Genomic DNA, 72,089 nt, shown 5'->3' with positions numbered 1-72,089 from the left:
TATTTTTGCAGTATATATCAGTGGAAGCACTATATAGCATTTTTATTTAGCTAAGTGTATGGCATGTGTTATACGGCCAATGTATTACACTGTTTGATGATGCCATACTTTGTGGTGATTTGTACTTTGTTTAATAGTTCACCGTATGGAAGGAAGGGGGCGCCAAGAGAAAGCAATGCACAAGGCAGCATCCAACGTAAGGATGGTCCTGTTTTTCACTGAAGTAAGATTCATACAGAAAAAAATAAATTTGCTTCTTAAATCCGGGAACCCCAGGTTTCTGCAGGAGAATTGCTGTTTAAACTGCAGCAGGTTAGAGCAGAGAAAAGCCCCCATGGCGGTTTAGGAACAATGCCCCCAAAAAGTGCTGCAATGGCATTTGGGACAAGTGGAACTTGTTTTGTAAGCAATTTTTAATGCAGATTTAGACCCAGAAAATGTGCGTTTTCAACTCCAAAATTCATGCTAAAATTACAGCTGAACATATACCTATGAATCTGGATAATTCATAGAATCATAGAATCATAGAATGGTAGAGTTGGAAGGGACCTCCTGGGTCATCTGGTCCAACCCCCTGCTCAAAGCAGGATTCACTAGATCATCTCAGACAGATGTCTGTCCAGCCTCTGTTTGAAGACATCCATTGAAGGGGAACTCACCACCTCTCGTGGCAGCCTGTTCCACTCATTAATCACCCTAACTGTCAAAAAGTTTTTCCTAATATCTAATCTGTGTCTCCTCCCATTTAGTTTCATCCCATTGCTTCTAGTCTTTCCTTGTGCAAATGAGAATAGATTGAGCATCTGTATGCTCCAAAATGGGAGATTCAGTCCCCTATGTGCTATTGATGGGTGTAAGTTCTAAGCATAATGTGGATAGATGCTAAAAATGTTTTAGGGGATAACCCCTTTGACTATACAACTCAATTCTAAAGAAGAAAACCGAGTAACAATGGACATCGATGGATTGTATATATGTGTTACTTACAATTTTTAATAGGAATTAAATAAAAGTGGAATCTTAAATTTTATGTATAGTGAAAGATGAGCATTTAGAATTTTAGATAAGAAAGAGGGCACATTTTGTGGTGCACACATCAGACCGCGGAAAAAAATTATTACAAGCCCACGCTTTTAACCTCTCCCAGTATGCTTTGTGTTCCCACACAAAACTATTGTCCTTAATGTAGCTCCTTAAAGTTTCCACACAGCATGATATCCTACAGTCCCCATGGCACACAATATGATCCCCCAAAAAGCTCCCACACACATTATGATACCCCCATGGCATACAGTATGATGCCCCCACAGCCCTCCACACACAGTATGATTCCCCCACAGCTCCCCACACACAGTATGAACTCCCCCACATTCCCCCACACATAGTATGAAGTTCTCACAGTCCCCATGGCACACAGTAAGATGCCTCCATAGGCCCCCCGCACACAGTATGATGCCCCACGCCACACAATATGATGCCCTCACAGCCCTCCATACACAGTATGATTCCCCCATAGACCCTCCATAGTATGATGTCCCCACGGCACACAGTATGATGCCCCCACAGCCCTCCACACACAGTATGATTCCCCCACAGCTCCCCACACACAGTATGAATTCCCCCACATTCCCCCACACATAGTATGAAGTTCTCACAGTCCCCATGGCACACAGTAAGATGCCTCCATAGGCCCCCGCACACAGTATGATGCCCCATGCCACACAATATGATGCCCCCACAGCCCTCCATACACAGTATGATTCCCCCACAGACCTCCCATAGTATGATGTCCCCACGGCACACAGTATGATGCCCCCACAGCCCTCCACACACAGTATGATTCTCCCACAGCTCCCCACACACAGTATGAATTCCCCACATTCCCGCACACATAGTATGATGCCCCAGCATTGCCCCCATAAACAATATGATGACCCCAGAGCACTCCACACACAAAGTATGATGCATCCACATTGCCGTCCCACAAACAGTATTATGCCACCAACAGCCCACCCCTTACTCTGTATGATGCCCACTTCACCCCAGTGTTGTGTTCCTCCACCTCATGGGCTTATTCCCATTATACATGAAGCAGATCTATGCTCTGCATTGTGTCCATTCCAGGCACAGCAGGCGCAATGTATTGCTATAGTGATGTGTTCTGCTGACAGTTCCCCGGTTCACCATTATATTCAACTGGATCTGCATCTTAAAGACCAGATGTATTTGCAAGAGGGACATGAACCCAACCTCCAAGGAAAGTGGGACAGCCCCCGAGGAATATTTCCCCTTTATCTATGATGATAGATAAACAGAACAGGAAGAACTGAGACGAGCAGAAAGAGTTGGAATAGAATCAGTTTGGCTATGTCCACACTAGGTTATTTTTTTTTCAACAGGGTTTTTTTAAAGCAGAAACTCTCCGAAATTCTCCACAAAAAACTGCTTCAAAAACTCTTGGAAAACACTTTCAATACGTTTTTCTGGTAAATCTACTTTTGTTTTTGTAGCTTTTTTTTGTGCCTGAGGAGGTGGTGAACAAAACCTGGTGTAAAAAAAAAAAGAAAATGAAAGTCACTTCTTTGAAACAAACTAGGCTTTGCCAAATCAAAGGCCAAAAAAACTCTTCTTCAGGACAAGAAAACTCCTTCAAAACCTCCCCAAAAGAAGAAGAGTTTGCAGAAGGGGTTTCTACTTGAAAACTCTTGGTTTCTGAACTCCTGAATAAAACAGTGTGAACATAACCTTTCAGCACTCTAAGTATTTTATTACTATTATTTAAGACGCCGGACAACCTCTTATGTAAAATCTTTGAAATGTGTGGGCCAACGCTAAGTGTCCCCGTATGATGACAAACTGTGCTGAAGATATGAGGAGCATCTTGTACAGAGAATCCATTTAGAGGATGATGAAGTGTCTTCTTCTCAGACTTCGCCAGTAAAACCTCAAATACATATTTATTACCATCTCTTTATCCATCACTTTGTTCCTTTAATCCCGTCACTGTCCCTACCCGTCCAGGCGCCCATGATCCTCATATATACAGTCAGCTGCCCTGGATCATCAGCTTCCACATTCCTCCTCTCAAAGATCATTTTACACTTGTAACATAAAGAGCAGATGAAAGGTCGCACCCGCCAGAGAGACAGGCTTCCCTAAATCATAATCCACCCTAAAAGTGAGGATGTCTACATGACACGAGGTCAGCGTCTTGTATTCTACTCAAGTGTGGCAGGTTACAGTCATGAATGCTCTTCTGTCGTACCCTATAGACAAAAATGGGGAAAGTGTTGGGAGCATCCTCAATGTTTTTTTCTATTTAGAATGCTAAATGATCAGGAGATTGAATTATTTCCCCCGACATCATCTAATGGGGAAGAGTCGGGACTCACGCATACACATAGGATGGTTGGACAGTCTAGACAAAATTGTTGGGTTTTGCCGACTTTCAAGTAATGTTTATGGTAGCCGTAACCACTTAGATTCCACAGCCCATTTTAACTCCATCATCTAAGGGGTTGCATGGCCCAGATCAGAATTATCTCTGAGTTGATGCAAGAAGTGAGTTGTATTTTTAGCAATGTAGGGTAAGGAAGATGATTTTTCTTGGGTTGGGCTAAAACATAAACAGCTTAAAGGTTAGAGAGTTGGAGTCCAAACTTCATGGTCATGCCGATTATCAGAATTATAAGCCATCTATGTGTTAATTGTGGAAATCCATTTTTGACGTTGTCATCACATCTATGACCAGCTAGCTGTAGTCTAAAGACTAGAAGATAAGGATCATTCATAATCTATGAGCCCAAGAACATAAGGGATAATGTCCTAATAATGAACCTATCAGTCTGGAATACACACGTTAAGTCCACGGCCCCACTATCAGTATTTGGTCAATATTCGGTCAGTATTTTTTCTCAGGATTGGGAGCCAAAACCAGGTGAGGAACAATCAGAGAAAAGGTATAATAGAAACAAGTCATTAATTCTGCATTTATCACCCACTCCTGGTTTTGGCTCCCACTCCTGAGAAAAAATACTGACCAAATACTGACCAAATAAAGATAGTGGGGCTGTAGCCTAACTGTGGTACTCTGAGGACATCCACGCTCTGTATATGTGGAGGATAGATAAGCTCGATGACATGTTGGCCAGGCTAGACATGGAGAAAAGACCACATGACAAATAGACAGAATTAATGCTTTTTCAATATATTCTGCATTAGACTTTAGATTATTTTATGACACTGATTTTAAAACAAGTTATTTAATCTTAAAAGATTTCACTTTTGCTTTGACTAAGAGATTCCATTTTGAAAATGGAGGGTCCTGGTTTTAAACAGGTTTGAGGTGCTGGAAACTTAATTTAATTTCGTTTTATAGCACTCCCGCAGGTAAAACAAAGCATTACAGTCATTAGTCCTCCCAGTACAAGTCTATTGGGCTGGTTGAACTGAGTCAAAATATCTGTTCTGAGGGAAATATGATATAATTTGCCATTTTTCAGAATACATTGTCTAACCCTGTGATAACTGGCATTGATCTCGGCCGGCACTTACTCTTAACTCCATAGACGTTTACATAAACATCTGAAGAAGTAGGGCATATTTAGTTATATGGGGTTGGTAATTTCAGCCTAAAAAGGAAATTTTACTTTGCTTCATAATCCATAAAGTTCAGCATTTTTTTGTTAAGTCCATGTCAATGTTACCAAGTCTATGCCAAACCTATTATGTCATAAGGCTGAAGATTTATTTTCCAGGCCCTTTCTCAGATTACAACCAGCTTGTTCTTTGGTTCTCCACTCTCCTCCCCTCAGCTTATATCCCTGTTAATCATTTTGAGGACTCTCTCGCTGTCTAACAAACTTTCTGCTTCCTATTCAAAGTGAGACAATGTGCAGAGAACCTACACTATACTCAATGGTGTACAGTCAAAGCATGTTCTACTGATGATGGCATTGAAGAGAAAGGACAATACCTAGATATTGATGATGTCATTGGAAAGGAAGGACAATACCTAGATATTGATGATGTTGTTGAAGACGGAAGACTTGCCAGAACAGTACCTAGATATTGATGATGTCATGGACGTTGAAGGACCTGACAAGGCAGAACTTAGATATTGATGAAATCACTGAAGACAAAGGACCTGGTGGGGCAGTACCAATAAATTGATGATGCCATGAAAAAGGAAGGACCAGGGAGAGCAGTAGGGAAGATTTGCCATAGCATTACCTAGATATTGATCATGTCGTTGAAGTTGAAAGATCTGACAAGGCAAAACTTAGATATTGATGAAATCATTGAAGAGGAAGGACTTGGTGAGGCAGTACCTAGATATTGATTATGTCATTAAAGAGGAAGAACTTGTAAGGAAAGTACCTACATATTGATGATGTCATAGAAAAAGAAGGACCTGGCAGGGCAACACCTAGATATTGATGATGATGATGTTGTGTTGAAGAGGAAGGAGTTGGCAGGGTAGTATCTAGATCTTGATGATGTCATTGAAGACAAAGGACCTGGTGAGGCAGTACCAAGAAATTGATGGTGCCATTGAAAAGGAAGGGCCACAGAGAGCAGTAACTAGATGTTTAGTCCTTCATTGAAGAGGAAGGACATAGCAGGTCAGTACCAAGATATTGATGAAGTCAAAAAGGAAGGACTAGATATTGAAAAGGAAGAATTTGTGAAACAGCACCTATAGATGATGTCACAGAAGAAGAAGGACAAGAGAGGGCAGTACTTAGATATTGATGATGTGATAGAAAAAGAAAGACATGGCAGGGCAATACCTAGATATTGATGATAATGATGATGATGATGAGGAGGAGGAAGGAGTTGGCAGGGTAGTATCTAGATCTTGATGATTTCTTTGAAGACAAAGGACCTGGTGGGGCAGTACCTAGAAATTGATGATGCCATTGAAAAGGAAGGGCCAGCGAGACAAGTAACTAGATGTTTACTCCTTCATTGAAGAGGAAGGACAAGGCAGGCCAGTACCAAGATATTGATGAAGTCATTAAAAAGGAAGAACTTGTGAAGGCAGTACCTAGATATTGATGATATCCTGGCAGGGCAGTACCTAGATATTGAAGAGGAAGGATTTGTGGGACAGCACCTAGATATAGATTATGTCATAGAAGAGGAAGGGCAAGGGAGGGCAGTACTTAGATATTGATGATGTCATGAAAGAGGAGGACCTGGCAGGGCAGTACCTAGAAATAGAAGAGGAAAGATCTGGTGGGGCAGTACCTAAATATTGATGATGTCATTGAAGAGGAAGGACTTGGGAGGACATTATCTAGATATTGATGATGTCATAGAATTTACACTTTTGCTTGCACCCTGATTTTTCACTTTAAATATTGGGGGTCAGTTTCAGAGTAATGGCTTGACAAATGGATTATTTTCCTTTACACAGACTGAAACTGTTAGTTAAGTGCATTCATTTTTGCTACCTTGACAGCTTTTGACACTCAGGTGGCTGGGGATGTGTCCCATATTAAGTGATGTCACTGCACCTGCTTGATGACATCATTAATCCTAGCCCAAGGGTCCAGAACTGTCAATCAGCGTCTGCACTCCCGATTATGTCATTACTTCAGTCATTATCTGCTGTGGATTTGTCCTTCCTGTTGTTCTGTGTGCGCTGAGCCCTTTGAAGTGACAGCACAGAGCCAAGCAGGTCTGGGAAAACATTGTGAGTGTTATTCACAGGCCAAATGATAACCTGTCGTGTGCTGGATGATTATAGTCCCAGTCCAGATGCCCCCACACAGGGCCCTGCCAGATAAGATAACGTCTCGAACCGCCATCACTGCAGCCTTCCATCCCATCTGTATATCTGCGTTGTATATGGTCCATGACATACTTTATATGGGATGATGGGGGGTCCCAGTGGTGAAAACCCAGCATAATGCGCCACAACCAAGCGATAGGTGACAGGGAATATGGCAGCCATTACAGATTGTATAAGTCTAGACACCCAGCTTTTCCAAGCTCCAGAATGATATTCCGGATCCTGGGTGACAGGGCAGCTATAATACCAAAATATAAAAATGGCAAAGTATAGATAATGAAGCATACATAAGTTTTGCTACCTTCCTGGGATGTGAAATGGCCATATAGAAAAGAGCCCCTGTAATCAAAGTAGGACCCATCATTTGGCTTTTTAAGAGTTCTCCCGTTCCCATTTTTTCAGCCCACATAATACCACCATACCAGGCTAAGATAATACTGCTATAATAGTTCAAGTTAATACTATTATATATACAAGCACTCTACAGTCCCCTTGAAAGCCCACACAATACTAGAATCACATACCACTAGATTATTACTATTGTTATTATTATTATTACTATTATTATTATTATTATTATTTCTTTTTAGAGCACCATTGATTTTATGGTTCTGTACATGAGAAGGGGTTACATACAAAATACAAATATAAATTACAGTGAACAAACTAACAATGATAGACAGGTACAGAAGGGAGAGGACTCTGCCCCCGTGGGCTTACAGTCTACATGACAATGGGGAAGAAGATTAGGGGGAGTGGGGCAGCTCTGGTGGTGGTGAGGAGGCAGCGGGGTCATGGCAGGCTGTAGCTTTCTTGACGAGATCGGTTTTCAGGTTCCATCTGAAAGTTCCGAAACTAAATAATAAAACCGTATACGGTGCCACTAAATAATACCTAAATAATACCACCATACACTGCTATATAACACTAGGGGATTTTAGTTTGCTCATGGCAGTTATCATCGTATTCCATTTACAATAATACAGAGCTCTTTACATATCTAAAGGCCGCCATACACATAAGACAGCCGGCCACGCTTACAGTCTAATGTTTATGAGGGCATTGCGACTCTTCCCCGACAGATAGTTTCAATGGAAAGAAAGATTTGGGACATCGGATTTCTGACTGATGATCCTTTTGTTTTCCGGGATATAAGTATTTGCTAGAATAGGCTAGAGGTCGCAGAGGAATCAAGAAGACACAGCGGAGGCTAGAGGGCGCAGAGGAGAAAGGAAGACGCAGAGTAGTCTGGTGGTCGCAGACGAGTCTGGAGGACGCAGAGGAGTCTGGAGGACACAGAGAAGTGTGCAGGACACAGAGAAAACTGGAGGACGCAGAGAAGTCTGGAGGACGCAGAGAAGTCTGGCAGACGCAGAGGAGTCTGGAGGATACAAAAGATGCTGGAGGGTGTAAAGGAGCCAGGGGTGTCTGGAGGATGGGGAGAAATTACACAGATGAGTCTGGAGGACGTAAAGGAATCTAAAGGATGTAGGGTAGTCTGGAGAACACAGAGGAATCTTGAAGACCCAGAGGAGTGTTGAGATTGAGGGGAGTCTGGAGGACACACATGAATGTTGAGACCCAAACAAGTCTGGAGGACGCAGAGTAGTCTAGAGTATGCAAATGAGTCTGTAGGATGTATAGGAATCTGGAAGAATGCAGAAGAATCTGGAAGATGCAAAAGAGTATTGAGACCCAAAGAAGTCTGCAGGATGCAGAAGAGTCTAGAAGACACAAAAGAGCCTGGAAGACATAGAGGAGTGTTGACACCCAAAGGACTCTGAAGGACACAGAGGAGTCTGGAGGAAGTAGAGGAGTCTGGAGGATACAGAGAAGTCTGAAGAACGCAGAGGAATTAGGAGGTTGCGGAGGAGTCTGACAGCAGGTCTCTAAGAGAACAGAGCCAGCGCTCCTGTTTATGGGGGTGTCGGGAATGATAGTTGTTGGTCGAATAATGGTCATCTATTGTGTAAGGGGGGGCTTTAGATACGCAAGCTCATCAGGCAGTATCACAGATGATTAGCTTACAGTATATACCCAGGATATCAAACATCTAGGTGCAGACAGAGTGCTCAGCTCAGCAGACAGTATCACACATTATCAGACATTATTACACATTATTATATAGGCTCGAGGTGCATCTACACTGCACAATTATGGTTTCTAGAAGCGTTTTTTTTGCACTATTTTCCTGATAACTGCGCAGTGTAAACAGACTGCTGAATACGCTGGGAATAAACAAAATGTTCATTCGTTCGGTGAATTCATCCTTTGTTTGCTCAAAAGACCATCATTCTTGGCAGCACATTGTCCTGTGTAAACAGCAGCCGTGCTGCCGAGAACATTTCCAAATCATTCAGTGCGTATCTGAAGCATGGTCGGCCTATGTAAACAGGCTATTAAATGAAAAACGACTGATAAACATTATGTCGATCAGCAGTCATTTAATGCTGCGCATTGCACAGTGTGAATAGACCCTTAGGGTGGGTTTCCACTGGACTATTTCGACCATTAAACACAATAGCCGATCAGCTGTCTGTGGGCTCAGGGCCTTCAATGCTGCTCCAAGTATACAAAATTCTCCTCAGTGGGTCATAGCTTTAACTGCTGCCTACAATGATACAGGTTTTGGGTTTGGTTCTGGAGGAGACCAGATCACAAGCAAAGAAGAGAATTGTTTATTTAATTAATGTAAATGTGTGCAGAGCAGAGATACAGGAGGGGGCTGGAGACAGGCACAGCTAGAGGGAAGCCCCCCCATGACCAGGATTGGCCTGGAGGTTTCCCATTTTAAAAGTGACATTTTATGGGGATTGGCTAGTGGGAAGTTTGGGAGGCGGGCAGTGGGAGAGGCGTATATAAAAGGAAAAATGCGGGAAAATCGCCATTCCTGGAGGAGCAGCAGACGAGGAATTACCTGAAGATGGAGTCCGTGGAATCCCTGGTGGTCCGGCTGAGAGATGTCGCCTGGTCACGCAGCGATGGATGGCTCCAGGCCCAGCTGTCTGCTCTGCTTGGAGCAGCTGGGAACCAGGAGCCGCCGTCAGGAGCGGGGAGTAGGAGCAGGAGGACCCAGCCCCCAGAGAGACTGTCGCCGGAGGTATCAGCGCGCGGCAGGCGCAGGCTCCGGAGCCCCTCCGGGGACCCTGCGGGGAGAGTGACGGCGCGGTCCATTCCTGCCGCGCTCGCCCCGGCAGGAATCTGCCCAGCCGGCCTGCTGGCGCAGCACAGCGGGGATCGCGGCCCGCGCCGGAAGTTGGGGCCGCACTGGAAGTGAGGGCCGCACCGGATGTGCGGCCTGCGGTAACAGCGCTGCCAGTGCCAGAGGTCCGTGTTTCAGTGTCGGTTCAGACGGAAAAGGACAAAGGTGATACGGTGAAGTTGGATGACAGGGCTAAGGGTGAGGTGTATGTGAGCTTTGAGGGGCCATTGGGGGCGCATTTAAAAAAAGAGGTGAAAGAGAAAATTTGGCGTGATGAATACGTCAAAATTTTCTCCCTTCTTCCCTTGGAGAAGTTTAATGTAAACAAAGGGAAGAAGGATGATAGCAAAAAGGAGGAGGAGGAGAAGCGCAGGTGGCGCTTGATCCCTCAGACATTTGTAAATTGGCTTCAAGCTTTTGCTATATTGGCCGGTGTCATCGGGGAGAAGTTTCCTGAGAATTGCTCGGGTTTATTTTGTTACTTAGATGCGATTAGGGAAGCGCATCGTACTTACGGGGGTCAGCCATGGCTGAGGTATGACGAGCAATTCAGGCAGAGGAAGGCGGTGCGGCCGGAGATCAAGTGAGATCAAAAAGATATCGGCCTCAGGTTGAAAGTGATGGCCCCGGCTAGGTACGGGCAGTCCTTTCATGGGAGCGGAGGGAGTGGGAGTCAACTGGCAGGACAAGGGGGCAGTAGTCAAGGAGCACAGGGAGGAAAAGAGAAGTTGGGAACGTGCTGGCAATTTAATGACGGCCAGTGCAAATACGGGAAGAGCTGTAAGTTTAAACGTGTGTTGCCATTGCAATGGGAGCTCCCACAGGGCCTCCAAATGCTTCAAGAAAGGAAAAGGAAAGCTGTCTGTGGGTACCGGTCAAGGGGGTGACTCCAGTGAATCTGCTAGGGATGGCCCCCTTTCTAAGTAGATATCCTGATCAATTGAAGGCTGTGGTTATTGGTAATGGTTTTCTGAAAGGTTTCAGGATCCCGCCACCCGATCATATAGTTCCTTTCTCCGTTAAAAAATTGAGGTCTGCTTTGTTGCATCCGGAGGTGGTCAGTGCTAAGTTGGCAAAGGAAGTTGAGTTAGGTCGTATGGCTGGGCCGTTTGAGAATCTGCCGGTTGAAGGGGTGATCATTTCTCCTTTAGGGGTAGTGCCTAAGAAGGAGCCAAATAAATTTCGCTTGATACAGCATTTGTCGTATCCGAAAGGTTTTTCGGTCAATGATGGGATCGCGCCAGAATTATGTTCGGTAGAATATACCTCATTTGATACGGCGGTGTCATGGGTGCGCAGGTATGGGCCTGGGTCATTGTTAGCTAAAACCGACATCGAATCAGCTTTTAGGTTACTCACGGTTCACCCGGCTAGTATTCCGTTGTTGGGTTGTTTTTGGAACAAAGGTTATTACCTGGATAGGTGTTTGCCTATGGGTTGTTCGATTTCATGTTCATTGTTTGAAACTTTTAGTACTTTTTTAGAATGGGCGGTCAGGGAGGTTGCAGGTGTGCAGTCCGTTATTCATTACCTGGATGACTTTTTGTTCATAGGTCCTCCAGACTCGTTGGTTTGTCATAATTTGTTAGCAGCCATGGTGTGGGTGGCAGAACGTTTTGGTGTTCCATTGGCAAAAGAAAAAACGGAAGGTCCTCATACTGTGTTGAGTTTTTTGGGAATACTGATTAATGCGGATAGAATGGAATGTCGATTGCCCGAGGATAAATTGTCATTGCCCCGGCAGGAGGTCGAGCAAATCGGTAAATTGCGCAAGGTGACCTTGAAGGAGATGCAGTCGCTGTTAGGGAGATTGAACTTTGCTTGTAGAATCATGCCTATGGGCAGAATATTTTGTCGCAGGTTGTCAAGGGCAACAGCAGGTGTGCGGGCATCGCATCATTTTATTCGTTTGAATAGAGAGCACAGAGAGAATTTGTTGGTGTGGGAGCGTTTTTTGGTCAATTACAACGGCAAGTCCTTGATTCAGCAGGAGTTTTTGAACAGCTTTGATTGCGAGATTTACACGGACGCTGCTGGCGGTTTGGGCTACGGGCCTTTTGTAAGGGAAAGTGGAGCGTTGGAAAATGGCCTGATTCGTGGAAGGAGAGGGGTCTTACAAAGAATCTTGCTCTTCTGGAATTATTCCCAATTGTAGTTGCAGTCTCGATTTGGGGTGAGTTCTTTTTGAATCTGAGAGTCAGGTTTCACTGCGATAACATGGGTGTGGTGGCGGTGATTAACAGCTTTTCGGCTTCATCTCCTCCGGTTATTAAGCTGGTCAGGGAACTGGTACTCCGGTGTTTGGAGTGAAATGCGTGGATTTCGGCGGTGCATGTGCCAGGTGTGCAAAATTCCATAGCGGATGCTTTGTCTCGTTTCCAGTGGGAGCGTTTTCGGGCTCTAGCACCAGAGGCAGAAGTCGCAGGAGTGGAATGCCCTTCGCAGTTGTGGCAGCTGGTTACGGACGAGCTGGAAGATTGATCCAGGATTCAGTTTCGAGTTCAACCTGGTCTTACGAGGCATCGTGGCGAGTATGGCAAAGCTGGGTGTCCCATTGGGGGGCGGTAGAGAGTGACGAGGATAGAACACGGGCGGTTTTATTTTTAGTTGGTAAGGCTGCTGAGTTAGGGTGGTCGGCATCTAGAATCAGTAAATTTATTGCCGGGCTTGCATTCGGTTTCAAATTGCAGGGATTCTGTGACGTTACAAAATCCTTTTTAGTTAAGCAGGCACTTAGAGGTTTTTGGAAAGGTAGCAGGATTTTGGATAAGCGTAGGCCAGTCTCGTTTGGTATGTTGGAAAGGTTAGGTGTTGTTTTGGAAAGGATTTGTAGTTCTACTTTTGAGGTGCCACTATTTAAGTTAGCTTTTTTCGGGGCAATGAGAGTAGGTGAATTGGTCGCCCCCAGTAGGAACAGGGCGGGAGGTTTAGTAGCTGAAGACATGAGCTGCTGGACCGGGGGTATAAATTTTTGGATTAGACGTGGAAATACCGATCAGTTGGGCAGAGGTTGTGTTAGGTACAGTGGACGGGGCTTTGATGTGTCCAAGGAGGTGCTTGGAGGCATATTGGCAAGTATGGTCAGGGAGAGCCAGCCCACTCTTATGTCACTGTGACGGGACATTCCTGTCCAGATTTCAGTTTATAGCCGTCCTTAAAAAGGGGGTGCAGGAGTTGGGCCTTAGCCCAGATGTGTATGGTCACATTCTTTTAGGATTGGCGCAGCGTCGGAGGCTGATAGGCGCGGCTTGGGGGCAGAGGTGATAAAGCGGATTGGCAGGTGGAGTTTGGATCGTTATTTGACGTATGTTTGGCGTTAAATACCGCAGGTTTTTGTTATTTGTGAGTTGTTGAATATGCTTGTTATTATTCTTTTAGGTGATGTTCCCTTGTTAGCCTGGATTTTCGGACATTCGTATGTGCATTGGGGGGCGCTGGGTGCTGACGTAAGGCATGACGGTAGGCAATTGGGTTTTCCAAGGGAACAGGTGATTATCCGTTGGCTAGGTTCTAGGGGGATGGTATGGAGCCGGGTTATGTCGGAGTTTCACAAGGCGGCTAGATTAGACAGAACACCTGATATTTTGGTCGTACATATGGGAGGGAACGATTTGGGGGCAAGGCCAGTGAGAGAGTTGATTCGGGATATCCGTTTTGATTTTTTGAGGTTGTGGACTTCGTTTCCGGGGGTACTGACGGTTTGGTCAGATATAGTGCCTAGGAAAAAGTGGCGGGCGGCCAGATCGGTAAAAGGGATAAATAGGGCACGAGTTAAGTTAAATAGGGCCGTGTCCAGTTTTGTGTCAAGGAATGGGGGGATAGGTGTTAGGCACTTTGAGTTGGAATCTGGGGTTGGTAATTTCTGGTTGGACGACGGTGTTCATCTGAATGTAATCGGTATCAATCTTTGGGCCCTGAAAATACAGGAGGAGATTGAAAGGGCATTGGTGGCTTTGGGGCACTCACGAGCCTAAGGCTTCAGGGCTGTTCGTGGTTGGCGGGGGGTGGGGTTCTTGGAGTTGGTACCGAATTGTCGGTTGAAGGAATTGGGAAAATTCTAGGTCGTTTAAATTAAGTGTGGGGTGATCTGGCAGTCGGTTCTGGGCTCTGGACGGGGTTTTACCCTGGGAGCTTTTAGTTGGTTTGTCTTTCACGGACTGTGGAAGTTTGGTGCCCTTGAGCTGGTGGTACACGGCTGAGGGTAACATGGCGGTTGATTTCTTATAGTTTATTTTAAAGCCAGATCTTTCAGCTCCAAGAACCCTCCCTTCATATTTATATTTATTTTTTTGTCAATTTGATTGTTATTGTTGTTTGTTAATAAAATGGCCGCTGTGGCCAAAATTATCCAAAAAGTAGAACTGGTTGTAGTGTTTTTATTTTGGGACAGGATCACGGGATCCTTGGGGTTAGGTGGGAGAAGGTAAGCCATCAAGTAAGAAACCATATTGGCCGTACCGGGTCATGGCCCAGACTCCGAGGAGAAGGAGCTATGAAGCGATGAAGATGGTGAGAGAAGACATCGCATGGAGAGAGCGAGTGGAAGTTGGGACAAAGCCCTAGCCTGCCGGGACAGCGGGACTACCCACTCAAATTGTGACAGTCCCGCTGAATCCGGGACAGTTGGGAGCTATGGTATCAGCAGACAGTATCACTATGGGTAGGATTAGATATACTGGTATTAACAGACAGTATCACTCTTGGTAGGTTTAGATGCACTTGTATCAGCAGACAGTATCACAAATGATTGTCATAGATACATTATATCAGCAGCCGGTATCACACATTCTAGGATTAGATACATTTGTTCAGCACACATCATCACACATGAGTGACTGTGTCTGGGATTATCTTGCACCTGTGATTACATGATAATGATGATCACACACCTCTATATACCTCTATGCACTGTATGTTCACCATCACCCTGGGTATCTCCCTGGGTTGTACACGCGATCCGTGACCCATTTAGGGGACCTCTGTGTTTGGGTTTAGGAAGACAGCCCGGCCCTTCCATTAACAATGGCAGGATGTGAGCGCACTGCGTCTGACCACCACATTTCCCTATAGATAACCAGTCGGGACTGAAGACTAATGACACTGACGTCACCGATATAATGAGTCAGATGGCCACGTGCTGGGCGATCCACTGACAGGAACAGGGGCACTTTTACTACAGAATGCAGATATACAGTATGTTTATTGGGATAACTGGCACGTTATCGGTTAATCAAGGTTGTGGAAACCAGATGTGACCACAGCTCAAATGACCACCCAAAAATATCTCCTGTGCAGAGCTTAAAGGGTGCATAAACATTTGCAACCAATTATTTTATATCTTCAGTTCATTTACCATAAAATACAAACTTTGCAAATACTTTTGGTCTTCTGTTTTGTGTATACAGCTCCTGTGCAGGCTTATACAGTGGGTACGGAAAGTATTCAGATCCCTTTAAATTTTTCACTCTTTGTTTCATTGCAGCCATTTGGTAAATTCTAAAAAGTTAATTTTTTTCTTATTAAAGTACACTCTGCACCCCATCTTGACTGAAAAAAAAACAGAAATGTAGAAATTTTAGCAAATTTATTAAAAAAGAAAAACTGAAATATCACATGGTCATAAGTATTCAGACCCTTCGCTCAGTATTGAGGAGAAGCACCTTTTGAGCTAGTGCATCCATGAGTCTTCTTGGGAATGACGCAACAAGTTTTTCACACCTGGATTTGGGGATCCTCTGACATTCTTCCTTGCAGATCCTCTCCAGTTCCATCAGGTTGGATGGTGAACGTTGGTGGACAGCCATTCTCAGGTCTCTCCAGAGATGCTCAATTGGGTTTAGGTCTGGGCTCTGGCTGGGCCAGTCAAGAATGGTCACAGAGTTGTTCTGAAGTCACTCCTTTGTTATTTTAGCTGTGTGCTTAGGGTCATTGTCTTGTTGGAAGGTGAACCTTCGGCCAAGTCTGAGGTCCAGAGCACTCTGGAAGAGGTTTTCATCCAGGATATCTCTGTACTTGGCCGCATTCATGTTTTCTTCAATTGCAACCAGTCGTCCTGTCCCTGCAGCTGAAAAACACCCCCATAGCATGATGCTGCCACCACCATGTTTCACTGTTGGGATTATATTGGGCAGGTGATGAGCAGTGCCTGGTTTTCTCCACACATACCGCTTAGAATTATCACCAAAAAGTTCTATCTTCGTCTCATCAGACCAGAGAATCTTATTTCTCATAGTCTGGGAGTCCTTCATGTGCTTTTGAGCAAACTCTATGCAGGCTTTCATATGTCTTGCACTGAGGAGAGGCTCCCGTCGGGCCACTCTGCCATAAAGGCCCGACTGGTGGAGGGCTGCAGTAAGAGTTGACTTTGTGGAACTTTCTCCCATCTCCCTACTGCATCTCTGGAGCTCAATCACAATGATCTTGGGGATCTTCTTTACCTCTCTCACCAAGGCTCTATTCCCACGATTGCTCAGTTTGACTGGATGGCCAGGTCTAGGAAGACTTCTGGTGGTCCCAAACTTTTCCATTTAAGGATTGAGTAATGTAGAAATTCTTTTGTAACCTTGGCCAGATCTGTGCCTTGCCACAATTCTGTCTCTGAGCTCCTTGGGCAGTTCCTTTGAGCTCATGGTTCTCATTTGGTCTGACATGTGTGGCACCCCGCTACCCACAGGTACCACAGGACCCAAAAGGGTGCATGGATGGACTTCTCCACAAGAGGCCCTCATTACATAACAGACACCTCCAACCTTCCACCTCATACCACCAGAGGGAGCCTGTTAGGGATATATATACTGGAGGGTGGAGTTAGGTAAGCAGAGTGTGCTGGCACTAGAGATCAGTGAAGAAGCAGCACATGTTAGTTGCTGTGCTGAGGGCCCCGAGCGTGGCCGGAGGCAAGGAGAGGGGAGAGGAGTTAAGGGGGCAGAGGAGCATCTTAAGCTCACCCCAGAACACAAGCCGGACACCGGGTCCGCGCCTACAGGGTCCTCTACACCCAGTGGGGATAACCGGCATACCAGGAGGATTCCGGACCCCTGGTCAACCTGAAGCTATAATCATTTACAGAACTAGGAACCACGAAGGCCCCAGCGCCCAGGGATAGTGGTAGCCAGGGAAAAGTTCTACTACCAAGCCGACAGGTGAGAGAGTGAAACAGTACAGAAGCTAGGCCTAGTTCCAGGCTGGCCAGGAGCTTTAGAGAGAGGAAGAAACGGAGCAGGAGGCCTAATACCCGCTCACTGGGGAGAGTCCAGAAGTGCACCCTTCCTACTAGGAACCCTGGACCATACCTGCCGTTTACACCAGTAAAGGTACTGAAGCGAATCCCCTATGTGCGTGTCCGTCATTCCCCTGACCCGACCGGGCCACCTCTCACCTGCATCCCTTCCATCAACCCTTCCCCTGGGGCCCATTCCGCCTGTGGGGAGCAGAAACATCCCAGCTGCCATCCCATCACCCCCGGAGGTCTGCAGCAGCGCTGGTACCCATTACCAGGAGCCACATCCCTTCAAGTAACAAACCTCTTTTAAAGAGTGACCCCAGGGTACGGGCCCGGGAGCCGACTGCCGTGACATCCCAAGGAGGTAAAGGCCCGGGTACCGAGTCCCCCATATTCCCCTGGGCGAGTCACATGCATTGTGAGCTTTGAGGACTTATATAGACAGGTGTGTGCCTTTCCAAATCAAGTCCTATCAGTTTAATTAAACACAGCTGGACTCCAATGAAGGAGTAGAACCATCTCAAGGAGGATCACAAGGAAATGGACAGCATGTGACTTAAATATGAGTGTCTGAGCAAAGGGTCTGAATATTTATGACCATGTGATATCTCAGTTTTTCTTTTTTAACCCCTTTACAGCCCATGATGTATTAATACGCGTCTGTGCCCTGGGACTTAAGAGCCTGACCCGTATTAGTACGTCATGGCGATCGCGCGCGCACACAGGCTGTGTGGGCGCGATCGCCTCCGGGTGTCAGCTGATTGTCACAGCTGACACCTGGTACTATGTGCAGGGAGCGATCCCGCACCACTCCCGGGACATTAACCCCCGCAATGCTGCGATCGAAGTCGATCGCAGCATTGCGGTGGCTAAGGGGAGGTGACCGCAATACTCACCTCCTCTTCCGGCCTCCAGCGCTGTCTGCCGCGGCTTCCCAGGTGTTGCCATGACGACCCGATGTCGTCATGACAACATCCAGGTCACCAGACAGCAGGAAGATTGTTTGCTCATGCGCAGTGCATGAGCAAACAATCGTCTCGCTGTGCAGCACTGACTGCCTGCATAGCACAGGGATGGTGCTCCATCCCTATGCTATGCAGGCGATCAGAATAAAAAAAGTGAAAGTCCCAGAGTGGGACAAAGTAAAAAAGTGTAAAAACTCTCAGAAAGTGAAAAAAATAAATAAAAAAAAATTGTAAAAATATTTTAAAAAAAATAATCCACCAAAAATAAAAATATAATGTACCCATCAATAAATATTAGGAAAAAAAACAAAAACAATAAAAGTACACATATTTGGTATCGCCGCATCCAGAACGACCCGACCTATAAAACTGTCCCACTAGTTAACCCCTTCAGTGAACACGGTAAAAAAATAAAATAAAAAACGAAGCAAAAAACAATGTTTTATCATCATTCCGCCAAACAAAAAATGGAATAACACGCGATCAAAAAGACGAATATAAATCAAAATGGTACCGCTGAAAACGTCATCTTGTCCCGCAAAAAACAAGCCACCATACAGCTCCATCATCCAAAAAATCAAAAAGTTATAGCTCTCAGAATAAAGCGATGCAAAAAAATTATTTTTTCTATAAAATGGCTTTTATTGTGTAAAAGCGCCAAAACATAGAAAAACTATATAAATGTGGTACCGCTGTAAACATACTGACCCAAAGAATAAAGCTACCTTATCAATTTTACCACACGCGGAGTAGAATAAATTTTTTTTTAAAAAAAACAATTCCTGAATTGTTGGTTTTTGTTTATTCTGCCTTCCAAAAGCTGGAATAGAAAGCGTTCAAAAAATGTCACGTGCCTGAAAATGGCACCAATAAAAACGTCAACTTGTCCCGCAAAAAAGAAGCCATCACATGACTCTGTCGACCAAAATATGGAAAAATTATAGCTCTCAAAATATGGCGATGCAAAAACTAGATTTTACAAAATGTCTTTTAGTGTGTGACAGACAGCTGTCAGTCATAAAAACCCGATATGATTCTGGCATCTCTGTAGTCGCATCGACCCGAAGAATAAAGTAATCTCATCACTTATACCACACGAGGAACGGCGTAAAAAATAAACGCTAGGGCTGGGGTTGGGGTTAGGGTTGTGCTAATGTTAGGGTTGGGGTCAGGGTTGGGCTAGGGTAGGGTTAGGGTTGTTTTTTTTTTTTATAAAAAAAATAAAAAAAATGACGATATGCCAACTAGTGTTGAACGCAAGTACTCGCTACTTGAGTTTGCATCGGGTGCACGGGTATGCATTGAGTATCGCGGGTGCTTGAGTCTCCGCCCCATATGCTTCGCGGCCAAAAAACCCTCCCGGGGATTGCCTGCCATGTTCAAGCGATCCCCGTATGTTTTTTTGGGGGGTGTCTAATAACCGTGAAACATGCAGGCGGGGACTCGAGCATTTCACTTGAGCACCCGTCATACATGGTGCATTCCTGAGTACCCGATGCAAACTCAAGTAGCGAGCACTTGCGCTCAAGACTGATGACAACTTATTCAATATGATGACCTAATGTCATCAAATTCTGTGTCGTACCTCTGGGTTCAAAATGTTCACTATACCCCTTGATAAAATCCTTGAGGGGTCTAGTTTCCAAAATGGGGTCACTTGTGGGGGGTTTCAACTATTTAGGCACATCAGGGGCTCTTCAAACGCGACATGGCGTCCACTCTCGATTCCAGCCAATTTTGTGTTCAAAAAGTCACACAGTGCTCCTTCCCTTCTGAACTCTGCCGTGTGCCCAAACACTGTGTTTTCCCCACATATGGGGTATTGGCATACTCAGGAGAAATTGCACAAAAGTTTTTGGGGTCCATTTTCTCCTCTTACCCTTGTGAAAATAAAAAAATTGGGGCTAAAACATCATTGTTGTGGAAAAAGTTTGATTTTTTTATTTTCACGGCTCCATGTTATAAACTTCTGTAAAGGACTTGGGGGTTCAGGGTGCTCACCACACATCTAGATAAGTTCCCTGAGGGGTCTAGTTTCCAAAATGGTGTCACTTGTGGGGGGTTTCCACTGTTTAGGCACATCAGGGGCACATCCGCTAATTATTCTATTATAATTATTATTATCTATTATAATATTTTATTATAATTTTACATTCAAAAAGTCAAATGGCGCTCCTTCTCTTCCGAACCCTGCCGTGCACCCAAACAGTGGTTTTCCCCCACATATGGGGTATCTGCTTACTCAGGAGAAATTGAACAACAAATTGCATGGTGCAATTTCTCCTGTTACCCTTATGAAAATGCAAAAGTGGGGGCTGAAAAACATTTTTGTGGGAAAAAAGTGAAAATTTTATTTTTACAGCTCAAAGTTATAAACTTCTGTGAAGCACCTGGGGGTTCAATGTGCTCACCACACAGCTAGATAAGTTCCCTGAGGGGTCTAGTTTCCAAAATGGTATCACTTGTGGGGGGTTTCCACTGTTTAGGCACATCAGGGGCTCCCCAAATGCAACATGGCGTTCGCTAATTATTCAAGCAAATTTTACATTCAAAAAGTCAAATGGCGCTCCTTCCCTTCCGAACCCTGCCGTGCGCCCAAACAGTGGTTTTCCCCCACATATGGGGTATCTGCTTACTCAGGAGAAATTGAACAACAAACTGCATGGTGCAATTTCTCCTGTTATCCTTATGAAAATGCAAAAGTGGGGGCTGAAAAACATTTTTGTGGGAAAAATGTGAAATTTTTATTTTTATGGCTCAATGTTATAAACTTCTGTGAAGCACCTGGGGGTTCAATGTGCTCACCACACATCTAGATAAGTTCCCTGAGGGGTCTAGTTTCCAAAATGGTGTCACTTGTGGGGGGTTTCCACTGTTTAGGCACATCAGGGGCTCCCCAAATGCAACATGGCATCCGCTAATTATTCAAGCAAATTTTACATTCAAAAAGTCAAATGGCGCTCCTTCCCTTCCGAACCCTGCTGTGCGCCCAAACATTGGTTTTCCCCCACATATGGGGTATCTGCTTACTCAGGAGAAATTGCACAACAAATTTTGGGGTCCATTTTTTCCTGTTACCCCTGTGAAAATAAAAATATTGGGTCTAAAGTAACATTTTTGTGAAAAAAGTTAAATGTTAATTTTTTTCTTCCACATTCCAAAAATTCCTGTGAAGCACCTGAAGGGTTAATAAAGTTCTTGAATGTGGTTTTGAGGGGTGCAGTTTTTAGAATTGTGTCACTTTTGGGTATTTTCTGTCATAAAGACACCTCAAAGTGACTTTAAATATGATGTGGTCCCTAAAAAAATGGTTTTGTAAATTTTTTTGGAAAAATTAGAAATCGCTTGTCAACTTTTAACCCTTATAGCTCCCCAATAAAAAAAAAATTTGGTTCCAAAATTGTGCTGATGTAAAGTAGACATATGGGAAATGTTATTTATTAACTATTTTGTGTAACATATCTCTCTGATTTAAGGGCATAAAAATTCAAATTTTGAAAATTGCAAAATTTTCAAAATTTTCGCCAAATTTCCATTTTTTTCACAAATAAACGCAAGTGATATCGAAGAAATTTTACCACAATCATGAAGTAGAATATGTCACGAAAAAACAGTCTCAGAATCAGGGGGATCCGTTGAAGCATTCCAGAGTAATTACCTCATAAAGTGACAGTGGTCAGAATTGTAAAAATTGGCCTGGTCATTAACGTGCAAACCACCCTCGGGGGTAAAGGGGTTAATAAATTTGCAAAAATTTCTACATTTCTGTTTTTTTTTTCAGTCAAGATGGGGTGCAGAGTGTACTTTAATGAGAAAAAAATGAACTTTTTAGAATTTACCAAATGGCTGCAATGAAAAAAGAGTGAAAAATTTAAAGGGGTCTGAATACTTTCCGTACCCACTGTATGTCTCTCTATGATCACAATACAGGCACAAAAAGAGCAATTTCATCCTAAAGGTGTCACGCATTTCGGTTTAGGGAGGGTTTGCACTTTATAGTCATAGACAGATATAGGCTTGCATAGGAGCTGTATACACTAAACGGTAGGAGATTCATTTAAAATTTCTTTATGAAGACCTGTCACTTGCCAAAACTATGTTCTCCTGAATCCGAAGATGTTTTTCTTTCGTTCCTGCGCCTCTCCGCTCCTGAAATATGGCCCTCTCTTCCCTGAAGATGAAACTAGTCATTTTAGGCAACTGGGTGGGGTAATCAAGAAGAGGACTCTAGAGAAGAGTTTATGACCACGCCCACTTGGAAAAAAAGGACTAGATTTATGTACAAAGAAGAGAGAGTCACAACTCAGGAACAGAGAGTCGCAGGAAGAAAAGAAAAACAATGCCGGATTCAGGAGAACAGCGGCTTTTAGTCCAGGTTATAAAAAATACATAATTATGACAAGTGACCGGTTCACTTTAATTTTATATTATTTTTTATGCATTGGAGCCATGCAAAATCTAGTTGCAAAAGTATACATGCCCTTTATAGAAAAAATCCTAGGGCTACTTTTGCTTCCAGCTCTCACTAAAGGTCGGTGGTGAATATGTTGACAGCGCTGTATTTTGGCCGTCATCACTAAACCGTGCTGGAACATCTGCTATGTGACTTCTGGGCTAATAAGACTCATTTACCACGGGTGGCATTTAAAGCAATGAAGCTCCGATGATTGCACTAATTACTTGTAAGGAAGCAGACTGTCCTCGTATTTCATGTCTCCAAAGACTATTACTGACTTGTATGGAGGTGAGAATTAATTAGGGTTATTGACTTCCAAAGAACTGGTCACCCTGGGGATGGGGACATAGCTATAAACTGTAGGGTTAGCGGTCCGTACCCTGGTCATGTGTAAGATTATGCACATTGTGGCCCAGGATCTTCACGTTACACCCCTCACAACTCCCAAAATCGTGATGTGTATAATAGAAGGTTTCGTTGATTCCATCTGCAGCAAGAACAGGAATTGGGGCATTACCGAATGTCATAGCGAGTCATTCCAAAGTAAAGAATGCCCCCTATCACTTGCCAACATCTGGAAAAAGAGGAGACCTACCAGACGAGTTAGAAAATCTTCCAGGCATCCCCTAAACCTAAACAAACCAAATGTCCCAAATATGCAGGGACTGTCCTGATTTTTTGGATACAGCCCTAGAAAATTTGCTATGTCCATGGCAGGGAAGGGCAAGAGAAGCCTGCCCACAAATGGGATTTTCCAGTTGGAATTAAGGCAGTCCCGGTCTTCTAAAGGGGAAAGACCAAAACATCTCTAAATCTCAGTAATAGTGATGAGTGAGCATGCTCGCCACTGCTCGGTACTTGCCCGAGCATCTCACCGCTCGAGATGCTCGGCGCTCGCCAAGTGTTTCCAGGTTTCTCGGCGGGAGCTCGGATCTCCTCCCTGCTCTTTAGAGAGCCAATGAACATGCAGGGATTGCCTGCCATGCACTGTAATGCTGTAGCCATGTTGGTTGTGGCATTACAGTGATTGGCTGGCCGCACAGCGTCATCAGGTCTATATCAGACCTGGCGCTGCCATGCTCGTCACAGTCACTCCGGATCAGACAGTGTAGGGAGAGCTGTTTCTGCGTTAGGGAGAGAATTGGTGCTTGTTTTAGTCAGGTATTCCACAGCTACATATACATCTAAACTAAGAGTCCTTCTGAGGACTAATCCAGCTGCATATCTTACTGGTGATAGCAGGAGTTAGGCAGGGTTTGTGGAGAGTGTATACAGCACAATAGGGTCCATTGCACATTCTGTGCACGTTCTGTCTGTTGCTGCTGCTGTTACAGATATTCATAGCCCTACATATCAGGTCTATTTTTTTTGCTCTTAATCCTGATTATTTGCTTAAAAAGCAATACAGTACTCCATTTTACTGCTCCATTTGCTTGTTAGCAGAATACAGGCAGATTTTTTATTTTATTCTGTATTTATTGCTGTATTGTGTAAGCAGAAAATTGTATCCATCATCACACGTGATCCCATATTACTATGGTATCATTGTGACATTTTTTTGGAGAGTGCTAAATATTCCACTCCATTTAAAGTTAGCCGGCTGTGTTTTGTTGAACCTATTCACACTTGGTCGCTGACCAATACCATATCTATAAGGTCACTTTCTAAAACCGTGGTCATCAGAAGTGATCCCATATTACTGCAGTAATTATACATACATTTTGTGGAGTGTGCCAAATATACTCCATTTAAAGTCTGCCAGTTGTGTGTTGTTGAACCTGTTCACACTTGGTCGCTGACCAGTACCACATCTATAAGGCCACTTCCTAAAACCATGGTCATCACATATGATCCCATATTACTATGGTAATAATTGTGACATTTTTTGGAGCGGGCCAAATATTACCCTCCAGTTAAAGTCAGTCAGCTGTGTTTTGTTGAACCTATTCACACTTGGTTGCTGACCAATACCACATCTATAAGGCCACAGCCTAAAACCGTGCTCATTGGATGTGATCCCATATTAGTAATAATACAAACATTGTGTGGAGCGGGCCAAATATTACACTCCATTTAAAATGGTAAAGGCGAATGGCAAGGGATGGGGAAATGGACGTGATGGTGATGGTGCACGTAGAGGACGACCAAGATGAAATTGTGCCTGCTAAGGGAGCACAACAAACACCCACATCATGTTTAACAACCTTACTGTTCCAATTACTAGGGGTCCACGGAATACCACTTTTGAAGCCAGAGCAGTGTCAAAATGTTGTTGGTTGTATAGCAAATAATGCTTCCAGTCAGTTTGCTACCACCACCCTGTTTTCCACACGGTCAAGTCTCAGTAGCCGTGAGTCTGGACCACATATTCCTCACCCTGATCCTCCTTCCTCCCACCATGCCGAGTCCCTGGAGACAACTGATCCCACACTTGGACACTCAGAAGAGCTGTTCACTTTTCCATTTATAGATTCGGGCCTCTCGCCCGGCCAGCTTCAAGCGGGCCAAGAGGAGATTGCATGTAGAGATGTCCAAATGTTTGAGCAGCCACGGTCACACGAAGGCGACGATGTGAAAGTGCAATTACTGTCGCAAGAGGTGGATGTTGATGATGATGATGAGACACAACTGGCAGCAAGTCAGGAGGGGGCCCAGGGTGCGTACATGGAAGACAAGGTGGTGGACGATGAAGGTGACATGCATAGTAAGGACAGCAGCACACAAGGGGAGGGAGGCGTAGCACCACAACAGGCAGGAACAAGCTGTGGGGTGGCCATAGACACAAGGCGAGCAACTGTTCTCCAGGACACCAACACGACGGAAGTTGCCAGTCCAACTGTTAGGTCTTCCAGAGTCTGACTCTTTTTTAAAGACTGTCCAGATAACCCCAAAAAAGGCCATCTGCCAGGCCTGCGTCAGAAGGGGCAGGAAACCTACCAGCCTGACCACCACCAGCATGCTCAGGCACATGGGAGCAAATAGTGTCTGTGGGTGACACCGCTACCTGTTCCGCTATTGTACGTGCACGTCAATCCCCTGTCCATGGCGCAGGCGAAGATGCCTCCCTCCCTGCACCTGTTGTTGCACACTTGCAACCGTCACTGTCCATTTCCATGTCCTAGCGCAGTGTTCAGTTGTCCCTACCCCAGTCCTTGGAACGCAAGCGCAAATACGCAGCCAACGCCCCACAGGCCACACTACTAAACTCACACATTTCTCGAATGCTTGCTCTTGAAATATTGCCTTTTAGGCTCGTGGAGACGGAATATTTCTGCAACCTGGTGACAGCGACTGTCCCTTGGTACTCGCTCCCCAGCCCCCACTATTTCTCCCCGTGTGCCGTCCCTGCATTACATGAGCACGTGTCCCAGAACATTAGCCGTGCCCTCAATAATGCAGTTACTGGGAAGGTCCACCTAACCACAGACACGTGGACAAGTGCTTGTGGGCAGGGACGTGCAGTGTCCATTTTAGGACATGATCAGATATCAAAATCACACATCAGAATGATGTCAGTTTGAGGCTAAATACCCTGTCTGAGAACTAATTTTGATAAGTGATTCTGACAAGTAATTCTGAGAAGTGATTTTGACAAATGATTCTGAGAAGTGATTTTGACAAATGATTCTGACAAGTGACTTTTACAACTGTAATAATAATAAAAGAAAAACTGTTCGCTGATGGGACTTGAACCCAAAATTCTGCATCCCAAAGCCAGTACACTAACCACTGAGGTATAAACTCAGTTGTAAAAACCTAGGAGTTCTATTTGGTTATATGATTTTCAGTGAAAACTTGTCTAAAACTCATTGGGACTTATGCACAGACTGCAAGCAAGCCAAATTCAAATGATTTGTGATTTTGATGTGTGAGTCTGATGATTGACTTTCTGCAAACATCAGAATCAGAATCACAATGACTTTTAGTCCCCCTGAGTATTTTCATGGTTGATCTCATAAGACAAGGAAAGCTACTAGTTAGTATCACTTGACTGGATGGCTTAATGATAAAGCATCAGCTTCTGAAACTACAGTGATAAGAGTTCAAATCCTGATAGAAATAAGATTTTTTTTTTTTATTATTATTATGTCTATTAAGCACACAAACTACAGGGGTGTTTTACTTTTAATATCTGACACTCTGATTGTCATCCTGATGTGTTAAGAGTCAGACACGCTGTCTATTTGCATGGTAAGTTGCATAGCCAAAGTAAATTGGGAGTTTGCAGCCAGTACTTGGGTGGATGGAAATAAAAATTTACAATAAAGACATTTTTTAGCATTAGACCCCTTTAAGAAATTATGCAAATATAAAGTCACTTGGAAATAGATATGTAGTAAATTATTGCCTCCCAATTTACTTTGGCTATGAAGCTTACCATGCAAATAGACAGCGTGTCTGAAACTCTTAACACATCAGGATGACAATCAGAATTTCAGATATTAACCCCTTAACAACATTTGACGTACTAATACGCGTCTGTGCCCTGGGACTTAAGAGCCAGACCCGTATTAGTACGTCATGGCGATCGCGCGCGCACACAGGCTGTGCGGGCGCGATCGCTGCCGGGTGTCAGCTGATTGTCACAGCTGACACCCGATACTATGTGCAGGGAGCGGTCCTGCACCGCTCCCAGCACATTAACCCCCGCGATGCTGCGATCGAAGTCGATCGCAGCATTGAGGGGGCAAGGGGAGGTGATCGCAGATACTCACCTCCTCTTCCGGCTTCCAGCGCAGTCTGCAAAGGCTTCCCGGGTGTTGCCATGACGCCCCGATGTCGTCATGACAACATCCGGGTCACCAGACAGCAGGAAGATTGTTTGGACATGTGCAGTGCATCTCGAAACAATCTTCTCCCTGTCCAGCGCTGACAGCCTGCATAGCACAAGGATGGTGCTGCATTCCTGTGCCATGCAGGCGATCAGAGAAAAAAAAGTGAAAGTCCCAGAGTGGGACAAAGTAATAAAGTATATAAACTTTCAGAAAGTGAAAAAAAAAAAAAATTGCAAAAATATTTAAAAAAAAAATAATAATAATAATCCACCAAAAATAAAAATATAATGTACCCATCAATAAATATTATTATAAAAAAAAACAAAAAAAAACAATAAAAGTACACATATTTGGTATCGCCGCGTCCGGAACAACCTGACCTATAAAACTGTCCCACTAGTTAACCCCTTCAGTGGCACGGTAAAAAAAAAAAAAAAAACGAAGCAAAAAACAATGCTTTATCACCATACCGCCAAACAAAAAATGGAATAACACGCGATCAAAAAGACAAATATAAATAAAAATGGTACCGCTGAAAACGTCATCTCATCCCGCAAAAAACAAGCCGCCATACAGCTCCATCACCCGAAAAATAAAAAAGTTATAGCTCTCAGAATAAAGCTATGCTAAAAAAATAATTTTTTCTATAAAATTGCTTTTATTATGTAAAAGTGCAAAATAGAAAAACTATATAAATGTGGTACCACTGTAAACGTACTGACCCGAAGAATAAAGCTGCCTTATTAATTTTACCACACGCGGAACAGAATAATAAAAAAAAAAAACAATTCCTGAATTGTTGGTTTTTGTTTATTCTGCCTCCCAAAAATCGGAATAGAAAACGATCAAAAAATGTCACGTGCCTGAAAATGGCACCAATAAAAACGTCAACTCATCCCGCAAAAAACAAGCCGTCACATGACTGTCTGCCAAAATCTGGAAAAATTATAGCTCTCAAAATATGGCGATGCAAAAACTAGATTTTACAAAAAATGCGTCTTTCAGTGTGTGACAGCTGTCAGTCATAAAAACCTCATATGATTCTGGTATTGCTGTAATCACACCGACCCGAAGAATAAAGTCGTCTAATCACTTATACCGCACGAGGAACGGCGTCAAAAATAAACTCTTGGATTAGGATTGGGCTAGGGTTAGGGCTGGGTTTGGGGTTAGGGTTGTGCTAGGGTTAGGGTTGTGCTAGGGTTAGGGTTGTGCTACGGTTAGGGTTGTGCTACGGTTAGGGTTGTGCTAGGGTTAGGGCTGGGGTTGGGGTTAGGGTTGGGGTTAGGGTAGTGATAGGGTTGGGATTTTTTTCAAAAGTAAGAAAAAAAGATGACGATATGGCGACTAGTGTTGAGCGCAAGTGCTCGCTACTTGAGTTTGCATCGGGTGCTCTGGTATCGTGGGTATTTGAGTGACATGCTCGAGTCTCGGCCCTATATGCTTCGCGGCCAAAAAAAACTTTACGGGGATTGCCTGCCATGCACGAGCGATCCCCGCATGTTTTTTTTTGGGTGTCTAATTACCGTGAAACATGCGGAGCAGGGACTCGAGCATGTCACTCGAGCACACGCTGTACATGGTGCATACCTGAGTACCCGATGCAAACTCAACTTGCGCTCAAGACTAATGACAACTTATTCAATATGATGACCTAATGTAAACAAATTCTGTGTCGTACCTCTGGGTTCAACATGTTCACTATACACCTTAATAAAATCCTTGAGGGGTATAGTTTCCAAAATGGGGTCACTTGTGGGAGAGCTCCACTGTTTAGGCAAACAAACGCGACATAGTGTCCGCTAACAAATTGAATGGAAAATCGGCTCAAATTGTTAGCGGACGCCATGTTGCGTTTGGAGAGCCCCTGCGTGCCCAAACATTAGAGCTCCCCCACAAGTGACCCCATTTTGTAAACTAGACCCCCCAAGGCACATATCTAGATGCATAGTGAGCACTTGGAACCCCCAGGTGCTTCACAAATTGATTCGTAAAAATGAAAAAGGGTTTTTTTATTTCACTTTTTCATTTTTATGAATCAATTTGTGAAGCACCTGGGGGTTCCAAGTGCTCACTATGCATCTAGATAGGTGCCTTGGGGGGTCTAGTTTCCAAAATGGGGTCACTTGTGGGGGAGCTCCAATGTTTGGGCACACAGGGACTCTCCAAATGCAACATGGTATCCGCTAACAAATTGAATGGAAAATCGGCTCAAATTGTTAGCGGACACCATGTTGCGTTTGGAGAGCCCCTGTGTGCCCAAACTTTGGAGCTCCCCCACAAGTGACCCCATTTTGGAAGCTAGACCCCCCAAGGCACCTATCTAGATGCATAGTGAGCTCTTGGAACCCCCAGGTGCTTCACAAATTGATTCGTAAAAATTAAAAAGTGAAAAAAAAAACACTTTTTCATTTTTATGAATCAATTTGTGAAGCACCTGGGGGTTCCAAGTGCTCACTATGCATCTAGATAGGTGCCTTGGGGGGTCTAGTTTCCAAAATGGGGTCAATTTTGGGGGAGCTCCAATGTTTGGGCACACAGGGACTCTCCAAATGCAACATGGTATCCGCTAACAAATTGTCGGCTCAAATTGTTAGCGGACACCATGTTGCGTTTGGAGAGCCCCTGTGTGCCCAAACATTGGAGCTCCCCCACAAGTGACCCCATTTTGGAAACTAGACCCCCCAAGGCACCTATCTAGATGCATAGTGAGCACTTGGAACCCCCAGGTGCTTCACAAATTGATTCGTAAAAATGAAAAAGTGAAAAAAAAAACACTTTTTCATTTTTATGAATCAATTTGTGAAGCACCTGGGGGTTCCAAGTGCTCACTATGCATCTAGATAGGTGCCTTGGGGGGTCTAGTTTCCAAAATGGGGTCACTTGTGGGGGAGCTCCAATGTTTGGGCACACAGGGACTCTCCAAATGCAACATGGTATCCGCTAACAAATTGTCGGCTCAAATTGTTAGCGGACACCATGTTGCGTTTGGAGAGCCCCTGATGTGCCTAAACAGTGGAGCTCCCCCACAACTGACCCAATTTTGGAAACTAGACCCCCCAAGGCACCTATCTAGATGCATAGTGAGCACTTGGAACCCCCAGGTGCTTCACAAATTGATTCGTAAAAATGAAAAAGTGAAAAAAAAACACTTTTTCATTTTTATGCATCAATTTGTGAAGCACCTGGGAGTTCCAAGTGCTCACTATGCATCTAGATATGTGCCTTGGGGGGTCTAGCTTCCAAAATGGGGTCAATTGTGGGGGAGCTCTAATGTTTGGGCACGCAGGGGCTCTCCAAACGCAACATGGTGTTCGCTAAAAATTTGAGCCGACAATTTGTTAGCGGATACCATGTTGCATTTGGAGAGTCCATGTGTGCCCAAACATTGGAGCTCCCCCACAAGTGACCCCATTTTGGAAACTAAACCCCCCAAGGCACCTATCTAGATGCATAGTGAGCACTTGGAACCCCCTGGTGCTTCACAAATTGATTCATAAAAATGAAAAAGTGTTTTTTTTTTCACTTTTTCATTTTTACGAATCAATTTGTGAAGCACCTGGGGGTTCCAAGTGCTCACTATGCATCTAGATAGGTGCCTTGGGGGGTCTAGTTTCCAAAATGGGGTCACTTGTGGGGGAGCTCCAATGTTTGGGCACACAGGGGCTCTCCAAACGCAACATGGTGTCCGCTAACAATTTGAGCCGACAATTTGTTAGCGGATACCATGTTGCATTTGGAGAGTCCCTGTGTGCCCAAACATTGGAGCTCCCCCACAAGTGACCCCATTTTGGAAACTAGACCCCCCAAGGCACCTATCTAGATGCATAGTGAGCACTTGGAACCCCCAGGTGCTTCACAAATTGATTCATAAAAATGAAAAAGTGTTTTTTTTTTCACTTTTAATTTTTACGAAAGGTTTTTATAACTGAGTTTATACCTCAGTGGTTAGTGCACTGGCTTAGGGACACAGAATTTTGGGTTCAAGTCCCATCAGCAAACAGTTCCTGTTTTTTTTAAATTATTATTACAGTTCTAAAGGTCACTTGTCAAAGTCGCTCATCAGAGTCGCTCGTCAGAATCAGTTCTCAGACAGGGTATTTAGCCTCAAACTGACATCATTCTGATGTTTGATTTTGATATCTGATCATGTCCTAAAATGGACACTGTAGGGATGGTACATCTCACTGATGGCACACTGGGTTAATATAGTGGAAGCTGGGACCCAGTCAGACCCTGGCACGGAACACGTCCTCCCGACACCGAGGATTGCAGACCCTGGGTCAATCAGGGTTGCCCCCACATTCTACAGCTCCTGTACCTCCTCTTCCTCCTTCTTAGCCTCCATCTCCGAAATGACCACATGAGTCAGAATCTGGAAGCACTGCAGCACTGCAGCACTGCCTCTGCCAAACAGCAACAAGCATCGCTGAAGCTAATATGCTTAGGGGACAAACCGCACACCTCTGAAGAGTTGTTGACAGCTGTAATAGAGCAGACAGTTCTGTGGCTGTCACCGCTAAACCTACAGCCAGGCATTGTTGTGTGTGACAATGATGGAACCTGGTGGCTGCTCTAAAGCTAGGCAACCTCACACACATACCATGCCTGGCCCATGTACTCAACCTAGTAGTTCAGCGGTTTCTCAAAACCTACCCAGATCTGTTTGAGCTGCTTGTCAAAGTATGCCGCGTGTGCCCATTTTTGAAAGTCACCTACAGCTTCCGCCGTCCTCTAGCAGTGTTTGCAGCTTCCACATTGGAACTCAACATTGCAGATATTGGGAAGGATTTGTGAGCAGCAGAGTGCAGTTGTTGAGTACCAGCTTCAACACGCCCGTCAGTACTCAGCAATCTCCCAAAGTTCACTGGGGACAACATGATGCTGTGGGACTGGGTTGAGAGAGTTAGGAGTATGTTACGTATGCATCCGATGACCCCAGCTATGCAAGCCGAAATAGCGCTACTGGCCCTACACGGCGAGGCCCGGCACTCCGTGATGTACCGCCCTCCCCATGACCAGGATACTGTAGAAAAAGTGGTGCAGATATTGGAGGAGATGCATGGGGATCCCACCAATGTAGGAGAGCTGAGGATACAGCTGTTTCACCAAGTGCAGCAGGAGGGGGAGACTGTGACGCGGTATGTTAATGCATTACAGAGTGTGCATGCTTATATAACTAGAAAAGACATATAACACGAAAAAGGGTATGCGCAACTTCCTTAGGGTGGTGCCTATATGATGCAAAAACCACTATATGAAAAAATTAGCACCAAGGCACACTATAAAGTTTGTGACAACAATTAAATATTTCAATAAATGTTTATTGCCAACAACGTAGGACAGATTTTCAACCAACGTCAACGTTTCGGCTCGCAGAGCCTTTCTCAAGGTTTATCTGTATATAATAGATCAACAGATAAAGTCATCAAACATCATATTGCTGCAAATTGTGTTCATTTCTATTTTATTTGTGCTGATGTTTGTCCACGCCATAGACATATAGAATTGTATTAAAAAAACTTTATTTTTGTATGAGCAATTTTGCTTGTAGCCTGTTTGATGACTTTATCTGTGTGGTGTGGTATAGCGGTTTTTGCATCATATAGGCACCACCCTAAGGAAGCTGCGCATACCCTTTTTCGTGTTATATGTCAGAGAAAGAGAGGCTTATTGGATCTATAGGCTGAATACATTGGAACCATACGGACTGAATAGGGAATATGAGGTTTTTTATTGATTTAAAAATATTCTTTTTCTGTCTTTAACTCTCTTTACGAGGATGTCACTTTATAGGTCTTCCTCAATTATGGGCTTGTTTATTGGAAACTTAGTGAAATCTTTTTAGATTTTATTAAGATTCCATTCCTTCTATGTAGTCATTTTTTCTCTTTTTTTTCATTTTTCTGTTTCTGTTATATATGCCTTGTAATACGATTATTATCTTCATTTGGTTTTAGGTTTTCTAATTGTTTTTTATTTTTATTATGTTAGATATGTTTATCTACTTATAACAAATCATTTGGTTTTCATAGGTCAATTAGGTGCTTCTCAGGTATGGCTCGTCTTATAGATATTATTGTTCCTTTCTATGTTTCTTATAATACTCTCCTTCTCTCTATCTACTATGCATTTCCTCTGTATTTATGTATTCTCTTATAGCTATTATTGTTTTCTCCTATGTTTCTTACATTTCTCTTTTTCTTTTGCTAATACCCTCCCTTTTTTTCATTTACTACGTATTTCCTCTGTACTTATGTCCTTAATCCTTTTCTTTGTGGTCTGCCCTGTGATGCGTGCTCTTTACTTCTTCCCGTTCCCCTATTTGTCTTATTCACGCTCTGCCTTCGGCTTTTTCCGGCTTTCCCCGGCTCTGATACCTCTGCGCATGCGCAGTCTGTCCGTCGCACGTCATCGCACAGCTGATTTCTGCCGGGCACACACTTCCGACCCCGGCCCCATTTAAACGAGCGCGCACTGAGAGCGCACACACACCGCCCAGCCCAGGCTACAGACTCACGTGGATCACACAGGATTTGCCAGGTATTTCCTTATGCCCTTTGGATTATCTCTTACTTATTTCTATTCTCTTTCATTAACTCTTTCGTCATTTCTACACTTCTTATAGAAATTCATTCTCTCCAGCACCAGTGGATAGGTAACTATATGGCTATGATACGGTATATTTCTATTGTCTTTCTATTTTTCTATTGCTCTCAGTCTTTAGATTCTTGTACTCCTGTTTCCTTTTGTCAATTTTTGTTCCCTTTTCTTTTTCTTACCCTATTTTTCTTTTTTTCTTTTCTTTCTTTTCTTTTCCTTTTTTTCCCCCCTTTTCTTCACTCATTTTCCGTTTTTATGCTTCTCTCTTCCTTTTTTCTTCTCGTCTAGCCTGCATGAGGAGCTCCTTTAATTGATGTCTTTCTACACGTTTTATCATTTATGTCTGTATACAGAGTTACACTTCTGATGTGCTCACAGAATGGAGTTCATGTGGAGCTGATGGCCTTCACTATGTCAATATTATCATCGTTATTGCTGCAAATTGTGTTCATTTCTATTTTATTTGTGCTGATGTTTGTCCACGCCATGGACATACAGAATTATATTAAAAAAACTTTATTTTTGTATGAGCAATTTTGCTTGTAGCCTGTTTGATGACTTTATCTGTTGATCTATTATATACAGATAAACCTTGAGAAAGGCTCTGCGAGCCGAAACGTTGACGTTGGTTGAAAATCTGTCCTACGTTGTTGGCAATAAACATTTATTGAAATATTCAATTGTTGTCACGAACTTTATAGTGTGCCTTGGTGCTAATTTTTTCATATAACTAGAAAAAACAACATGGGGAATTTGGGAATGGGCCCCCCTGACGTGATCTTAAGGGACCAATTTGTGGCAGGCCTCAGGGATGTGCAGCTGAAGCAGGCCTTGCGGGAGAGCCTGCGCGCTAACCCACGTATGACTTTTCTAAAAGTGGGGACGGAGGCACGTGTGAGAGAGCAGGAGATGGGGGTGACGGCCCTGGCAAGGATGGTCCGGAGTAATGAGGTACCCACCCTGCCTGCAGCTGAACCGGAATGGGCTCGAGAGATGCGAAAGGAGATACAGGAAATGCAGGGTGAATGGTCCAGTATCAAGAAGACCCCTGCACCGACACCAGAGATACCCGGATCAATTGCCCCAGTTAGGGAAAGAATTGAATTCATGCCCCGCCCTGCAGGAGAGTTCCGTAGAAGAGTGAGGCAGCCCTACACAGACAGAGACATGACCTGCTGGAAGTGTGGAGGCGCAGGACATTACGCCAGGGGCTGTGCTAGCCGAGGTCGGCCCCTGTCTTGGTAGCCGTTAAACTAACGGGCTCCGTTTTTGGGGGACACAGCCTGGAGCCTAAGGAAGGGGAAAGAAAAAGAGGAAGTCCAAAAGACCTAGTTTCCACCAGCCCGACTGTCTGGGCCGAAATAAGCGGTCGGGCTGTTCACTGCCAGATTGACACGGGATCCCAGGTGACTACGATGACAGAAGCCTACTTTCAACAGCAATTTCCAGAGATAGCGCAGCCTGAATGGGGACCAGTAATTAGACTCACGGCAGCTAATCAATAACCCATCTCGGTCGCAGGGGTGGTATGGATGAAGATTCGAGTGTATGGAAAAGATGTGGGAAAAAAAGGGGTCGTCTTGGTCACAGGGGAAACCGGAAGTGGACCCCCGGTAACCCTCCGAATGAATGTGCTGAAAGACATCGGGCAAATCCTGATTAGTGAGCCGAAGGACATTCCTCTAGACCGGTGGGACCCACGAACCCCCCAAAGGAGGGTTTTTCAACAGTTAATCCGAGCCGCCCAGGCTCAGGAGATGTCGAGTGAAGGGAAGGTCCTGGGGAAAATAATAGTACCAGCAGCTACGGTGCTCACCTTACCGCCAGGACAAACTGTATTCACGTTACCCACAAGGGCCTGCACACCTCTTGAGGGGGTCGAAGTTCAGATAGAACCAACATCGATGGACAAAGTACCCCCCGGACTCCTGGTGGCTCGGACACTGGCCACCGTCCAGGGTGGCAATGTTATAGTGTGGTGCGTTAATCTGGGCGGAGGTGATCTCACACTCCCTCCCAGGACAGAAATAGCCCAGATTCTGGGAATGCCAGAGAAGTTGGTGCGACCTGATGTGGTACAGCTGTCCGCTGTACGAGGAGACCCCTGGACTCTGGCGGTCACCGTGCCGCCGGAATCCCACCGTGCTAGTGCGAAGGGGGGACGAAGAATCCTAGAACAAATGCGGGCTGAATTGATGGGACTTTCACCTCGACAGGTGCAGCAGGTTGAGGAGGTACTGGAGCGATACCAGGAAGTCTTTGCTCGCCATGAGGATGATTTTGGTTGCACCGAAGCCATTACCCACGAGAGTCACACGGGGAGCGCTGCCCCAGTGCGGGAGAGATACCGGCAGATACCTCCCCAGATGTATAAAGAGATCAAGGAAATGCTAGCCCATATGTTACAGAATGGTGTGATACGGGAGAGTCAGAGTCCGTGGGCAGCCCTGATTGTCCTGGTCAGGAAGAAAGATGGGACCCTGCGGTTCTGTGTGGACTATAGACGACTGAATGCCTGTACAGTACGAGACTCTTACCCACAAACCCCGAATCGAAGAGTCCCTGTCGGCCTTAGGGAAGGATCTGGCCCCGCTGGCAAGTGCCCGTGGTCGAACATGACCGTGCGAAGACGGCGTTCATATTACTCATGGGACTGTTTGAGTTCAATCGGATGCCCTTCGGCCTGACTAATGCCCCCGGGACATTCCAGCGTCTGATGGAGAGGAGCCTGGGCGATTTGTACTTCAAGGCGACACTGATTTATCTTGACGACATAATTGTCTATGCCGCCACCTTCGAGGAGCACCTCCGGCGACTGGAGCAAGTACTGAGTCACCTACAGAGTCATGGCCTAAAGGTGAAGCCCCAGAAGTGCCACCTGTTCCGCAATCAGATCGAATATCTCGGTCATACTGTGTCCGGTGAAGGAGTCAGGCCCACCCGTGAAAAGGTGGCCGCCGTACAGGAGTGGCCTACCCCGAAGACAGTGAAGGACGTTCGAGCCTTCCTGGGACTTGCCGAGTACTACCGAAGATTCGTGAAGAACTTCATCCGCATAGCCAACCCATTGCTGGAGCTATTTAAGGGAGTGCCGGCGGACTCCAAGAATCAAGCGATTCGGTGGGGAAGCAGCCAGGAAGAGGCCTTCTGTGCCCTAAAAATGGCCCTGACCGAGGTCCTAATACTTGCCTTTGCGGATTTCTCCCAACCATTCATACTCCACACTGATGAGCGACTAAGGTAATAAAGAAATGGAGGGACTAGAATGCACAGAGAGGTTGGCAAAATTAGGCCTATTTACATTGGAAAAGAGAAGGCTTAGGGGAGACCTCATAAACATGTATAAATACATCAGGGGGCAGTACAGAGATCTCTCCCATGACCTGTTTATACCAAGGATGGTGACAAAGACGATGGGGCACACTATGCGTCTGGAGGAAAGGAGGTTACTGCACCAGCATAGAAGGGGATTCTTTACGGTCAGAGCCGTGAGACTCTGGAACTCTCTGGGAGAGGAAGTGGTGATGTCCAACTCACTTAATGAGTTCAAGAGAGGCCTGGACGCCTTTCTTGAGAACAATAAAATTACATCTTATGCTTAGTTAATTAATCCAGGGATTTAATCTGACTGCCAGATTGGTGTCGGGAAGTGAATTTTTCCTCAATGATGTAAATTGGCCTATACCGCATGGTATAGGAATAGCGGAATAGCTGCAGTGCACAAGAAATAGGCTGAACTGGATGGACGCTTGTCTTTTTTCGGCCTTATAAACTATGTAACTATGTAACTATGGTCTGGGAGCCGTGTTATCCCAAGTACAGGAGGAGAAGGAGCGCGTGATTGCGTACGCCAGTCGCTCCCTTCACGACTCTGAGAGGAACCCAGATAATTATAGCTCTTTCAAATTAGAGTTGCTGGCTCTGGTTTGGGCAATGACCGAAAAGTTTGCAGAGTATTTGTCTGGTGAGAACAGATAACAACCCACTGGCTCACCTGGAGAATGCGAAATTGGGGGCCCTGGAGCAGCGATGGGTGGCCCACATGGCCAGGTTCCAGTATAAGATCGCCTACCAGTCTAAGGCAGAGAATACTCACGCCGACGCCCTCTCCAGAGTGACATATGAACGGCCTGATCATGACCGCGATGAAGATTTGGAGGCGGATGAGGTCCCTAGCTTCCGAAAGTTTCATGGGACCGCTGGTCGCGGTGCAGGGACAGATCGGAGAGGCGTCAGAAGAACAAGTGCTAAGGCAGCCAAGAGACAGCTGGGTCCGACTTCAACAGACTGACAAAGAAATCGCCCAATTACGTCAATGGGTGGCTTTGAGACAGGTCCCCAGTCGAAAGGAGAGGAGTACCCTGTCCCCGGGGGCCCTGAAAATGCTGGGACAATGGGAGAGACTTTGTTTGCGAGATGGGCTGCTGTATCGACTGGTACAGCTACTGCGAGAGTTCGGGATCACTTGGCAAGTGGTGATCCCAGAGAAGTTGGTTGGAGTAGTGGCTATGGAGGCTCATGAACGAGGGGCTCACTTCGGACCAGAGAAGACATTTCAGTGGTTGCAGAGGCTGGTGTACCACCCCCGACTGCGAGCAACAATAGAAGACACTTGTCAAAGATGTCGGAGCTGTGAGCTGGTTAAGCCCCCGGAGCAGCGGGTCCCCATACAAACCATTGTGACTTCTGCCCCCTTGGAGGTGCTGATGATCGACTATTTGACTGTTGGACCTGCGCATCTCGGGTATGAACATTGCCTAGTGATGGCAGACCACTTCACAAAGACTGCGCAGGCCATCTGCCGAGACTTCATTCGGGTGTACGGCTGCCCAAAGAGGATCCATTCCGATCAAGGCACCTGCTTCCAGGGCCGGGTGATGGAAGAGCTGCACCGGTTGTACAGGATTGAGAAGTCACGGACTACTCCTTACCACCCTCAAGGAAATGGGGCCTGTGAACGCTTTAATCGGATACTGATCCAAATGCTCCGCACGTTGGAGGAAGATCGGAAGGTACGGTGGCCTGAGTTTGTGGCCGAGCTGGTGTGGGTCTACAACAACCGAGTGAATAGTACGACGGGGTTCACTCCTTATACCTTACTGTTCAGGTGAAAGGGGCGAGAGATTACCGAGTTAGAGCTGGACCTCGGGTCCAGGAACACCGGCATCGACTGCAGACCCTCCGACGGTTGGTACAACAAAAGTTTCGGGAGCTCAAACATCATGAGACATTGCCTCTTCGAGGGACAGCTCTGAGGCCCGGGGAGCGGGTGTTGGTTCGAGACACGCGGCCCCGAGGAAAATTGAGTAGGCGGTGGGAACGGACCCCACACCGAGTGAAGCACAGGGATGGCGCTGAAGGACCTGTGTATGAAGTTCAAGCCGAGGGGGCTGAAGGAGCCCCTACCAGAGTGGTTCACCGTAGTATGCTGCGGCCCTGTCTGTCTAAAGATGACGAAGATGAAGAAGGATCACCTGCTTCTAGAGAGGGTCCTGTCACAGTTGCCCCAAGCCACGATGTGGATGAAGAAGAATTGTTGATTCTACCTCCGAGCCCCATCACTCGATTACCTGCAGTCCCCAGTGCAGGCGGCGAGGGAACACCATCGGTTGAAGCCACCGGGCAGGCGGAGATTGGGAATCCAAGTGTCCCTGCACCCCCCATCAGTCAAACAGAGTTACGGTCAGAACGGACAACAGCCAGAGTGCCTCCTCACCGTTACGAACAAGATCAATTTATATGGCAACGTATCGTTCAGGAAGTCCAAGAATGTGAACGTTTGATGAAGGAACTCCCTTCCCCCTTACACTCCCGCTCTCCTTTAACTCGCCATTCCAGGCGAGAGCCTGTGGAATGGCGAGTTAAAGGAGAGCGGGAGTGTAAGGGGGAAGACCCGGGTGTAAGTACTTTCAGAACAAGGGATCCGGAACTGCCGGGGCCGTGCCTCTGGTTGCAGGGGGAAGACAGACTGCGAGCACAGGAGTCAGGTGACCAGGAAGCTGGGGGCGTGTCCAGAGCCAGAGCTCAGGTGACCGGGGAGCTGGAGGATTGTCTAGGAAGAGGGAGAAAAAGGAGTTTTGCGCGGGAAAGCAGGCAGTTGACAGTGGGAGTCAAGCCCGACTAGAGGGAGAAGAGACGCAGGGTCCGTGGAGCCGAACAAGTGAGGTGCAGTGTTATGGACTAGGGGCTCAGCGGGTCAAACCGGAGACCGCCCGCTGCAGCCAGAAGACGGAGCATTGTTTAGGCGGGGAAGCCAGAAGAAAACACCGGCATCAGCCGGCATCTGCCTTGTTGGGAACAAGAGTCAGCTTAATGTAAAACTGCCGATTACAACTGTGGCGCCCCTGAGGGTTCGACCGCCACAGGGATGCTGCACTTCTCTAATGGAGTGTGCTGTTCCTCCTCTGAGGTAAGGACAGTGTGATAGTCGCGACCCAACCCTTTGCATCCAACACCACATTTCTCCACCAGAGGGAGCTAGTATGCACAAGGTGCTGCTCCCCTGGTTACAGGGAGACTGGGGAACCAAGAGTGAGGGGAACCAGTTAGTGGGTGAGGGTGGAGGACTTACAAGTTAGTTACACTTTAGATTTCATATTTAATTCAAAGCCATCTTTGATCTTGGTCGGTCGGTCTCTCTTTTAGTGGTCGTACTGTGCTGTCAGACTACTGTGTGTAATGTGACCTCCCTCCCGGAGCGCAGATCCTGTGTGGGCCTGCGCCGGCAAGGGACACAACCCTCGTACCCTGGCCTTGGGACGAGAGGCAGGTTGCAGATGGGGAATGTCTCAACCCGGCCAATGACCAGGACCAAGAAGGCCCGGAGCTTAAGAGTGTGGCTCCATAGCAAATGGATCCCAGGCAGGATGCAGACCGAGCGGTGTACGCCACCTGTCCTCGCCATGCTGATATATTCAGATGGACTCCGGCTGCAAGAGGGGAACCGGCCCCCGACACCCGACCTTGCCATTCTACGTCCTGGAAGGGAAAGCCCGGTTAGGCCCAGAGGATCCCACCGGGTATCGGACGGAGCGGAGCTGCCACCCGTGCCCTTGTTCTGAGAGGAGCTCAGAGGGAGACCTGGCCTATTTGCACACACACGAACAGAAAAGGATTCGGTCTGTAGTTCAGGAACACTCTGGTGTAGGGTCCCGACTGAATGCTGGACTTACTCAGAGGTTGTCGGACCCCCGTCCCTGGTGACCGCAGGACTCCGTGGGGAGCAGGGAGTCGCCTTCCTTCTGCCATCTCTAAAGTGAGTAAAGCCTTGGAAGTTCACCCCTATGGCCTCCGGACTGTTATTTCTGCGCCACACCGCGGGATCCCTTCTCCTCTACTACTACCTCCTCCATCCTGTCCCTCTGCCCTGAGGCCTTGCTTCGCCTGTGGGGAGTAGTAATAACTTTGGCCGCCATAACACCATGCCTCAGCGGACTGCAGCGGCGCTGGTGGCCTTCACCAGGTGCCACAGGTGGCGTAGTCGTTAAATAAGCCACTCAACCCGGATGAGCCCACAACATCTTCCTTTTCATGTGATGGCCCTGAGCACAGGTCGGGTCCAGGCCACGGCTGCACTCCATCTCTTCACCTCAGGACTCGACATTGAGTCCCCCCCATCACCCAGGGTAAACTCAAAAGGGGCTCTTTCGAGAATGAGGACGTCACACAACCATGTCGACTCTGCCACATCTAGCCAAACTGTGAATTGTCGTTTATAGTCTGTTACTACCCACACCACATTCATACAGTCTGTTCAGCGTGGATGGCCTGAGGAAAGGAGGAGGATGAGTAGGAGAGCATGGACAGTCGTCCTCTTGGTCAGGACAGGGAAGACTTTGCTGTTAGAAGTCTGGCACACATGACTGACTTTATGTTCCTCTGCCTTCCCAGCAACCCTTGCGTTGTACGTGACGCGCCCCTGGGCCTGTGTCGCGCTGCGTTGCGCACGCGGGAGCCTACCCGGAGCCGGATCAGTGGAGGGTTGTAGTCTCGTGGCGGTGACCCGGTCCGTGCCCAGGGAGTCAAACTAGACGGCTGTCTATTAGTAGTAAATAGTTGATGACTACGCCACCCGTTGAGTGCAGCCAGGGAGCTGCTGCTGCAGGGCAGACCGCTGAGGCCGGTGGTAGGATTGTGCAGCGTGATAGTATAACCCCCAACGGGAGGGGTATGGCCTCAGGGCAGCCGACGTGGATGATGGGGGTAGCAGGAACCACTCAGAGACGGTACGGTGTAGTTCAGGGTCTTTACTGGTAACAACGATAGACCCTCCCGGAGTACTTGCTAGCAAACGGGGCCTGGTCAGTCTTTGAGCAGATGGGATCTCCCCTGGCCAGGCGTAGTTGTAGGCCTCCCAATCTGACTGTACTCTTCTGGCTACCTTGCTAGAAGCTGATGTAAGTAGCCCACGTCCCTGAGTGTACCGTGTGGTGCTCACCCGTATGGCCGGTGACTCGGGGCCTTCTAATGGCTTCCGCTCCACGATGGCGGTGCTGGTCCCACGCGTGTGACCGTGCCTTCGGGCTTCTGGGCCAGAGGACCTGAAATCCCCTGCCTGACGGATTCCGCTGCTGGGTAGGAGTTAGTCCCCACAGCCTCGGACTCCGGGTCCGGTAAAGAATCTTCTTAGTCAGGGCGAACTCTACAGCTGCCAGCCCCTGACTCCTTGTAACTCTGCTGTTTCCTATGCTGCTTCTTGTCTCCACTCTCCTTGTCTGCCTCTCCCTGCCTCAGCCCCGGGTTTATACAGGGGAAGTTCTTCCCCTCCCAAGACTGGGCAGGAGGTGTGGCATGCACAGGATCCCTGACCAAAGGACCTCCCACCTGCTCTCAGACATAACATTACATTACTGTGGAAAACCAGACCCCTGGGGTGCCACATTCCCCCCTAGTGAAATTTAGTACTCCGGGACTAAACACATTTAGAAAAACATAACAAAGTATAACAATAACAATACTATAAGAAAAACACATAAGATGGTTACGGCGTGTCCGCAACCGGATGCAGTCTTTGAAGAAAAGCAAAGGTGTCCATTTCACCAACACCGGGAGACGTAACCAGGTAGGGGTCTGTCCTACCCCGAGTCCTTAACAGTCTCTAGTCCATCCTGGGTTACGCTCCAACTATATACAAGGATTCCCGGTAAATCCACCAAGGTTTCCTAAAAACAACTGGAAACACAAAATTATACACAAGCAACAATACACAGATAAACATAAATAAAACTATTTTTACACTTCAAATTCTCCAGCGTGCGGGTAACTGGCCTCTAGTGGCCCTAGTGGACCTACGGAGCTGACTATCTGGCCCCGAACTACAGGGTGTAGGAGCTGTCAAGGGTAAACTGGGCAGCTGTCTACCGGCTCTTTGTCTCACTAGGGGTACGGCAGGCTCACTATAAGCAGAGGGTTGATTCTCCTGTTCTACTCGTGTGGAGTCTTCTGCCTCCTGGACCGGCTGTTCTTCCAGCTCTACCCGTTGCTCCGTTGGTTCTTGGGATGATGGTTGGAGGAAGGTGAGTACGGGTACCACAACTGCACCATTGACTTGAGTCCAAGACCGAGGGAAGTCCCCGAGCACGGTACTAACCATATCTTCCCTTTCTCCCACGGGTCGATGGTCTTCTTGTTCCTCTTCAGGGTTCCTCAGTTGTTCGGGACACTTCTTCAGGTGGTCCCGGGACACAATGGCTGTGGTTTCCCCTCCGTCTTTACTGATGGTACAGACCTTCGGGTTCTCGTGGCTTGAGGGCAGTACGGTGTACGGGTCCTTCTCCCACTGGTCATCCAACTTGTGGAGCCGTCTTTTCCTCTTCAAGACCTGCTCTCCGGGTACCAGGGGAACAGCGGGAGCATACTGGTTGTAAGTCTTCTCTTGTCTTTCCCTAGCCTGACAGAGACTTCGCTCCACGCTCTCTTGTACTCTCCGGTACTGCTGCTGCCTCTCTGTGTCCCAGTCTGTTTCTGGTGAAGTGTCCTCAGGTGTCAGGACTCCCATTTCCAGGTCAACAGGTAACTTACCAGGTCTCGCCCTCATTAGGTAAGCCGGGGTACAGTTGGTGGAACCTACCGGGATGTGGTTGTATAGGTCCACCAGATCGGGCAACTTCTCAGGCCACAGACTGCGTTCTTCCAGGGGCAATGTTTTTAGAAGATCCATTACCACCTGGTTCATTTTTTCACAAAGTCCATTAGTTTGCGGATGGTAGGGTGTCGTCCTTATCTTCCGGCAGCCATACAGATTGCAGAATTCCTGGAAGACCTCCGCTTCAAAGGCAGGTCCCTGGTCCGTCAGCACTTGGTCCGGGTACCCGTGTGGACGGCAGAAGTGCTGCTGGAAGGCTCTAGCTGCTGTTTGAGCCGTTAAGTCCTTGACGGGGACGACAACCAAGAACCGGGAGTAATGATCCACGATGGTTAACGCGTAGACGTAGCCACTTCTGCTTGGGGTCAGTTTTACATGATCCAAGGCTACCAGTTCCAACGGTTGCCGGGTGACGATGGACTGCAGGGGAGTCTTCTGGCTGGCCCGGTCCTTCCTTCTCATATTGCACGGGCCACAGTCTCTGCACCACTTCTCGATGGTTCCCCTCATGCCTACCCAGTGGAACCGCTCGCGCAGCAGGAACTCCAGCTTTTTCCACCCGAAGTGTCCAGCTCCGTCGTGGTATGCCTCCATCACCATGGCTGCGTCTCTTCGTGGCACCACTACTTGCCAGAGTAGTTCATGCGTCCGGGAGTTGACCATTCTGCGGCACAACTTCCCCTTGTAAAGGAATAGTCGACTCTTCTCCGCCCATAGTTGTTTGGCTTCCTCCGGAGCGTCTGGTTCAAGGCGAGCCTCCGGCCGAGTCAGCATCTCCTTCACTAGTCGGACGGCAGGGTCGCTGTCTTGTGTTTCCGCCCAGTTGTAGTGGGGTAAGGGGTTCAACGTAGCAGCCTGCTTACCCCTTACCCGGTGGGAATACTGGATAGTCCCATGACGGTGGAACGCAGGGAGTTCAACTTCTTCCAGTCCCTCCGGATCTTCTCCTTCGTCCGGCAGGTTGGGCATCCTGGACAGGGCATCCGCGTTAGTATTGGAGCGTCCTGCCCGGTATTTGATTGTGAACTCGTAGTTGGACAGACGGGCCATCCACCTCTGCTCCAGGGCACCGAGTCTTGCCGTGTCCAGGTGTATCAACGGGTTGTTATCCGTGTATACGGTGAACCGGGAAGAAGCGAGGTAATGCCTAAAGCGCTCGGTGACTGCCCATACCACGGCCAGGAACTCTAACTTAAATGAGCTGTAATTCTCGGGGTTCCTTTCGGTGGGTCGCAGTTTTCGGCTGGCATAGGAGATTACTCGTTCTCTCCCCTGCTGAATCTGGGACAGTACGGCTCCTAGCCCGATGTTACTGGCGTCGGTGTAGAGGATGAAGGGCTGGCTATAGTCCGGGTACGCCAAGATTTCATCCCCCGTGAGGGCCATCTTCAGCTGGCGGAAGGACTCCTCTTCTAGCTCTTCCCATTTGAAGGGCGGCTTCTGGTTCTTGGCCTTCCGGGACTGGCCTATCAGGAGGTCCTGCATAGGCGCTGCCTTTTTGGTGAAACCGGGAATAAACCTTCGGTAGTAGCCTACCAACCCTAGGAACTGCCGCACTTCTTTTACGCTGGAGGGGCTTGGCCATCCCTTAATTGCGGTGATCTTATCGGGGTCGGGAGCCACTCCGTCAGCGCTCACCACGTGTCCCAGGTATTGCACCTTTGGTTTCAGGAGGTGACACTTGGAGGGTTTCACCTTTAGGCCGTAACTCGCCAGAGCTTCGAACACCTCCGCCAGGTGTTTCAGGTGGTCCTCATAAGTTTTGGAGTATACGATGACATCGTCCAGGTACAACAGGACTGTCTCGAAGTTTCTGTGGCCCAGACAGCACTCCATTAATCGTTGGAAGGTTCCTGGGGCGTTGCAGAGTCCGAACGGCATGCAGGTGAACTCGCTAAGTCCCATCGGGTTGGTGAATGCGGTCTTCTCCCGGTCCGCCTCTGCTACAGGAACCTGCCAGTACCCGCTAGTGAGATCCAAGGTAGAGAAGAAGTTAGCAGATCTTAAAGCAGCCAATGACTCCTCTATCCTTGGTAAGGGGTACGCATCCTTGTGTGTGATACGGTTGATTTTCCGGTAATCTACACACATCCTCATGGTGTTGTCTTTCTTTTTGACTAAAACTAGTGGGGCTGCCCAGGGGCTACAGCTATCCCGGATTACCCCAGCCTCCTTCATGTCTCGAAGCATCCCCTTGGCGTGTTGGTAGTGTGCAGGGGGTACGGGTCGATACCTCTCTTTTATGGGAGGATGATCTCCCGTGGGGATGCGGTGTTCTACCCCCTTGACCCGCCCAAAGTCTAACGGGTGTTTACTAAACACTCTCTCATACTCTTGAACCACCCGATAGACTCCTTGTTTCTGATGTGAGGGAGTGGAATCAGTACCCAAATGTAGTTGCTGACACCAGTCCTCCATGTCTTTCTTAGAGCCGTTACCTTCCTCCGGGTGAGATGGAGGCAAGGGTTCCACAGATTGTATAGAATTTTGATTAGTGGTATATAATTTGGCTAGCGTGGCATACCGGGGCAGGTACACTTCCCTCTCCCCGATATTTATTATGCGAATGGGCACCCTCCCATGGCGTACATTGACCACCCCCCGTGCTGTCAAAATGGTGGGCCTACTGTCTGAGTAAACTGGTTCTACCATTGCCTGGTAATCTCTTCCTCTCAGACCAATAGCTGCCCGGCACCAAATCATCATTTCACTTTTTGGGGGCATGGCAATAGGAAAAGGGTCACACATTCTTACGCTACCAATCTCACCGCCGGAGAGTTCCACTTGTTGCCGTTGCATCAGTGCCCGGATCTCTTTCTGGAGCACCCGCTGCTCGCCGGAGCTGGCGTTCTTGGCAACCTGCTGTAAAAGGAAAATCACCTCTGCAAGACAATTTTCAATTACGTTAGTTCCTAGAGTTATTTTTGGGTGACTCTCATGTTTATCAATATCTACAATGATCAGTCCCTGTGCGGCCAGTTCGACTCTACCGATTTTGAGGGCCACCTCTTTAAATCCGATCTGTGGCACGGGCTGGCCATTGCTGGCGATGATACTCAAGTCGTCGTCAGGGTAGTGGGTAATATCCGAGTCATTCCAGTACTGCTTGAAGAGCACGTACGGGATGGTGGTGACCTGTGACCCGGTATCCAGTAGGGCACTCATGGGAATGCCATCCAGTACCACAGGCAAGACTGGACGTCCTCCCACATATCTGTCGCGCCAGTTCGATGGGCCTGGTGATCTTTTTCCTGGGGGTTGGCCCTCTACCCCAGGTTGTGCCCGTTTAAAGAACAGTACCTTTCCATATGTCCGGATTGATTGCAGCGGCGGCAGATGGGTCGTCCGTCCTCGCTGTATCGGTCACTGGGTCTTCCTCTGGCCGGTGGGGTCCTCCTTGGTCGACGCCACGGGATGTCCTCCGGTCCGGATGCCAACTGGATCTTCCCTGGGATGGAAACCTGTAAAGACTGCACAGTTCGGGTTAGCGCAGCAACGCTCTTAGCTAGCTCTTGGACCTGATGGTGTAGGTCTGGAGCCGGGTCATTGTCCAAAGCCTGCGCATCAGCTCCCACAGGCCCTGCTGACAAGGGCGCCGCCTCCTGGTAGTAAGTGGTAGTGGGGCGTCTGTGGGTCACAACGCCACCTGGTGCCGGTTCTCGGAGGACCCGGATGGCTCTGTCCTTGAACTGTGCAAAGTCCAGATGGGGATCCTGTAAGGCCATTGCCCGCAACTGGGTTCGGTGGGCATTGCAATATAAACCCTCTATAAATTGTTCAGTCAACAGCCTGTCCTCGTTTCCCACCCCATCAGGGTCGGTCTGCTTTATGGCCCTCAGGGCCTCTTGTAGGTTTAGTGCATAGTCCCTTATACTCTCATGCGCTCGCTGCTTGCACCCGTAGAATCTAAGCTTAATCTCGGCTGAGGTGCGGGTATCAAAGGTGTCCTTCAGCCGGGTTAGTATCCCTGCGACAGTCTTCCTCCCAGGTGGCCAGGATTTTACTTCCCTTTTGGCTGCCCCGGTTAGTTGGGCCACCAGGATGCTCACTTTTTGCTCTTCTGTGAGGGGGTACACCTGGAAGAGGCTATCCAGCTTTTCTCTAAAGTCATGCAGGGTATGTGACTCCCCTGAGTACTGGGGTAGCCAAGCTGCTCCCGGGATATAGGGCATGGTGAAGGGCATAACTGCAGCAGCGGTAGCGCTGGCGGGGGTTGGGGCAGTGAAGCTCTCCTCCGTATCCGACATCTTCCTCCCCCCTAGTGGACCGTGGCCTACCTTGCGATGATCCTCTTCCGTAGGCCGCGGCTCCGCAGTGGATCGTCAGGGTTGAGGACCTTCCGTCGCGCTCCTGTGACGTCGGCGTCTGCTGGGCTCCTTCCAGGACCTTACGCAACGTCCGGACGTGAGGCGGGGCTTCAGTTCTCGCGCGCTTTCAGAGTCCACGCCCCTCTTCTTCCCGCGCGGCGTCCCCAAGATGGCGTCCAACGGCGGGAAAACTCCACGGATGGCGGGAAGAAGGCCGAAGATGGCGCCGGATGGCGGGAAACTTCACCGATGGCGGGAAGAAGGTAGAAGATGGCGCCGGATGGCGGGAAACCTCCACGGATAGCGGGAATCTTCACCACTGGTAAGTTTGAACAGTCTTTGCTTTTCAGGCACGCAGTACCCGGTGGTTGCGGGCACGAGATCCTGCCGACTACGCCAAAGTTGACACGCCCCTGGGCCTGTGTCGCGCTGCGTTGCGCACGCGGGAGCCTACCCGGAGCCGGATCAGTGGAGGGTTGTAGTCTCGTGGCGGTGACCCGGTCCGTGCCCAGGGAGTCAAACTAGACGGCTGTCTATTAGTAGTAAATAGTTGATGACTACGCCACCCGTTGAGTGCAGCCAGGGAGCTGCTGCTGCAGGGCAGACCGCTGAGGCCGGTGGTAGGATTGTGCAGCGTGATAGTATAACCCCCAACGGGAGGGGTATGGCCTCAGGGCAGCCGACGTGGATGATGGGGGTAGCAGGAACCACTCAGAGACGGTACGGTGTAGTTCAGGGTCTTTACTGGTAACAACGATAGACCCTCCCGGAGTACTTGCTAGCAAACGGGGCCTGGTCAGTCTTTGAGCAGATGGGATCTCCCCTGGCCAGGCGTAGTTGTAGGCCTCCCAATCTGACTGTACTCTTCTGGCTACCTTGCTAGAAGCTGATGTAAGTAGCCCACGTCCCTGAGTGTACCGTGTGGTGCTCACCCGTATGGCCGGTGACTCGGGGCCTTCTAATGGCTTCCGCTCCACGATGGCGGTGCTGGTCCCACGCGTGTGACCGTGCCTTCGGGCTTCTGGGCCAGAGGACCTGAAATCCCCTGCCTGACGGATTCCGCTGCTGGGTAGGAGTTAGTCCCCACAGCCTCGGACTCCGGGTCCGGTAAAGAATCTTCTTAGTCAGGGCGAACTCTACAGCTGCCAGCCCCTGACTCCTTGTAACTCTGCTGTTTCCTATGCTGCTTCTTGTCTCCACTCTCCTTGTCTGCCTCTCCCTGCCTCAGCCCCGGGTTTATACAGGGGAAGTTCTTCCCCTCCCAAGACTGGGCAGGAGGTGTGGCATGCACAGGATCCCTGACCAAAGGACCTCCCACCTGCTCTCAGACATAACATTACATTACTGTGGAAAACCAGACCCCTGGGGTGCCACATACGCATTTTGGCCAACAGTACTGGTTACTGGTTGGTCCCACTTCTAGACCCATGCTACAAGGAGAACTTTCTATCTCTCCTTCCCACGGCAGAGAGGTCTAGTAAAATGTTGCAGTACCAGAAGGCCCTTGTTGCGGAATCATTAAAAAAATTCCATCTGAAAACGCTGGCGGCAGAGGTCACAGTTCGTTGGATAACCAAGGAGTACAGGTGAGGGAGACACAAATACGACACAGCAGAGGCAGGGGAGTACTGTCAAAGGTGGAACAGTTTTCTCAGACCCTCCCAGCACCCAGGCCCTGATGCGCGGGGTACTCGGACAAGGAGGGAAAAGTTTTGGAAGATGCTGAAGGAGTACCCTGCTGACCGTACCAACATCCTCCGTGATTCCTCTGTGCCTTATAATTATTGGGTATCCAAGCTGGACACGTGGCAAGAACTGGCTCTCTAAGCCTTGGAGGTCCTGGGCTGCCCTGCCGCTAGGGTTTTGTCAGAGCGGGTTTTTAGTGCGGCCGGGGGTATTATAACTGATGAGTGCATCCGCCTGTCAATACTGATATGCTGACTCTTATCATAATTAACAAGGGCTGGATTGGGCAAGACTTCTCATCACCACCGGATGATAGCAGCGGAACATAAAGTCAGATCCAGTGGCTTTTTTGGGGGGGTCTATTCCCATGCAACTTTTCACACCCACACATGGGTATACGCTTCCTGATTTTTTATATTTTCTGTTGTCCTCCTCCTTCTCCTCATCACCCACTACAATATCACAAGGGTGAACGTGATGCAACACTCACATAATTTTTTTATGTGTGTTTATGATGCCCGTAGGAAAAAATTTTTAGAGGCCTACCTCTAACATTCTGTATGTTATACAGTATGTTCATGTATACCCCCCAGGGGTAAATGTTTTTCAGCCCATGCACTTAGTGCATGGGCATTATCAGTATAGGAGACCCACTCCTTAACAATGGTAATTTTTTTAATGATGACCTCCTCTACGTCTCTTCACAGGGGTATTGAAGTGCGTCCAATTTTTTGACAGCCTTTGCAGTCACTGCATGGGCATTACCAGTATAGGAGACCCACTCATTAACAATGGTAACAATTTTTTTAATGAGGACCTCCTGTACGTCTCTTCAAAGGGGTATTGGAGTGCGTTCAATTTTTTGACAGCCTTTGCAGTCACTGCATGGGCATTACCATTATAGGAGAACTACTCCTTCATAATGGGAATTTTTTTTTTACTGAGGCCCTCCTCTATGTCTCTTCAAAGGAATTGGGGTGTGTCCAAATTTTTGGCAGTCCTTTCAGTCACTGCATACGCAACAACAGTATAGGAGACCCGCTCCTTAATAATGGGAATTTTTTTTTTTAAATCAGGCCCTCTGTGCCTCTTCAAAGGGGTATTGGGGTTTTTCCAAATTTTGGACAGTCCTTGAAGTCACTGCTTACGCTATAACAGTATAGGAGACCCGCTCCTTAATAATGGTAATTTTTTTTTTAAATCAGGCCCTCTATGTCTCTTCAAAGGGGTGTTGGGGTTTTTCAAAATTATGGGCAGGCCTTCAAGTCACTGCATACGCAATAACAGTATAGGGAACCCGCTCCTTAATAATGGAAACATAAATGCATAGCCAGCTGATGGCCCTCTAACAATAGTGAGGGCAGATTGCTGGCCCTTTAACAATAGTAAGGGCCGCCTGATGGCCCTATAAAAATAGGCTTTGTGACTTTCAGAGTCCCTCTTTCATAAATGAAACAGGATGTGTCTGATCATGTCACACATACCACATGGCCAGATAAGGTAGTAAAATGTTAAAATGACATTTACCGGTGAATGTATTTTTCACTGTTGAAAGCAATGCAAAAGTGCAAAAACGCATCAAAAACGCTACGTGTGAACATAGGCCAAGGTGTGGAGGAACATTTTTGGGAGGTTATTTATTTCGCCTTAAATGCAAGTCATTACCCTGAAAAGAATGTTCCTTAACGTTTTTTTACAGGAAAATCCATTTTGGTTTCGTTTTTTTGCATGTTTTATTGTGAGTCCGTAAACGTGGCGTAATACTCTGACAACATTGTTCACAGCAGTGGCCTGGGAGTCAGAGATGCTTCCAGGGGTCTTCCCCATGCTGTTCCCATGTAATTTCAGCACTGCTCCTGTGGCGCCCCTGCGGGTCCAGTTGCCACAGAGGTACTGCATCTCATCCAGAGGGGTGGTACCCCACTCTCAGGTAAGGAGGGAGCACTACCCGGGACCCAACCATTCACATCCAACACTACACCACTTCATAAGGAAGGTCCAGATAGCTCCTAAGGGAGAGCACAGGCTGGTCCCTGTTAGGAAGGTGGAACTAAGTAGAGGAGGCGGGTGGAGGAAGTAGTTTATGGGAGTACTGATAGAAGCATATAAAAGCAGGGTGGAAACATCTAGAAGAGGTCAGTTCAGTCAGGAAGGGAGGACTGTGAGGAGTAAGGTCCTGACGGCGAGAGGGTCCAGAGAAAGGGGCCCAGGAGGAGAGTAGGAGAGTGAGGAGAGAACACCGGAGCAGTGAAAGGGGCTCCAGAGATAGAAGGGATCTTAGGGGCACGACGAGTGCGGGATGCCACCCGTGCGCCCGAGTTCACACTGACCGTGGAGGGATCAAGGCCGCAGTAGGGGACCAGCCCCAGACTAGTGGTTTACTTTAAGGCTCAGCTAGCAAACCGGAGGTTGCGGTATCTTCATGTGCCGTAGCTAAAAGTCTACACACATTCGCTGAAAAGGTGACCATTTAGGACAAAGGGAACAGACCGGACGTCGCCCAACAAGGCCCGCGGCCACTGGCTCGGGATACTGTGTGTGAGGCGCAGGGCAGGAGGATGAGAGCCAGCGCAGAGAGAGACGACTGGGAAAGGTACACAAGAAAGGGGTCCCGTTCAAGTGCACCCAAGTTATCTAAGAGTTGGCTGGATCACTTCCCCGGCGGACACAGGACGACGTGGGCGGTTATAATTCGGCGGTTGTAACCTGGAGCATCTTGACAACTGTGAGTAAATACTTGAAGACTGCACCTCACTGTGTCCTTGACTTAATTGCTGCGCCACCTGCCTTGCACTACACCAACAACATCTACCTCATCAAGCACTATAAACTGCCTTGAGGCTTAGCTCTGCCCGTGAAGAGTTGAACCATCTTTGCTGCGTCACCATCGGCCCCAGTGGATCTGCACCGCAGCGGTGGCCCCATGTAGCCGCATACCACGGGTGGCGTCAAGAACTTTATCCCCAAACACTTTATTCCCCAATTGACTTTCTTTAATTGACCGCCCTGGGCCACTGACCGGGTCACTGTCACCGTGACTACCCTAATAGAAAAGGACCGGCCCGGCTAACGAGTAGCCCACGGCCCCAGGGGGCGTGTCACTCCCATCAATTTGGGCAATTTTTAGGCTCCCTGCAGACCTACCGGGGAGGGGCCGCCGTAAAAATGCTTGAATTTCCCATTTACTTACATTGGGCTCGCTACTCGGGTCGAGCACCCGAGTATTTCAATGTGCTTGACCAGAGCATCAAGCACCCGAGCATTTTAGTGCTCACCCATCACTAGTAATACTCTGACAACATTGTTGACAGCAGTGACCTGGGAGTCAGAGATGCTTCCAGGGGTCTTTCCCATGCTGTTCTCATGTAATTTCAGCACTGCAATTTTCAGGCCCCCTGCAGACCTACGGGGGGAGGGGCCTCCGGAAAAATGCTCAAATTTCCCATTTACTTACATTGGGCTCATTATTCGGGTCGAGCACCGCAGCATTCCAATTTGCTCGACCCAAGCAACAAGCACCCGAGCATTTTAGTGCTCGCTCATCACTAGTTAGTAACTATGCTAACACTTCTCAGGAAGTTTCTAGAAAAAATTTTTGTACGTGATAGCAGAGTGTTACATCATTAGATGGAACCCAGGGATCCAGCCGTACTTTCAGGGAAGTTGGGTAATGGGGGTGTGGATCAATGTGGAATGGGCATGGCATGAAAAAACCAACACAGAAAAAATTTCAGTGACTCGATCAATGACCTCCTGAAAGTTGAAAGGATAGTAGTATCATAGATCAGACGTAGATATCAGAGAGACCTACGCAAAAAAGAGAACCAGGCACCTTCTCGGCTTCTGGACACCATAGACCGCAACAGTTGTAGATATGATAGGTCCCTTTATATGAAATAATCTTGTTTCTACATTTTTATAGACCACCAGTTTAATTTCTGTCCTCAACATCACATGTTGGTAATTGTGCTTTTCATAGACCAGATAAAAGAGGAGAATGTGGTCACCTCCGGTAGTGTCTCCACAGGACCTTCCTCAGTCCACTCTCAGTTATGTTTAGTCTTCCTGCTCACAGATGATCGGTGATGAACACAAGCCTTCAGGACCGTATCAGACTATAACGTCATTGAACCTGCCTTAAGACAGTCCTTCGAATGGAAAGTCACAGTCACTAACAAGAATAAAAATCTATGGTAGCATAGCGGCAACGTCACTACTAACTCTGATGATATGGCGAAAGCTCCTTGGTGGGAACGCCACTTTGTTGACCGAGTCAAGGTACATATTAGTGATATGGTGACACTAAAGTGGACAAGCTGGTAACACACCTGCCCACTCCGGCTACCAACTTCAAGATGACTGGGCTGCCCTGCTACCCACCCAAGAAAAGTCTATCAGTGGCCAGGTCACGATACATTGGATTTCCAGTACTGCTAATGCTCAGAAGTCCTCAGGAAAGTGTTTATGTAAAAAGTTTACCCCAAGATTTTACAAACTTAAATATAATCCAACAGCGAAATCGCCATATTCCCAATATGAAATCAAAGTACAGTACAAGAGATACCTCATGCACCTCTTTGACAGCCAACAGTCACAAATTCAGCAGGCTGCCCCAATATTTTGGATGCCATCCAAGCATATTGAGGCCTGTCCCTGGTGGCCAAATGAGGAGGGAGTTTATGTAAAACCCACCCAAAAGTGAATGGTCCCAATACATTTGGTGTGTTCCTGGGTGGAGTTGGAGACATTCACAGATGGTACTGGGACATTTTCTGCCAACAGTCATGCTGGTAAATATATAATGTGGCCATGTGCATTAGCCCTTAGTCTACAGATGGCCATACAAATGGGATAACTATTGACCAAAAAAAATCTGCCAAAAACTCATCTCATCCCACCTCATTGAATTCCCTCATAAATTTGCACACTAAAACAGACCATAACACATTAGACTTATGTCATCCAAACACGCTGATTTCGACTGGTTTGGCCAACGGCCTGATGTGAATGGGGGTGCCGGCCAAATGTTGGTCGGGAGTGATTTTGATCAGGTAGGTCTGATTTAGAACTGCTGATCGAATTGTTCTCCCTGAATCAAGCCGCCGGGCAACGTGTCAGTCTTGTCAGGGGCTTTATCATAGAGAACGCAGGAGTGTTCGGCCAAATGAGAGATCCTGTGTATGGGAGATTCAGCTGAGATGGCTGTAAGTCGAATGATCTTTTTCGGGCGACAGCCATCTAATGGGTATGGCCAGCTTTGGCTGTATATTCATTTTAATGTGGTGAAGAGAATAAACCCAAACGAACAAAGGATCAAGCATGGTAAGACCCAAAATGCCCAATCCTGCTCTCCAAACATACATTAGATCTTCAGCAAGTCTTATGAAAAATTATTAGGTTTGGCCAACTTTGGTGTATGGCTCTTTGATCTTCAAGAATGTATGTATGAATTTTGGGAACTCTAGAAAAGAACTGATTCCTCTTAAAATAGGACAGCTCAAGGAATGTTGACCTTCCGAGAGCCATATTTCATCTTTGGTAGATACTGTATGTTCAGGTATAACATAATGTATGTATGTACCACTGGTCATACATGAATCAGTTTTGCAGCCAAGTTTCCCAAGGTTGTACCACTCTTGTCTCAAGACAAGTATTACTTGAGATAGTACTCAGTGATGAGCGCAAGTGCTCGATACTCGAGTTTGCTTACGGTGCTTGTCTAACAGCCGCGAAACATGCGGCTGCGGTGACTTGTACATGTCACTCGGGCACCCGAGATACTCGGTGCATACTCAAGCACCCTAGACAAACTCGAGTAATGAGCACTTACACTCATTACTAATAGTAATTCTTCTAAAGTCCAAACTTGAAGGCAACCATGCCAACCTATTGTTGGCGAAAGCTAAAGGAAAGCTAAAGGAAAGCTAAACTTGAAGGCCACCATGCCAACCTATTGTTGGCAAAAGCTAAAGGAAAGCTAAAGGATCAGTCTACCATCTAATGTGTATGTCCCACCATAATCTTTTGTTGAGGATCTTATATCTAAGAGATATAACGATAGCTATCTAAGCTATATGGGCAGCTTATGAAGCCCCTTATTAGATTAATCGTGATAGCCTCTATAACTTATATATGGGGTTACCTACAAGATCTGGAAAATTCTGCTAAACTTCTCAAGGTGGTAGATCTCTAACCAAATGACCAAGTCCATCTATTGTTCTCCTGGCTGACCCTTAACTTCTTTAATTTCATGTTATAGGACAGCTGAGGAACCTCATGACAATGACATGGGGATGAGATTGCTGTAATTGACATTACAACTGCCTTATTACCGCCATATACTGTACATATCAAAAGAAGCAGCTTTGTGGCATTTTTTTGAAGTCACAGCAGGTTTGAATTTTTCAAAGAAGATGTATTGTAAGAGCTGCGATTTCCACCCTGTAATTTCGTCAGAAGGAAGATGAATGGAAGTGCAGAAGAATTAAGATCTTCTTAATTTTGGGCATTGAAGTCTCCTTGTAAAGACAATCCAGCAATGCCTTGTTGCATTGTTTAGTTTAAAGACCCCAGCGCTCTGAAGAACGACCTGCGGCTATGGGCAGGATTCATGGAGAAATTATGTCAGGGACAAGGACACAGGAAAAATGTGATGACAGGAAGTGAAGATAAGAATGTCACAAGGGATAAGATTAGGACAAGCTGCAAGCAGGGAAAAGGAACAGGATAACACCACACAAACTACATGGAAGATATCAAAGCTATTATTGATAAGGGGCAGTACTCAGACTGCTCCAAATCTACAGGAAAATAAGTCTCACACGTAGAGAGCAGTATTATAGTAGTTATATACTTGTACGTAGGGGGCATTATTATAGTAGTTATATTCTTGTACATAGGGGGCAGTATTATAGTAGTTATATTCTTGTACATAGGGGCAGTATTATAGTAGTTATATTCTTGTACATAGGGGCAGTATTATAGTGGTTATATTCTTGTACGTAGGGGGCATTATTATAGTAGTTATATTCTTGTACGTAGGGATAGTATTATAGTAGTTATATTCTTGTACATAGGGAGCAGTATTATAGTAGTTATATTCTTGCACATAGGGGGCAGTATTATAGTAATTATATTCTTGTACATAGGAGCAGTATTATAGTAGTTACATTCTTGTACATAGGAGCAGTATTATAGTAGTTATATACTTGTACATAGGGAGCAGTATTATAGTAGTTATATTCTTGTACATAGGAGCAGTATTATAGTAGTTACATTCTTGTACATAGGGGGCAGTATTATAGTAGTTATATTCTTGTACATAGGGGGCAGTATTATAGTAGTTATATTCTTGTACATAGGGAGCAGTATTATAGTAGTTACATTCTTGTACATAGGGAGCAGTATTATAGTAGTTATATTCTTGTACATAGGGGGCAGTATTATAGTAGTTATATTCTTGTACATAGGGAGCAGTATTATAGTAGTTACATTCTTGTACATAGGGGGCAGTATTAGAGTAGTTATATACTTGTACATAGGGGCTGCATTAAAGTAGTTATATACTTGTACATAGGGGCTGTATTAGAGTAGTTATATTCTTGTACATAGCGGCAGCATTATAGTAGTTATATTCTTGTACATAGGGATAGTATTATAGTAGTTATATTCTTGTACATAGGAGCAGTATTATAGCAGTTATATTCTTGTACATAGGAGCAGTATTATAGTAGTTATATTCTTGTACATAGGGATAGTATTATAGTAGTTATATTCTTGTACATATGGGGCAGTATTATAGTAGTTATATTCTTGTATATAGGGGCAGTATTATAGTAGTTATATTCTTGTACATAGGGGCAGTATTATAGTAGTTATATTCTTGTACATAGGAGCAGTATTATAGTAGTTATATTCTTGTACATAGGGGGCAGTATTATAGTAGTTATATTCTTGTACATAGGAGCAGTATTATAGTAGTTATATTCTTGTACATAGGGGGCAGTATTATAGTAGTTATATACTTGTACGTAGGGGGCATTATTATAGTAGTTATATTCTTGTACGTAGGGGGCATTATTATAGTAGTTATATTCTTGTACGTAGGGGGCATTATTATAGTAGTTATATTCTTGCACATAGGGGGCAGTATTATAGTAGTTATATACTTGTACATAGGGAGCAGTATTATAGTAGTTATATTCTTGTACATAGGAGCAGTATTATAGTATTTATATTCTTGTACATAGGGATAGTATTATAGTAGTTATATTCTTGTACATAGGGAGCAGTATTATAGTAGTTATATTCTTGCACATAGGGGGCAGTATTATAGTAGTTATATACTTGTACATAGGGAGCAGTATTATAGTAGTTATATTCTTGTACATAGGAGCAGTATTATAGTAGTTACATTCTTGTACATAGGGAGCAGTATTATAGTAGTTACATTCTTGTACATAGGGAGCAGTATTATAGTAGTTATATTCTTGTACATAGGGGGCAGTATTATAGTAGTTATATTCTTGTACATAGGGAGCAGTATTATAGTAGTTGCATTCTTGTACATAGGGGGCAGTATTAGAGTAGTTATATACTTGTACATAGGGGCTGCATTAAAGTAGTTATATACTTGTACATAGGGGCTGTATTAGAGTAGTTATATTCTTGTACATAGCGGCAGCATTATAGTAGTTATATTCTTGTACATAGGGATAGTATTATAGTAGTTATATTCTTGTACATAGGAGCAGTATTATAGCAGTTATATTCTTGTACATAGGAGCAGTATTATAGTAGTTATATTCTTGTACATAGGGATAGTATTATAGTAGTTATATTCTTGTACATATGGGGCAGTATTATAGTAGTTATATTCTTGTATATAGGGGCAGTATTATAGTAGTTATATTCTTGTACATAGGGGCAGTATTATAGTAGTTATATTCTTGTACATAGGAGCAGTATTATAGTAGTTATATTCTTGTACATAGGGGGCAGTATTATAGTAGTTATATTCTTGTACATAGGAGCAGTATTATAGTAGTTATATTCTTGTACATAGGGGGCAGTATTATAGTAGTTATATACTTGTACGTAGGGGGCATTATTATAGTAGTTATATTCTTGTACGTAGGGGGCATTATTATAGTAGTTATATTCTTGTACGTAGGGGGCATTATTATAGTAGTTATATTCTTGCACATAGGGGGCAGTATTATAGTAGTTATATACTTGTACATAGGGAGCAGTATTATAGTAGTTATATTCTTGTACATAGGAGCAGTATTATAGTATTTATATTCTTGTACATAGGGATAGTATTATAGTAGTTATATTCTTGTACATAGGGAGCAGTATTATAGTAGTTATATTCTTGCACATAGGGGGCAGTATTATAGTAGTTATATACTTGTACATAGGGAGCAGTATTATAGTAGTTATATTCTTGTACATAGGGGGCAGTATTATAGTAGTTATATTCTTGTACATAGGGGCAGTATTATAGTAGTTATATTCTTGTACATAGGGGCAGTATTATAGTAGTTATATTCTTGTACATAGGGGGCAGTATTATAGTAGTTATATTCTTGTACATAGGAGCAGTATTATAGTAGTTATATTCTTGTACATAGGAGCAGTATTATAGTAGTTATATTCTTGTACATAGGAACAGTATTATAGTAGTTATATTCTTGTACATAGGAGCAGTATTATAGTAGTTATACTCTTGTACATAGGGGGCAGTATTATAGTAGTTATATTTTTGTACATAGGGGGCAGTATTATAGTAGTTATATTCTTGTACATAGGGGGCAGTATTATAGTAGTTATATTCTTGTACATAGGGGGCAGTATTATAGTAGTTATATTCTTGTACATAGGGGGAAGCATTATAGTAGTTATATTCTTGTACATAGGAGCAGTATTATAGTAGTTATATTCTTGTACATAGGAGCAGTATTATAGTAGTTATATTCTTGTACATAGGGAGCAGTATTATAGTAGTTATATTCTTGTACATAGGGGGCAGTATTATAGTAGTTATATTCTTGTACAAAGGGGGCAGTATGATAGTAGTTATATTCTTGTACATAGGGGGCAGTATTATAGTAGTTATATTCTTGTACATTAAGGGTACCACTTAAATGTAGGAGCTCTTGATGGAAACAATCTGAGTTTTCATCTTTCCGTCCATATTTTATTTACAGCCATTTGTTTTTGGCTGTGGTCACTGTGACAGGACCTGCGTTATCTTCTGCAGCCATGAACAGGGCTTGGATTGGAGATTTTCCAATAAATTATTTGTATAAATAAAGTTGGAAAGATTTAAGAATTAGTCTCGGGCGCCAGTGTGACAAAACTCCAGCTCTTCAGATCCAGGCGTCGTTTTATAAAGTCTTGGATTGTTTAGTCCAGCTTTCACTTATAATCCTTCTCACAGAAAACAGAAGTTCTGAGAGGTGAGACGAGATACGGGATGGATGGAGGAGACTCCGGGAGGAAATATTCAAGGAATAAGTAGTTCTGAGACTACAATGTATGTGACTAAGTTTCCAAAATTCTCAATATTTTTTGCATCCGCTCCAGAATAAGGAAAATCTCAGCAGCAACTGGATGGGATCTTACCTGTGCAAATCTGGGCAACTTCACCCTTAGGACAGTGTATATTGACACGTTGTTGGACTAGGAGGCACCAGACACCTAGTCCTGTAGTAATAATCTCCTGCTGATAAAACACTGATTGTATTGAAACGGTAAACACAGCCTAGTAAGTGACACATCTCTGGAATCAGTGTCTCTATCCCTACATCATGGTGCTCTCAGATTACAGATTGACAGATTCCCTTTAAGAGGGCATGTATCTTGCACTGTTACTGGGGTAGGTGGCTAGCACTTTTGGATATTTTCCCCTAGGTAGCATAAAAGGAGTCATAATTAATTTCCCAGTGACATGGTGACCCTACAAGAATTTGCACATATCTGGGAGCCCCCAAAGTGAAATGTCTGAGTTCTGCCCTTGCTGTGTGCACATTGCTGACTCCATATATCCAGTGCATGCAGCTCGTCTTCAGATGCGACCTTGCAAATAAACACAGCTGTGTCCTCGTCCACGGTCCATGAAATGTGCGAGAGACCACGTTCACAAGGCAAACACATATTTAACACTTTTGGTTCTTATTCTTGTGTTTTTTTAAAGTACATTTCCATTTTGAATTTTTTTAAATGTACATAGGAATCTGCCATATAGTGTCAAAATATTATTATCATATAGTGCTCACATAATATGCAGCATCCAAACAACGTTAGAGAGCCCACATAATCTCATCACATAGTACCATGATAATACTGCCATATTCACCCATATAATACCACTAGATAGTGCCCAATTAATCCAAATAATACCACCATATAGTGCCAAGATAATACTGACAAATATGGATGCATAATACTACAGTATAGTGCCCAAATAATGTGCACTACCTAGATAATATTACCTAGATAATATTCCCTTATAGAGTCTAAATAATACAGCCATATAATGCCAAGATAATGCTGCCATATACAGTCCACATAATACCACCAGATAGTAACAAAATATTGTACACAATCCAAATAATATTCTGTTATCATACCCACATAATACTATGGAGTGGCCAAATAATACTACCTTATAGAGCACGCATAGCACCAACGTACATTACCAACATAATAATTCCATGTAAGCCCCACATAATACTACCACATGATGCCCAAATAATGTCCAGTGTTCAGATAATACTACGTTATAGAGCACAAATAACACCACCATGTATTACCAAGATAATAATGCCATATAAGGCCTACATAATACTACCATATGGTGCCAAAATTATTTACAGTATCAAAATAATACCACTATATAGTACCAAGGAAATACTACCATATATGGATGCATAATACTACCATATAGTGCCCAAATAATGTGCACTACTTAGATAATACTCCCTTATAGAGCCCACATAATAAGGCCATATAGTAACAAGGTAATACTGCCATATACAGGGTTAGGGTTAATACCACCAGATAGTACCCAAATATTGTACACTATTCAAATAATATTTTGTTATAATACCCACATAATACCGTCATACAGTGCCAAATATTGTGGAGTAGCCAAATAATACTACCTTATAGAGCACACATAACACCAACATACATTACCAATATAATAGTTCCATTCATACCCCACATAATACTACCATATGGTGCCAAAATAATGTCCAGTGTTCAGCTAATACTACCTTATAGAGCATAGATAACACCACAATATATTACCAAGATAATAATGCCCACATAATACTACCATATGGTGCCAAAATATGCAGTACCTAAATAATACTCCATTATAAAACCCACATAATACTGATATATAGTATTAAGATAATACTGCCATATACTGCACATATGATATCACCACATGATGCCCAAATAATGTCTCATAGAGCCCACAAAATACTGCCACGTAGTACTAAGAAATTACTACCGCCATATACAGCCCACATAATATCACCGTATAGTTTCCAAATAACATGCACTATCCAGATAATGGGCAATAACCAAATAATACTCTCTTAGAGAGCTCACATAATACTGCACTGCAGTTGTGGCGCCCCTGAGGGTTCAGTCGCCACAGAGGTACTGCACCTCACCCAGAGGTGTGGTGTCTCCTTCTCTCAGGTAAGGAGGGAGTGCTGCCCGGAACCCCAACACCTGCATCCAACACTACACTGCTCCAGGCCGGCTGGAGGGGCAAGATGCAATGTGTTTCCTGCTGAGCCCTGTCCCTGGCTGGAGTGGGGGGAACCAAAGGTAGGGGTAACGAGTAGTGGGTGTGGGTGGAGGAAGCACTTTAGGGGAGCACCATCATAGGATGTATATAAAGGGAAGCCATCTTAGGGTGGCAGGTCAGTAGGTCAGTGAGTGAGGACAGTCAGTCAGGGAGCAGAGTCTCGTTAGGAGCTCTGCTCCACAAGTGGAGCCTAGTGATAGAGGCCCAGGAGGGGAGCAGAGGAGTAAGGCTCCATTCTGTAGAAGGGATCCCAGGGGGTACGGCGAGTGCAGGACAGCACCCGTACGCCCCGAATCTGCCAGGTGTCAGAGGGATCAGGCCGCAAGAAGGGGACCGGCCCCTGGACCAGCCGTGTTACTCCAGGTCTCGGCTGGAAAAACCGGAGACTTCTGGCTTTTATAGTGCAGTAGCCACAGTCTCACCCTAGTCACCGTGAGGGTCAAGCAGGTCCGGGAAATCCAAGTTGCCCAGAGGGACTTCAGAGCACCCGAGCGGGACTGTGAGTGGGGAAGCGCAGGGCAGGAGGGAGAAGACCCAGCGTGAAGTCGGTCAAGGGAAGGAATATAAGAAAGAGGGGTTCTGTTAAGCGCTCCTGACCGATCTGAAGAGCTGAACTCCCGGTCTGGTGAACGCAGCGCGACGTGGGAGGCTGGCACCCGCGCAGTGTACCTGTGGAACTTACATAAGAACTGTGAGTAAAGACTCGGATGACTGCACCGCACTGCCTCAGTCCATTATTTCAGCTGCGCCATCCCCCCAGCCTGCACTACAAGTCCCAGCATCACCAACCATCAAACTCCACACTGCCCCGGGGGCCTGCTCCACCTGTGGGGAGCAGAAACACCTCAGCTGCCATCCCATCACCTCCCCAGAGGTCTGCAGCAGCTCTGGTAAACCTTACCAAGTACCACAGGTGGCGTCACTAACTATTTGCTTTATTTTTATTTTTTCTCTATCCAAGTTCCATAATCCCCTTTTTGGTTGACCGCCCTGGGCCACGGACCGGGCCAGCCACCGTGATATTCCCCACCAGCATCCATAGGCCCGGACGCCGAGTACCCCCATTGCCCTGGGGGCGCATCACAGTTCCCACATCATACTACTATTCATTGTAAAAATAATACTACCATATCGCGCTCAATAATAGCAGGTGGTTTCATTTTCCTCCTGAACTCCTGAAGTCCCCTGGGTGATTCCCTGTTGGCCATCCCATGAACTTGTCCTTATAATACTGACTTATGCTGTCCTTCGTTAGACTCACATACAGTTTGTATAGACATCTGTTATACCACCATCCGGTTTACACTAAACTCAAGCGTTTTGTGAGAAAGAATGCCAGAGTCCAATTAGAAAAAAGCCGGACGGCTCGCTCCAGCCTCAGGCGCTCGGATGCCAAGCCAATATCATAACTGTGATGCATAAACAGAACCACATGTGATGCTGGAGAGAGGAGATGTTAACAAAACAGGATCGGGATTAAACACAACATAAAACCGTACTGTAGTGAATATTATACCGAACCATGACCTGTTATTTCAGGATTGTGGGTCTTTCATCCTTCACTTATTATGCGAGACGTTGGTCAGCGCTCTACTCAGCGCAAGCACATTATGATGTGCATAAATACAAATGGAAAGACTTGGGGATTGGCAACAGGGCCATTGTCCGCCCCCGGTTTTGTGACGGGTCACAATGGGTTGTATTCTCAGAATGTAAAGCGTCCCCGGACCACCAGGAACTTCACCTTTTAACCCAATCATTTTTATCTAAAGGCAATGTGTGGCTGTATTATTCAGACACTAAGTGGAAGTTCTTTTTAGGCACTTAATGATAGCATGTCTGAGAATTGGGTACTATATGGCGGTATTATTTGGATAGCAAAAGTCTATTTGAAGACCCCCTGTGATTCCCATGATTCTGGAGACCTAATAGATCAGATCCATCATGCGTCAAGGAACAGAAAAAAAAACGTCATATCGTGCCACGAGGAGTCCTCACAGGTCTCTAATATCAGAATGTTAGAGACATGTAAGGAGGACTACTTGTGGCACGATATGACGGGTTTTTTTCTATTCGTAGAAGAGTGATAGATCTGATGTGTTAGGTTTCCAGTGAAACAACGGAAAGTGTTTTGTTAGGAGAAAACAGGAATCACTGGATCCCATGAAACAAAGTTATAACCCACAAGGAAGCAAATAAATTCAGCAATGAGGAACCAGTGAAACAGAGCAGAGTTGCACAGGTGGTTTAAAGCAGAGCTAGCAGACCTACCAGCAATGTAGCAGTGCTGAGTTTGTCAGAGTCCAAAGCAGAACTGGCAACAGTATGATAAAGTTGACACAATAATATAGCAGAGCTGAGTTTGTCACAGAGTCAAATGCAGAACTGGCAACAGTGTGATAGAGTTGACACAACAATATAGCAGAGCTGAGTTTGTCACAGAGTTCAATGCAGAACTGGCAACAGTATGATAAAGTTGACTCAGTAGTATAACAGAGCTGAGTTTGTCACAGAGTTCAATGCAGAACTGGCAACAGTATGATAAAGTTGACTCAGTAGTATAGCAGAGCTGAGTTTGGCACAGAGTCCAATGCAGAACTGGCAACAGTATGATAAAGTTGACTCAGCAGTATAGCAGGGCTGAGTTTGTCACAGAGTCCAATGCAGAACTGGCAGTGGCACGGCAGAGTTGACTCGGTGATGTAGCAGAGCTGGGTTACTCATAAAGTGAAATGTAAAGATAGCTATTGGTGTAGCAGAGATACCCAGAGATATAGCAGACCTTGGTTTGTCAGAGAGTCTTTAGAAAGCAGAAAGGCAGTCCCCTAGTAGCAGCATGGAAGCCAACTACCTGAATACTCAAGCAGTGGAGTACAATGTCAGAGGTGCACGAAGGGTTATCATGTAAACCCAAAGTGCCAAGGAAAAGAGACAGATGGCGCTGTATCCAGGAAAGTTGAGTAGCATGATGGAACATGGCACAGCTTTCCTATGGAGCAAAGGGCATATAGAGGTACCATGGGGGATCTGTGACACTTCCATATAACGTAAAGGATTACAGAGCCATAAGGCAGTAACGTTTATAAACCTACAAGAATAAATCATATTATATTTGCCCAACTGAACAGTTGATTAGATTTTTGGGTGTTCATGCGGGATTGAATTGTACAGGTTTCTACGAACGTATGGATAATAACCTAATATATTTGTCATCCATTTCCTCTACTGGAAAAACCTAGGAAGACAAGAGGACAAGACGAGTAATCTTTTCTAGGCCCCAACCTCCTCACATCTCCCCATCACTGAGTTCTCCTCATGTTGGCCATTTATTTCTAACAATACACATACTGTAACTCTGCGACCAAATTCAACCGCTACCACCCATCCTATTGCACGTCGGCCAAACATAATGTTTCCCTATGGAAATACAGAACTGAGAGACCTGACCCGGCTCTACAGGGGGTCTGTAAGGTCTGTGGCTCAGTATAATGGAAGCACAGTTCCTGGTGTATATAGTAGAAAGACAACCAGACGCTTTCACGGGCTGTGATAATAACACGTGTCGGATGCAGCGTGCGTTCTGTGCACATGGATCTCACCACAGGACGTCCGTATGGAGAAAGTGCTGAAGAACAATGTCCGAGAGAAGACCCCGGAGAGATTGTCACAGCAGACAGAACCTCTGTTTGAAAATCTACCAGGAAATACGATCATTGTGGCCAAACGATGAATCAACGCGAATGTTCTGAGTAGAACTCGTTTTAGATAAGTATTCCGGATATTCTGGATCAAAACCAGGTTGGGTCGAAGGGCAAGCAATAAAAAAAAGTCATTAGTCTGTGGTAAGACGTGGTGCAGAGGAACAAGTCTGGCCTGAAATATGATTTTTTTTTTTTCCTAGTACAAAAATAAATGTTCTCGATTGTATGATGTCTGAAGCTCCTGACCATGAGGTGATGATATTCCAAAACATTTTTTTTATCAAGATCTGGTTAAAATAAGACCAGACACCACTTCCTTCTTTGTCTTGGAAGACAAATATTTCCTCTAGCACAAAGACATTTTTTCTATTCTGTATTACTCTAATAGGCAAAAACGGTTAACTGTTAGTCCCAGCATGCAGGACCATTGTCTAAAGGTCCTTTCCTTGGGGGAGTCTTCATTGCCTATACCTCCAGCATTTAAACCTTCTCTGGCCTAGACCTCCAGGGACTTTACCATTAACCCATGCATTTTAACCTTAAAAAAAACAATCATCAGGTCAAAATCAAGACCAGTTGTTCTTATTTTATTCCCTCTGTTTCCCTGAGTATTTAGCTATTTTCCTTTTTAAAATCCACCATACGGTTCCAGAGATATGGATCATTTTTATCCAGTGCTAATTTTTATGCTATTTACCAAGTGGGCATGGCAATCTAAAGACACGCCCCCAGAAAAATCCCATCAGCTACTCCCCTTTGGTAAAGAAAGACCATAAAAATTTGCACTAAATAAAAAGGACTATATCTCTGGAACAGTATGGCGGATGTTAAAAAAGAAAAAAATGAAATACTCAGGGGACCAGAGGGAGTGAAATTAGATTAAGACCTGGCCACTTTTAAACTAGTGGCAGGTCCACAATGCACGGACCTGGCGCGGATCTCCTAATCTGATCTCAACAGCCTCATGCATGGAACGGTTGTGGATCTCCTTACCCGAATCCACGGCCCCAAATATGGTTATGAAGCTATGGACTTAAGTAAGAAGAGCCCCAACCAGTCCGTGCTTTGTGGTCCGAGAAGCATAGATGTGTACATGTCTGACGGATTTATAAGTACACTGAATAGTAGTATTGTATTTGGGCCTTGAATGACAGTACTTTATTGGAAATGCACAGGCTCTATATAGTAGTATTATTTGGATAACGTACTGAGGTAATATTTAGGCACTATATGGCACTATTATTTGTGCTGTATATGTAATATTATGTAGATACTATATGGGAGTATTATTTAGGCTATGTATTGCAGCTATTGAGACTTTATAACATTTAGACACTCATTCAAGTATTTTAGTAATTTTGATTGCAAATATAACTATTAGCGATGAGCGAGCTTGCTCGCTACTGCTCGAGATGCTCGGCGCTCGCCGAGTATTTCCGGGTTGCTCGTGCGGGAACTCGGGTCCCCTCCCTGCATGTTCGCCGCTCTTTAGAGAGCCAATCAACATGCAGGGATTGCCTGCCATGCACTGTAATGCCGTAGCCATGTTGGTTGTGGCATTACAGTGATTGGCTGGCTGCACAGCGTCCTCAGGTCTATATCAGACCTGGCGCCGCTGTGCTCGTCACAGTCACTCCGGATCAGACAGTGTAGGGAGAGCTGCTGCTGCGTCAGGGAGAGATTTGCTTGTGTATTACGTAGTGTAGGGAGAAAAACCGTACATTACCCATATCCATCTTAACAAACAGTCCTTCTGAGGACTAATCCATCTGCAGAGATATCAGGCAGGCAGGGTATATAGGCAGGCAGGGTATATAGCAGACTGCAGTGCATATAGCACAAGAGGCTCCATTCCAATTCTGCCTTCTGCTGCTGTTAGATATTTCTATACAAAGGCCCAGGTCTCAGGGGCCAGGAATACTTTTTTTGGATCTTAATCCTTATTATTTGCTTAAAAAGCAATCCAGAGAACACCGTTTTCTGCGCCATTAGCTTGTTGGCACTGCAGAATACAGCCAGGTCCTTTCCATATTAGAGCGCTAGAAATCCAGGCAGGGTGTATAGACAGGCAGTGTATATAGGCAGGCAGGCAGTGTATATAGGCAAGCAGGGTATATAGCAGACTGCAGTGCATATAGCACAAGAGGCTCTATTCCAATTCCGCCTTCTGCTGCTGTTAGATATTTCTATACAAATATCCAGGTCTCAGGGGCCAGGAATACTTTTCTTTGGATCTTAATCCTCATTATTTGCTTAAAAAGCAATCCAGAGAAAACGTTTTTTCTGCGCCATTTGCTTGTTTTGGGAGAGGTGCTGCTGCGTCAGGGACAGATTTGATCGTGTATTAGGTAGTGTAGGGAGAAAAACCGTACACATATCCATCTCAACAAACAGTCCTTCTGAGGACTAATCCATCTGCAGAGATATCAGGCAGGTAGGGTGTATAGGCAGAGGGTATATAGCAGACTGCAGTGCCTATAGCACAAGAGGCTCCATTCCATTTCCGCCTTCTGCTGCTGTTAGGTATTTCTATACAAAGGACCAGGTCTCAGGGGCCAGGAATACTTTTCTTTGGATCTTAATCCTCATTATTTGCTTAAAAAGCAATCCAGAGAACACCATTTTTTCTGCGCCATTTGCTTGTTGGCACTGCAGAATACAGCCAGGTCCTTTCCATATTAGAGCACAAGAAATCCAGCTACTTAAAACTGTGTTTTCTCTGTCAAACGGATCACATATACGTTGTGAGAAAATACTGCCATTTCTGGCCTCCATTAAAAATTTCCTTTAGTGTGTCATTGAAGCAATTCACACCAGTTTCCTGTTCAAACTACTTACCTACAGGCCAGGTATTTAAAACTCTGTTTTCTCCATCACACGGATCACATATAAGTTCGCTCCAAACTCAGTCATTTGTAGTGTGCGTGGAAGATACTGTCCTCCATTTAAAATGGGCAAGGCACGTGGCAAGGGACGGGGAACTGGACGTGATAGTAATGGTGCATGCAGAGGCTGAGGTCAAGGCAGTGGGCAAGCCGAAATTGTGCCACAACAAACATCCACATCTTCTCGCCTGACCTTCCTGTCCCAATTTCTAGGGGACCGCAGCACACCACTATTGAACCCAGAGCAGTGTCAAAAGGTTGTTGGTTGGATAGCGGATAATGCTTCCAGTCACTTAGCCAACACCACCACCCTGTCTTCCACACGGTCAAGTCTCAGTAGCCGTGAGTCTGGGCCGCATATTCCTCACCCTGATCCTTCTTCCTCCCACCATGCCGAGTACCCAGAGACAACTGATTCCTCGGAAGAGCTTTTCACTTTCCCATTTATAGATTCGGGCCTCTCGCTCGGTCCACTTGAAGCGGGGCAAGAGGAGATCACGTGTAGCGATGTCCAAATATTTGAGCAGCCACAGTCACACGAAGGCAACGGTGGGAAAGTGTCACAAGAGGTGGACGATGATGAGACACAATTGCCAGAAAGTCAGGAGGAGGACCAGGGTGCGGTAGTGGAAGACGAGGTGGTGGATGATATAGTAATTGACCCAACCTGGCAGGAAGACATGCAGAGCGAGGACAGCAGCACACAGGGGGAGGGAGGCAGAGCACCCCAATAGGCAGGAAGAAGCAGTGTGGTGGCCGCAGACAGAAGGCAGGCAACCGTTCCCCGTAACACCAACATGATGGAAGCTGCCAGTACAACTGTTAAGTCTTCCCGAGTCTGGTTGTTTTTTAAAGACTCTGCCGATAACCCCAAAAAGGCCATTTGCACCATCTACCAGGCCAGCATCAGCAGGGGTGGCAAAACGACCAGCATGATCAGGCACATGGCAGCAAAGGACCCCACTTTGTGGGCCGAACCCCAGGGTCCAGGAACAGTGTCTGTGGGTGGCACCATTGCTTCTTCCGCTGTTGTGCATGCAAGCCAATCCCCTGTCCATGGTGCATGCGAAGACGCCTCCTGCCCTGCACCTGTCGTTGCACACTCTCAAGTAGCAGCATCAGGAAGCTCGTCCATGTCCTTGTCCCAGCGCAGCATTCAGTTGTCCATACCCCAGTCCTTGGAACGCAAGCGCAAATATGCAGCCAACACCCCACAGGCCACACTACTAAATTCTCACATTTCATGACTGCTTGCGCTCGAAACGTTGCCTTTTAGGCTCGTGGAGACGGAAGCATTCCGCAATCTGATGGCGGCGGCCGTCCCTTGGTACTCGGTCCCCAGCCGCCACTATTTCTCCCGGTGTGCTGCCCCCGCATTACACAAGCACGTGTCCCAGAACATTAGCCTTGCTCTCAACAACGCAGTTACTGGTAAAGTCCATCTAACCACGGACACGTGGACAAATGCTTGTGGGCAGGGATGGTACATCTCGCTGACGGCACACTGGGTTAACATAGTGGAAGCTGGGACCCAGTCGGACCTTGGGACGGAACACGTCCTCCCGACACCAAGGATTGCGGGCCCTAGGTCAATCAGGGTTGCCCCCACGGTCTACAGCTCCTGCACCTCATCCTCCTCAGCCTCCTCTTCAGCCTCCATCAGTCACAAGCTGGAAGTACTGCAGCACTGCCTCGGCCAAGCGGCAACAGGCTGTGCTGAAGCTAATATGCTTAGGTGAAAAACCGCACAATGCTGAAGAGTTGTGGACAGCTCTGAAAGAGCAGGCAGATCTGTGTCTCACACCGCTGAACCTACAGCCAGGCATGGTCGTGTGTGACAATGGCCAGAACCTAGTGGCGGCTCTGAGGCGAGGCGAGGCGAGCTCACACACGTACCATGCCTGGCCCATGTGCTTAACCTCGTGGTTCAGCGGTTTCTCAAATCCTACCCGGAGCTGCTGGATCTGCTTGTTAAAGTACGCCACCTGTGTGCCCATTTTAGAAAGTCAGCTACAGCTTCCGCCGCCCTTGCAGTGTTTCAGCAGCGTCCAGCTCACAGACTGGTGTGTGATGTCCCCACGCTTTGGAACTCTACACTGCAGATGTTGGGAAGGATTTGTGAGCAGAAGAAGGCAGTTGTTGAGTACCAGCATCAACAAGGCCGTCGGTATTCAGTTCAGACTCCACACATAAGACCTCAGGAGTGGACATGGATGTCAGACATATGTACCATCCTCCAAAACTTTGAGGACTCCACCAAGATGGTGAGCAGCGATGACGCCATAATTAGCATCACCATCCCGCTTCTCTGTCTTCTGAAATGCTCTCTGCTCACAATCAAAGAGGATGCATTGCAGGTGGAGCACAATGAGATGGAGCAAGGAACCATACAGGGTGATTACACACAGCCAAGCCTCATCTCATCCCAACGTGGATTGGGTGACGAACAGGAGGAGGAGGAGGAAGGACAGGAGCTAGTTTCATGCACTATAGACGGTACTACCTGCACAGCTGTCATACCGTCAGTTCAGCATGGATGGCCAGAGGACAGAGAGGAGGAGGAGGAGAGCAT

This window comes from Phyllobates terribilis, unplaced genomic scaffold, assembly GCF_046119375.1.
Source record: "Phyllobates terribilis strain yellow unplaced genomic scaffold, ASM4611937v1 Scaffold_11__3_contigs__length_659146591, whole genome shotgun sequence".
In the NCBI taxonomy this organism is placed as follows: domain Eukaryota; kingdom Metazoa; phylum Chordata; class Amphibia; order Anura; family Dendrobatidae; genus Phyllobates; species Phyllobates terribilis.
Note: the sequence above shows the minus strand (reverse complement) of the source record.